General features: G+C 43.5%; 1 pseudogene; it reads left to right on the top strand.

The window, feature by feature from the left end:
• The first annotated feature begins 52,782 nt into the window (after positions 1–52,782).
• LOC130016738 (60S ribosomal protein L23a-like) lies at positions 52,783–59,073 on the top strand (annotated as a pseudogene).
• Positions 59,074–72,089: the final 13,016 nt, after the last annotated feature.

Genomic DNA, 72,089 nt, shown 5'->3' with positions numbered 1-72,089 from the left:
CTTCCTGTTATTCAGAGTGGTGGGAGAGTGAAACCGTCCCTGTTTATTCTCAGCTCTGTGTCTGCCTTCGCTCCATCAAGTATGAATAATTGACGATGAGATGATATTGCCTTCTCTTGTGTATTATTTGGCACATAAAGGCCAAATAACTATTGAAAAAAATACATGAATAGATGCAATAAATTAAATTAGTGCTTCTCAATAGTCCACAAGTTGATGATGTCAGTGATGACTGTACTGTTACTAAGCAAATAATAGTCATTAGGATGTGGGCAAGGATTTAAGAGAGAGTGTCTTTGAGCCATTGCTCTGGATGTCATTTGATTTTATTTTGAGCTGGGCTCAGAATGAATTAAAACATTTACAAAACGATTAAATTAAAGCATGTTCCATAGCAGATATGAACGTATCACTGCATACCTACTATGCACCTTTCCTTTCAAACTGTTATTGAGAATAAACTTGTATGATTGCAGATTTATGTCCTCAAACTAACAATCTTGTCTGCAGGATACACTTTTTCAAAAATTTTCTAGAGAGATTGAATTAGGAGGCAGAGAGGTGGGGCTAGAATATATCACTTAATCACTTAACTTCCCGTTAGTCGTCGATTTGCTCGAGCGGGCGCCAGTAATGTCTCCATTTGTCCCTGTCGCATGCTAGTGTAGCCCAATGGCATCTCTTCGCTCCAGGAACATGAAGGGCCTCAAACCGATCGTTCATGATCTTGACGAAGAAGTCTGACCATCTGGTAGGTGGGCGGCCATGCAGTCTTTTGACATCCCGTGGAATCCAATCAGTAACAGCTCTAGTCCAACGGTCGTCTTTAAATCTCATTACGTGACCAGACCATCTGATTTTTGACACCTTGGCATATGAGACAGCGTCCCTGATTCTTGATCGTCGACGGATGTCAGAACTCCAGATTCTTTCTCTCATTTGAGTGAAACGTGATATTCCAAGCATAGCTCTTTCTATTCTTCTTTGGGAGACCTGAACAGCATTCTCATCTTGTTTGCGTAGGGCTCAGGTCTCTGAGGCAGATGTTAATGCAGGAAGAACAGTGGAATCAAAGAGATGTGCCCAGAGCCGGAGGTTCTTCGTCCTCTTAGCTATTTCTTCGACGTTCTTGAAGGCGTTCCAAGCCGCTCTCTTCCTCCTACGTAGCTCGGGTGCCAGGTCATTTGTCATGTTGACCTCTCTACCTAGGTACACATAGCTGTTGCATTCGGAGATGGTCGTTCCATTGAGAGCAAATGGGGCGTCAGGAACAAGGCTGTTTCTCATAAACATTGTCTTCATAAGATTCAGCTGTAGTCCTACCTTTCCACACTCACGGTCAAAGTCGGCCAGCATTTGTGCCGCTTGGCTGATGTTTGGTGTTATTAAAACAATGTCATCAGCAAAGCGGAGGTGGTGTAGTTGCCGACCATCTATCTTCACTCCCATTCCTTCCCATTCCAGTCGTCGCATGATGTTCTCGAGGGTGGCACTGAAGAGTTTCGGTGAAATGGTATCACCCTGCCGCACCCCTCTCTTGACATCAACAATCACTTCTTTGTAGAATGGTGAGATCCTGGTAGTGAATCCGCAATACAGCTCATGGAGGATCCTGATGTATTGGGCTTGAATGCCCTGATTGGCTAGGGCTTCAATGACTGCTTCTGTCTCAACAGAATCAAAGGCCTTCTTTAAATCAATGAACGTTAAACACAGCGGCATCTTGAACTCCCGAGAAACCTCAATGAGCTTGGTTATCGTGTGGATGTGGTCGATGGTGCTGAATCCTTTGCGGAACCCGGCTTGCTTGCATGGTTGTCCTTCATCTAGTGTTCTGCCAATCCTACTTAGGATGACTCGAGTGAACAACTTGTAGATGACAGACAATAGGCTGATCGGGCGATAGTTGCCAATATCATGGATGTCTCCCTTCTTGAACAGTAGTACGGTCCTGCTGGTTTTCCATTCTGATGGAACCTTGCATTCAGACAGGTAGCGAGTGAAGAGCCGAGTCAGTGTATTGATGAGTACTGACGGCAGGTTCTTCAGGTGTTCAGGTCTGACCTTGTCTGGGCCGGGTGCTGTTTGTTTCTTTACCAACGAAATGGCGTGTCGGATTTCAGAAGGGAGAACATTGGGAATGACATACCGATCCTGTGGAATTTGGTGTGTCGGCAAGTGGACATGGCTATCGAAGAGATTTGAGTAGAAGTCATGGATAATCTTCTCCATTGCCATTCTGGAGGATGTGATGGATCCATCCGGACGTCGGAGGGCAGTCATCTTGGTCTTGTAGTTGGCGAAGGACATGCGGGCGTTACGAATACTTTTCCCGGCTTCTGCTGCATCTACCAGTACTTCTGCTCTTCTCTCTTTGAGGTCTTCCTTGATCGCATCTCTGCACTGCTTTGCGAGCTCGGACGTTAGCTTGCGGTTGCCTGAGGCATGCGCCAAACCACGCTGGCCAATTAGCTCAAGAGTTTTCGAAGATAGGCGATTTTTTATGGCTATCTCTCTCTTGGCGTTCCTCGCACATTCATGGAGGTGCTGAACCAGTCGATCGTATTCCTCGTCAATGTTGTCAACAATGGCATCTTCCCATGTTGCCGCAATAGTACCAAAGAGTTCCCAGTTGGTGGTCATTCTGGAAGTTCTCTTTTTGAACTTTGCAGCCCTTTCTCCCCGCTCTGTGAAGTAGAATTTTGCACGAAGGAGATGGTGGTCCGATCCCGTTCGAAATTTTGGGACAACAGCGACATCAGTCAGGCAAAACCGTCGATTGAATATGATGTGGTCTATTTCGTTGTGGAATCGTCCACCGGGAGACTCCCATGTCCATCGTTTAGATTCTGCCTTCTGGAACTGTGAGTTACCATGAATGGTCTTGGTCGACATGATGAACTCAGACAGTCTCTCACCCTGTTCGTTCCATTCTAGGCCATGGGTCCCGATGTGAAGTTCTTCAGCTGATCTTCTCGGTCCTATCTTGGCATTAAAATCACCCACAATGATCTTGTAGAAGGTGTGGTCTTCTTTATAGAACTTCTCTAGCTCCATGTAGAACTTCTCGATTTCTCTTTCATCATAATGATATGTTGTTGCGTAGACAACGAAGATAGAAACCGCAGGCAGTGAGCCACATCTATTCAAATGTAAACGTCTGATTCGGGTTGTTAGGCATTCGAATGAATCAATGCTCTTGGCCAAGTTTGTGTTGACAAGGACACCAACGCCTCCAACACCTCTTTTATCGCATGTTCCGAGGAACAATTCTTCTCCAGTGTCGAAAACGGCATGGTGAGATTCGTGCCTTCTTGTCTCGGTCAGACCAATGATGTCGTACTTGATCATTCGCGCTTGTACCATCAAGTCCTCGATGGATGCATCTGATGCTAGCGTACGTGCATTGAAAGTACAGATGATCATTTTTGTCTTTCTTTGTTGTGGCAGCCTAGGTCGGCCTTGAGATTTTGTCGGCCTCTCCTCTCTCATCCTTCTCAGTGCTGCCATGTCGGTGAAGCCTTCAGGGTCAGGTGAATGAGACCAGTTGTAGTTACTGGTTTTGGCATATCGAATACACAATGGATAGCTTGCCAGGCTCTTCTGTGCGGGCGGAATACTCTCGGTAGCTCTCGACACTACTTCCACTACCCAGCCGTCGCCACACTTCAGGACGCTTTCCGGACCCACGCGGTCGCTTTGTGCACTAAATACCCATCTTCCGGAATTGTCGTACCATATTTGATAGGGTTCAAATATGGTAACACCTACTAGGGTGATTAGAGGTTACCCCAAAAGCCTCTATCCCTCTCGGAAAGACTGGCAAGCTAGAATATATAATATATAATATATGATATATATTATATATAAATAATATATATAAATAATATATAATAATATTTATGTAAATATATATATATAAATCCCCTAAGGTGAGGCATTCACTACCTTATTGCAAACCTAAATAAAGGGTTAGAGTTTGGAGAGGACAAAATGATATTGTCTTTATTTTAGGATGGTAAGTTTTGGTCCTTGTGTAGGTAACTTTTCTGCTCCCTTTATTGATCTTTGCTCTGGTTTCAGGAGCAATACTTGTTTAGGTCTACAGCTATAAGTATAACTCATTGTTCAAATAAGTCTTTTGCATGCGAAATGCCCAATCTTCCATTTAAGATTTGAGATTTGAGATTTTCATTCCAGTCTTCCATTTAAGATTTAAGAAATGCCAATCTTCCTTTAGGAAGATTGCCCTTGGATCATGGTCAGCTAAGAGAGAGAGGGTTTTACCTTCTAAATTTGAGAGATACTAAGAACAGATGACTGGACAAAGAAACGGTGGTACATCAATACAATGGAATACCATGCAGCTGTTAGAAAGCATGAAGTCATGAAATTTGCTTAAAAATGGATTCACATGGAGAGCATCATATTGAGTGAAATGAGTCAGAAGAAGAAGGACAGGTATAGAATGACTGCATTTATCTGTGGGATATAACATATATATTAGAAGACAAATATCCAAGGTGAGGGTAAAGAGGGGCCAGAAGGACAGATCAATGGTTGGAAACTTGCCACAAGAGTATGTGGGGGGGTGAAGGACACAGGGCACAGGTAAAGGGGTAGACCTGATAACCTTTCATTGTCTGTACTGCAAACCATAAGGCCCAAAAGGAAAGTGAGGAAGAGAGAGAGGGAGAGGGAGGGAGAGAGTGTGTGTGAGAGAGACAGATAGTGAGAGACAGAGAGAGAGAGAGAGAGAGAGAGAGAGTAAAAGTGCCTGCCATAGTGCAGGTGCTGGGACAAGGTGGGGGATGGGAGGGAAACTGGGACCATTAGTGGTGGGAAAATTACACTAGTGAAGGAACGGGTGTTAGAACATTATATGACTGAAATCTAATCCTGAACGACTTTTTGAATGTGTATATCACTGTAATAAAATTTAAATATAAATAAAGGGGGGAGACTGGAGAGATAGCACAGTGGGTAGGACATTTGCCTTGCACACGGCCAACCCGGGTTCGATTCCCAGCACTCCATAGGGTTCCCTGAGCACCGCCAGGAGTAACTCCTGAGTGCAGAACCAGGAGTAACTCCTGTGCATCGCCGGGTGTGACCCAAAAGGCAAATAAATAAATAATTGGAAAAAAATTAATTTGAGGGATACTCTACCTACTAATGTGTTATTTTGCAGTCAAGTATCTTATGCTCATTCACAGGATTTTCTCATTGGGTCTACCTTCTGCAGATCTGCTCCTTTCTAGTTTCTCCACCTATTCCTTCCAGTCTCTTCCTTCCCAGGTCGTTCTTCCTTCTCTCGCCTCTTTCCTATTATTACTCTCTTCTCGTCTTTCTCCTCCTTCATCCTTCACCCTTGCTTCTTTGTTTTCCTATTCTTCTCTCCCATCACTATCTCCTTCCTCTATCTCCTTACTCCTCCCTTCTCTTCCTCTTTCTTCTCTTCCCTTTCTCTTATCCTCCCCTTTCATACATATTCATGGTTCACTTTCATTTTTAAAAAGCTGTTATTAATTTTGGGGCTTACAATACTATTACTAATGGTTTCTCATGGACATAATTCCAACATCATATTCATCACCAATGTACGTCTTCCTCCCCCAGTGACTCCAACTCCCCTTTCCCACACCTGCCTGTCTTCCCTCCCACCCCATGCCCAATGTGTGAAACTATGTTCCCCATGTTGCCTTTGGATTTTTGTTGCTGCCTATCTGTGTTTCTTTAAGTCTCACATATGAGAAAGAACATTCTGCATCTATCCCTTTCATTCTGACTGTCTTCACTCAGCCCAATCTTCTCTAATTCTATCCATGTTGCTGCAAATTACAGACACTGGTGCTGGGAAATGTACACTGGTGGAGGGATGGGTGTGGGAATACTGTATGAATGAATCCAATCATGAATAGTTTTGTAAGGGCCTATCTCACAGTGATTCAATAAAAAAGTTTAAAAAAATTGACAGATACCTACTATTTTATTAAAAGGTTCTTTTGACATATTTTGAATAGGAGCTTCCTCAGCTATTTAGCATAACTATGAGCATCATCTCCTTTCTCCTGACTTTCTTGATAAACAGGACCACCTTAACATTTCAACATATCAATAAAGCTCAATTTCTAATCAGAAACTTCCCTGAAGCCCAACCCAAAGTCTGGGCTGGCCAGTTCACTGAAATGGAGATCAATTCTGATTCATGGGTGACAGTTTGTAAGCAAAAGACTGCTCGTGAGGTGACAGTGTTCCATTGGTGACGTTTACCCTTCCCAAGCTACATAAATGAAACATGTTTGGAAGAAGTCTTTTCTCTCTGTTTTCTCTTTTGAGTATGTCCCAGGTCTGATTCAGAATATATGCTATACTTTTCATTTATTTACTTTTTATTTATATGTTTTGGGTTTTGTGTTATAGCCGGATTACTCCCAAAACTGTACTAAGAGATCAACTTTGACCGGGCTCAGGGGACCCTATGTAGTGTCAGGGATCAAATCCAGGTTGGCTGTGTATAAGGTGAGCTCCATACTCTCTGCGCTATCTCTCTGAACCTATACTGTCTCTTTAAATAAACTTGGTGAGATCTGGAATTCTGTCATGCAAGATGTGAAAATCCTGAAGCTCTGGGTAGAGCTAGCATCTCTGGTCCTGACCTGTCCTACTTTTCCTACCATAGTTTTGTGTATCCGTGTGTTTTGTGCAGCTTACTACAGTCATGAATAATCAAATTTTTTTTCTTTTTGGGTCACATATGGCAATGCACCGGGTTATTTTTGGCTTTGCACTCAGGTATTACTCCTGGCAGTGCTCAGGGGACCATATGGGATGATGGGAATCGAACCTGGGTCGACCGCATGCAAAGCAAATGCCCTCTCTACTATACTATCGCTCCAGCCCAGATCTTGGTATAGCTAAATATCTAAATATAGCTTAGCAGGCTAGAGTGCACATTTTATATGCAGGAGTTGTATCACTGTCATCCTGTTGTTCATTGATTTCCTCGAGCAGGCTCCAATAACGTCTCCTTCATCCTAGCTCTGAGATTTTAGAAAGTGCCACATTCGAGGCTCTTTCGGGGTCAGGAGAATGAGACCCATCATTGTTACTGGTGTTTGGCATATTGAATATGCCATGGGGAGTTTGCCAGACTCTGTCGTGTGGGCAGGATACGTTTGGTAGCCTGCCAGGTTCTCCAGAGTAAGAACTAGATAATAAGATGTCGCGAGGCCGCAAACATGGCCCCATGCTTCCGGGAGTTGAGTTTTATAGTCTCTGGGTCTTGGCTGTTGATGGGATTACATGGTGCCAGGGCAGTTGGTGCATGTAACGCCTACACACTGGAAGATGGGGGATCTGGGTGGAGGAGGCCCAGTCCCAGTCCGAGCAGGCTTGGAGATCTATGCCCGGCTCACGCACACCTGGGTTCCTCTGCTGGTTCCTTCATGTGTGAGGCTCGTCCAAACGTGTGGAGAGTGGATATGCAGGAGACCTGAGTTTAATCCGTGGCATTGCAATAGTCCTTTAAGAATCACCAGGAGTGACCTTAACCTCCAAACACCAAGCAGAAGCTGTGAGGAGCCCCTGGACATCTCTGAAGTGGCCTCAAAGACAGACAGACTACGTAGCTCCGATCCACAAGAAACCTCAAGTTTTCCCTTCATGACCACAACCACCTCTCTCCCATCTCATCCAACCACTGAAATAAACCTCAATACTGTAGCACTGTAGCACTGTCCTCCTGTTGTTCATCGATTTGCTCGAGGAGGCACCAGTAACGTCTCCATTGTGAGACTTGTTGTTACTGTGTTTGGCATATCAAATACGTCACGAGTAGCTTGTCGTACTTTTCCATGCGGGCAAGATACTCTCGGTAGCTTGCCAGGCTCTTCGAGAGGGGCAGAGGAATCGAACCTGGCTTGGCTGGGCCGACCACACGCAAGGCAAATGCCTTACCACTATGCTATCACTCCAGCCCCAATACTAAAATTACGTTATTTCAGACATGTTTGGTAAATATGATTGCGCAGCCATGAAGCCACAAGTATTAGAGAAAAGGAGGAGAGCATCATCTGACATCTGAGCTTGCAGACAGGAACCAGATCTGTAGTAGCCAAAGGGCAAGGCAGAAACAGTGGAATGATGACTGTTGGCAATGCCAGGCAACAAAGAGGGGGGCACACACTCAGGACTGTGTGGTGAAACGGGCAAGCTTCTCTGGTATCATTTAGAGCACCTACAGAAGTGGCACGAACTAAACAATGGAAAAGTTTTATTTTTAGCAAAAGTGCTTCTAGAAAACTGAAGATATTGTTAAAAATGAGTTCAGTTGTCTCTCCATTCTTTGATCAGAAAGAAAGAAGCCGTTGGATCACACTAATGAGTTTGGTAAAAAGCGTAACTGCAGAAGCAAGAAAATGGAACTAACAAACCCTAATCGATGATCCATTACAATGGCATTTTATAATTTTTGTTGGAAGAAGAAAAACTTGCATAGATATCAATTGATAAAAATTGCAGCTAATATGAACTACAAGCAATGCTAGTAACAGGGTGAAAGGAAAAAGAGTATAGTAATATATTCCTGATTCAAGAAATCAATCAGTCCCAATTCAGGTGACAAGGAAGAGTCGTCAGCTCAGGCCCACTAAATATATCATATCTGACCATGAGAAAGAACATTCTCTTAGCTCAGATTATTAGAAGCAAATAGAAATCGATGCCAGGTATTCTGGAAGAATATTTAAATGCACATATTCAAGCTGAAAAAAAAAACTTGAGTATTTAGGTGGATTCTGGTACAAGATCCACTAATTTTAAACTTTTCATTTATTCCTTGACTTCCATTAGCTCAACCATTAATGAATCCTACAAGAAGTATTCACTGTTCAAAGGAATTTAAGACCTTTTCCATGGGCCAGGGATCTTATCTTTTAAGTGACTCTGGAGCGATAGCACAGTGGTAGGGTGTTCGCCTTACAAGCGGCCAACATGGCCGACCCGAGTTCGATTCCTCTGCCCCTCTCGGAGAGCCCGGCAAGCTACCGAGAGTCTCTCGCCCGCACGGCAGGGCCTGGCAAGCTCCCCGTGATGCATTCAATATGCAAAACACAGTAACAACAAAGTCTCCAATGGAGACGTTACTGGGCCCGCTCGAGCAAATCAACGATCAACGGGAGGGCCTCTACCTTTACCTTTACCTTATTCTTAGAGTCTGTAATCATTTATTTTTCAGTTCCCACGTGTCTGCTCTATGCAAAACTCTGAAACACTGTCAGGACACTGAAGAAAAGAGTTATAATTTCCCACTTAGTAGAACTTAGAGTAAGTAGCGTAGTGAATATAGCTTCCATTTATTCAATCAAGGAGTATTGGGGAACTCCCTCCCATGAACCAAATTGTGCTGTAGACACTAGAAATAGGGCCAAATTTAGGTAGACAGGTAGGTAGGGGGCCTCTGGCGAATGGTTTTGAAGAATAATAAAACTAAGATTTGATCTAAAGAAGTTACTGTCACCAGTAAAGGCGGGACCCCCTTTGAGCTGCAGGAATTGAGATCTGATAAAATTCTGATGATTCCAGCATCCTCCCAGAGAAGACTGGACCCCCACAGGAGAGAAGAGACTTCAGAATGAACAGAAGGCTGCAATCAAAATAGAATAGACCACCCAAAGTTCAAATATCTTCTCCTATGACAATACCCTCACAGCTCTCACACATGCAGAGAGCACCAGCCCAAGGCAATTTGGGGAACAACCATCTATAACCCCTTCAGAAAAAAAATACCTCTTTCTTCTCTGGAGAAGCTCAAATTCTCTATTGAACTCATTATCCTTTTCTGTTCCAGTTGCAAGGGGATGGAGGGGGAGAGTTAGGCCATACTAGGCAGTGCTCAGGGGCTGGGACTAACTCAGAAATGACCACTGGCAGTGCTCTATAGAGCATATATGGTACTGGGGACCCAATCAGGGTCAGCACAGCCAGGCAAGCATCTGATCACCTGTTATCTCTTTGACACTGTCTCCCCTTTAAAGAAAGTTTCTTTCCTTCCCTATATGTCTCTGCCTGAAGTTCCTTCCATAGGATTAGACTCTAAGACTTGGAATTTTGGGCAGAGTTCAGAAATGATTTCCCCTTCCCTTACCTCATCTCTGAGTGAGGCCACAGATTCCTAATAAAACAGACCATGTTCCTGTCCCATGCAGATCAAATGGACCCCAGGTACATTGACACCTGTCTTGTGGATTGGTGGGACCTGAGCTCCTGTGCCATGCACAGGCTCAGACAGACACTGATCAACCTAATCCCCTAAGCGTTCACTCCCCCACCCAAGAGCAAAGACGTAGGTCAAGCAGGAGGATAGTCCCACTCTCTTTATTGAGGGTGCGACATCCTTTGCACCCCCATGTCCCCCACTGCCAATACAGCTGCAAGAAGAGGAGTGTATCGGGGTGCTCCAGAGTGGGGTGGGTGAAAGCTTTCCCACCCAAGGGACCCAGCCCGGCAGCTGAAAATCTCCAGAACCCAACCGCCGCCATGCTCAAGGCCACTCGCTACATGCTCTTGCCGAGCCTCACCTACAAGTGAACGTATTCCTGGACCGTGAGGCCAGGACACATGATAAGACACTCCCTACCCATTCTCCATAAGTACCACACCACAACCAATGGGATTCAAATAGTAGGCAACAAATAATAGAGGAAAATATATGTGTATATATATGCATATATACATATTTTGAGATATATATATATATAAAAACTCACATCACTCAACCTTTAGCAACATGTTAGTGATATCCTAAAGAATGTCTTAATGGCCCCTGCCCAAATAGAACAATCTTCACACTGTTTCCTCTGTGGACTCTTTTTTGTAGCATTTTCAGTGGTTTTTCATAACAGACAATACAAAATAGGTTATTCTGGTTGTGCTTTGGGACAGGGATTGGGGCTTGGGATAGAAGCATCCTAAATGTGGTGTTGGGGAGGTGTCATGGTGGTGGGTTTGGTGTTTGAATAGGAAATGTAATCAAATATTGTGAACTACCTTATAAAATAATTTTAAAAAAAGAAGAGGAGAAAAATTACCAGCTGATTTTGAGGGAGATAGACAGATGATTGGGGCCTGGAATAAAGAAATGGAACATAAAGGTATGCAGAGCATGGAGGGATAGCCAGGAGTCTGGAAGATGGGTCAAGCACCCCAGATGTGAGAGCATGTCCAAAGAGATCTGACTGCAGTCACTTACCCAGAAACCTCCTGGGTAGGGAGAATTCAGGTGGATGAATTCAACAAATAAATATAATTATTTCATTACCATTATCCTAAGTTTTCCTGGTTTTATAATAGCATTTCTCCCTAAAACATTTTTATTATTGTTACCTTTTCTTCCTAAATTTCTGGAGTTGTAAAAAATAACTGTAAGTTTTCCCTCCATATAGAGACTTCTCCCCAGGTGGTTAGTAACGTTGATAGATCTTCTACCCTCTAATTCAGTTGCTTGTTGACAGTACTGCTCTCTACAGAGCTAGCTTTTAATGGCTCTAGGTTTAAGTTCCTAAGAATAAGTGGGATAAACAGAACAACATCAATGGACATTGTCTTCCCCCCAAATTAAACACTGTGCTGAATGGAACACAGTGCTAAATGCATGAAGAAAGTACTTTCAAACAAATCTAGGAAAAGATGTGGGTTTTGACTACAAGTTCCTCAAACTATCCTCATAATAGCAAAATCCTCAAGCATGCATAGATACTAAAGCCTGAAAGAGTTCTTCATTGATTTTTCTTAGCTGTGTATTTTATGTGTTCTGAAAGCTACAGGTACTCTCTTAACCTGGGCTACTTTATAGCTGCCAGCTTTTATGAATGATCATTTTCTGCTGATTCAATCTGGGAAAAACCTTTCTGCTGAGACCATCCCTCGTGGCCACCTTTATCATCTTTGTACTGTTTCAGGACTCCAGGGATCTCCTATTTTTCTAAGCATGGGGGATCTGAACACAAAAAGAATGATTGTTGGATATTTTTTAGTAGGTCAGTTATCTACGAGACAATTTAGACAATATGGATGGTCTGAGAATTCAGACATGCTTCAAATCACCAGAAGCAGATCAAGCAGACGCACTATCAGGTAGAGCAAAACTCTGCTTTGTGTTTTCATTTGTGCTTATCCTAATTCCTGCTGCCACCTTCCTTCTCCTCAGTGCAGAATCCTCTACTCTACCTGAATAGATAGTGGTGATCAATGGGCTGTTATGATCTTAGTGCACTTTATCAGTTATATTCCATCAATTATCTGAGATTAATTCTGATTTATTAAACAGGGGTTCTTGGAGAAATCTCTAAGGATATGAAAACCAGGAAGGGGCACCAGGAAAGATCAGGAAAGATGGCATTTAGGTGCATTCTGACCTCCACCTAATCCCACAGGGGATTCTGAATTTTAAAATAGCCACATATGTTTGTTTAGGTAAGTGGCTTGAGAAATCAAGTCAGATGTTCATACCGTATAACAGGCTGGACTTTGACACTGCTGGAGGGTAGGAAAGGATGAGATTCTAGGCATTTTCAGAGGACTTCACATCTTCCAGACCCAGGGAAGTTCTCAGAGATACTTGCAGCTAGGATCTGCCAGTTCTCTGCAGGGAGGACTTTGGAGAGGGGAACACCAGTCTGCCAAAGGGGATCCAAGCAGGAAATGAATGACATCTGTACAACCATAACACAACACCTTGGTTGCTTATGGTAGTGATGGTGACGACAGCAGTAGTGGTGGCTGTGATGGTAATGCCAATAGTCTGGGGGACAGTGATGGCAATGGCAGTCAATAGTGATCGTGATGACAGTAGTGGCAATTATAGCGATGGTGATGATAGCGATGGCGTTAGTAATGGTGGACCAGTGGTGGTAATAATGGTGACAGTGATGAAAATGTGGTGATGGTGTTTGTGTTTGTGGTGGTGACAGTGATGAGAATGGTGATGAGAGGGATGGTGGCAGTGGTAGAGATTGAGATGGCGATGAGGAGAATAGTATGGCAGGGATGATGTTGACAGTGGTAGTGGTGATAGGGATAGAGTGATAACAGTGATGTGATGGTGGTGATAACGATGGCAAGGAGAGTGATGGTGATGGTCGTAGTGATATTTATGGTGATGGCACTGATGGTGGCAAGAGTGATTAGTGGTGAGGGTGATACTGATGGTGGTGTAGTGAAAGTGATGGTGGTGGTTTTCCCGTCATTCCTCACCTGGGCTGTGAGGACACTCTCGTTGTTTCCAAAGTCATTTTCCCCTTGGAGTAAACAGTTAGCAATTTGTCACTGATTCTTTATAATTCACTTCCCAAATGGTTTAGCTTGAGCTGGAAAGATCAAGAATCTCCAAACAAAGGACATAATTACTTGGGTTGAAAATGTCATCGATGATTTATTGTCTATGGAGTTGGTCACGATACCCTGAAATGGCACGTTGTGTTTGTCAGTTAGGAGGACCTTTAGAACCACAGCGCGGAATTTCCCATTAAGGAGCAAACATTGTTTTCAAGTTTCATGCTTCAATTGCATCCCTCCCTGGCAGCCTCTGGGGAAAAGGCCTCTGTACTAAGCAGTACTTAGAAAGCAAACCAACGGCAAGAGCTCCAAGCAGGCGTGCAATTAAGTGTGATGCTCAGACGCAAACTATCCATTCAGCTGTGAAAGGCTAATTTAAGGATGCCTCACCTGGCACAGAAATTAGAAAGCCACTCAATCCTCCAATCTTCTCGGGATAAGTGGGGCAACCACTGTATGCAAACTGCATAGCCTGGGAGCGTAGCGCTAATGCCTCTGCAGAAACAGTAATTATAACTGCAACCATCCCTTGGAATGTCTCTGGATCATTGAGGCACCATCCTCCTAAGCTGATGTGTCTCAGTTAATAATAAAAGAAAACCTGTCAAGTCCAGAGTTTAATTCCCATTTTCATGACCAAGTAACTGAAGCACAAGGAGTTCCTATTAAGTGCAGGTTTCTGCAGATTTCCGTGGACAGATGTGCCTCGTGCAGCTGTGGCAAGAAGGTAAGTGTTTAACTGCAATCTGTGCGGTGAAGAAAATCTACAAGAATTGTGAATAGTGTAACAGAGGTGGGGGACTTCCCTGAGATAAAGCTTGTTCAGGGGGCTGGAGTGGTAGCACAGGGCATAGGGCATTTGCCTTGCATGTGGCTGACCCGGGTTTGATTCTCAGAATCCCATATAGTCCACTGAGAACCACCAGGAGGAATTCCTGAGTACAAAGCCAAGAATAACCCCTGTCCATCGCCTGAGTACAAAGCCAGAAATAACCCCTGTCCATCGCCCGGGTGTGACCCAAAAAAGCAAAAAAAAAAAAAAAAAAAAAAAGCTTGTTCTGAATGGATGCAGTAGTGATCAGAAATATGATCACTACTAGACGGGTCTGGTTCATTCTACGGAGACTGAGGACCGGTCTGGAGCATGGCGACTGAAATCAGCAAGGGAGAACAGGACAGGATGAGAATGGGGATTTTTCTTATCAGTACAAGCAGAACTCACAGAAGCAATGAGAAACTTTTGTTTTGTTTTCGGTGGCAGGGATGCAGAGACCTGTGTGGATGAAACTGATTCCATGACAGGCTGCAACTCACATTAAGTTTTGACTAGGCCTAAGTTTCGGTTTCCCAGAAACGGAACTTGCAATTTCTGGTAAACTCCCAGTTGAATCAACTGCCCAAAGAACTGCTAGATCATCTGACTGGTCCTGAGGGGTTACTATCTCCCTTTTTTTTGGGGGGGTGACAACCACAAGCTGACGAACTCTTATCAAATGTTACTAGAACCTATTGGCTAATCGCTGACCACCATTGCTTGATCACTGTTATCCTAGTGCTTGCTCAACTTGAAACCTATATAAACTACTTGTGACTTGGAGTCAGAGTCCTTGTCAAGACTCCGCTGCGTTCAATGAGACTTGGACCCCAGCTCAAGCAAGCAATAGAGTTTCTTTACTTTTACATTATTGTGGACTATGTGTCTCTACAACTGGGGATCTGAATTCGGGCACAGCAAACCCTCCAGGGAAGTGCTTGGGAGACCTAAGGAATACTCCCAGCAATACTTGGCTAACAAGGCAAAGGGTTTGAATCAAGGGCCTAAAATTGAAGGATTGCTTGGACTCTGCAGTGGTGGAAACCACTAATACCTCATCTGACAGTGCTCAGGAACCTCCAGAGTCACACCCACTGGTGCTCAAAGGGATCGTGTTCTGCCTGGCTTTAAAGTTGGGACTGGCATAGGCAAATCAAGTACCCCTAACTCCTAAATTGTCTCCTCGACCCAATGTTTTCTTTTGTTTATTCTTTTTCTTTGGGGGGAGGGGTACATATGCATCAGTGCTCAGGAGCTACTCATGACTCCATTCTAGGGGTCTTGGAGGATGAGCATGGGTAGCCCCTTGCTGGCGTTAGGAGGGACATTTCCTGATCATCAGAAGCAAAAAAAAAAAAAAAAAAACAGGCTGTGCTGAACCTAGGCCTCTTCTCCAGCCTTCTGAGCGAACTCCCAGGCCCTTGAGGTGTTTGTTTATTAAGTGAGATTAAGGGCAGGTGTGCACTATTTGGCCTGAGTAGTTTTGGATTTTCAAGGAGCTCTATACTTTTAAAATAAAGAGATGAGATGGTATGGTGCCTCCAGCAGGTCAATCTGTACCTGTGAGAAAAGTGCATCAGCAGCCTGATGGCACCATCAGACTTTCAGATACCCCTAAATTGCTGCTGTGCCTTTGGCCAGATCCCAAAAACTTAGGGCAAAGTTTACCAAGAAAGTAAATGGCCAAAAGTTAGGTATGTGGGAGACACACCCACAAACCACACCAGCTCAGCTATATAATTGGAGGCACGGCCTCTCTGGTTCCGGATCAAACTGCTTAATGGCCATGATCTCAGAGACTGAGAAACAAATCTCGGAACCCAAAGGCTTTTCGCAGAAATGCGTCCTATTCCTGCAGTAGGTTACTGGGGCTGGGCCACTCCAGGTGGGAATAGGTTTCGTGCCTTGGCCTGTTCCCCCTGGTGGCCCGGTGACTGCCATCCTCCAGAGATCACTGGACAGTCAGGTTTGGGCCTGCAGTGATGAGACATTCCTCCCCATACAAACGAGACCCCGAGTAACCACCTACAAATGGCCTCTCTGGCTCCTGATCAAGCTGATTAACGGCCAAGATCCCAGAGACTCAGAAACAAATCTCGAAACCCAGCAGCTTGTGGTAGAAATGCTTCTGGACCGCATACAAGGTAGCCGCCGCCTCAGAGCAGGTGGTGACGGGACAACTGCAGTCTCATGGGAAGAGGGGTGGTACCGGCTCGTCCTTCACGTCCTACCGAGGTCACGAGTTGCCCCCCATGAGCAGCTCTCTGGCACGGCTATGGCTCCAGAGGCAAAAGGACTTAATCCTGAGCCCGGCAACTTGGGGCAGAAAAGCAAATGGACCATGCGTTAAACTACGGGACCATGCCTCCCCGGGAGGGAAAGGGTGTTGCTCCCTTCTGCTTCCCCCCCTCTCTCCCGGGCAGCAAGGTGGCTGCCGCCTCAGAGCTTATTTGAAAGCCAGCTATGAGCCGGCGGTGATGGGGCAACTGCATGGGAAGGGGGATGGTACCAGCTCATCCTTCAAGCCCTATCAAGGTCACAAGTTGCCCCCCACAAGCAGCTCTTCGGCACAGTCATAACGCCAGACCCACAGAAACTAATCTTGTAATTATCTGGCTCTTTGCAGAAATCCAAAATCGCATGGTGGCTATTGAGGCTGCATGACATTACATGATCTCATAACCAGCTATAGAAAACAAAGTATTTCACAATGCCTTTTCAGCAATTCTGATTTTTTGGGGGGGAAATTCTAAACAATAATGGTGCATCTTTTGTCAAAATAATGAATGTAATCAATGTAGAGAAGAGTTAAGTAGAAACCATCTGCCTTACAGGCATTCAGAGGAGTGGGAGGGGGTATATTGTGGTTCTTGGTGGTGAAAAATGAGTACTGGTGAAGGGAAAGGTGTTTGATCATTGTATGACTGAGACTTAAACCTGAAAGCTTTGTAACTTTTCCCACAATGATTCAATAAATAAATATAAGAAGAAAAAATAAATAAATTATGAAAAAAGCAAGGTGGAGTTCATGCCCAATTCAATCAGCTAATCAGTGGCTGAATAAATAGCAGTACTCCTACATGTTGGCTGCGTGCAAGGCAAACGCCCTACTGCTGTGCTATCACTCCAGCCCCAAACTTATAATTGGTCATAGGGCTGGAGCGATAGCACAGCGGTAGGGTGTTTGCCTTACAAGCGGCCAACATGGCCGACCCGAGCTCGATTCCTCTGCCCCCTCTCAGAGAGCCCAGCAAGCTACCAAGAGTATTTCACCCACACAGCAGAGCCTGGCAAGCTACCCGTGATGTATTTGATATGCCAAACACAGTAACAACAAGTCTCATGATGGAGACGTTACTGGGCCCGCTCGAGCAAATCGATGAGCAACAGAAGGACCGTGGCCGTGAGGACCGTGACTCCTACATAAAAAATAAATAAAATAAAATGAATAGATGGTTACAGGAAGGTCAGCATACAACTACAAATGATGATCAAGCAGTCCTGAATTAATGTTGGTGCTAACTTTGACTAGAGTGCTGATGATGGGGTGTGTGTGTGGGGTGGGGGGGCATGACTGAAAATATTGTAGAACTATTTTGTTAAAAAAGGAAAAGCATGACAGGAATTGGCAAAGAATTTGAAGGGTTGGAGACGCTGAGAAAAAGGACATGCTAAAGTTTATTCCTGAATTCTGCTTTATATCAAAACAGTCCTGTCACTTTTTAAGACATACTGTACAAGAATTATGGCTGGCTCTTAGCCTTCTGTAGGACTTACCACCTTATTTATCCAAGTGTGGGTGTTCAAGCCCTTGGTCCACAACTTCTCCAGAAAGGGATTTCAGCTGAAGGGAATCTCCTTGTGCCCAGCCACCCCACTTTCCCAGCAGTGTTTTCCCCTATGATTGGTCTACCTGTGGGTTTAGAAGATAAACAAACGCTGAACACACCCAGCCCTTGTCAGAATGATTCTGAAACAATCCTTCCAATGTGAGGGTTCCCAGGAGGTCATTTTTGGTCTGTGCTGAGACTGCATTTGACAGTTTCCTTCACTTCACCTGAGCCTACTTCCTAATCTCTTCTCCCATATCACTGATTTTGAGAAACTCTCTGAAGAAGTTCCTACTCCATCTCAGAGTCAGTTCCCCTAAAGAGATCCAGCTGACCATGAATAGATTCACCATTCATTGATCAAGTTGGGAATGCCATATTGGAAATATTTTCAGGAAACATCCAAAAGTCTAACATTTACTATAAAACAAATGCTTATAGAATTTCTTATAAATTAATCCAAAACAGATTGAGTAAAGTATTACATGTATATATTTTTCCCCAAGCCCCTGGCATAATGCATTTTTGGAAGCATTCCATATAAGCCAAAAGCATGCTAGATTTACAACTCACATGGAAAAAAAAGCAACTCAACTTCAAATCAAAGCTCATTTTGCAGGTCATCGAGTTACCAGATGCCATTATGCAGAACAGCAAACTCATTCTTGTGTCTAATTCGTTGAGGACTCCCCGTGGCCGACTCCAGCGCTAAGTCAAAAAACAGTGGCACTCTTAGCTTCTGAAGCAACAGGCATGACAGGTTAAACAAAAAAGTCTAAAGAAAAATCCAGAAGGCAGATAGACACCAATTATCCCCATCCCTGCCAAACCCCACCCAGTAAGAAGGTGGAACATGGCTGAACTAGCCCACAAGGCAAGATTGTTTTGTTCCCCACAATAGCAGATTTTTCATGTTTAAGGTTCAGCCTCTATCAGCAAAGTCATTTCATATTCTAGTCATGTTTATTTAAAAAACTAAAATCATAAAAATGCACCATATTCTGGAACTTATCTGGCGATAAAAGCCAAATGGGCAATAGATGTAATTGGCTGAGTAGTATTTTCAGTGAATTGCAACGTGGCCGCATTAAGAGTTTTTGCACCAAACCAAGGAAGAAAGTGAGGAGGGAAGCTGGAATGTCACTGGTGAATGAGGAGACACGAACAAGTTCACTCAAGGGCAGCAGGTGCTGGTAGTTGGACAGAGTCTCTAGTGTCAAACTGTCACTTAGCACTCAGTAGGCCTCATTGGCGCTTGGGTTTTCGCTTCATTGGGGTTTGGGTTTTTCTGTCTGCAGCCTTGTTCAGATTTCTGTGTGTTTCACATGACACATTGGTTCTGATGTTTGCCAGCTCTCAAAGAGAATTTCAGAGACTCACTCCTAGGTCTCCAGCCCTCCTAGGGAACCCAAGGATTGTTATTGCTTGAATATATTGATGATGGTCTTCAGTGACATCTGGGGTTCTTGGAAAATGATTTGTCCAGGACTGATCTTCATTAGTGTCTGATGTGTGTTTGGTGTGTTGCTGATGGTGCTGTCTGAGCAAAGTCAGAATACGGGAAAGGAAATTTTAAAAGTAAGCAGAGAGAAAGCAAACAGTTTTTTTTCTTTGTGGAATAAAACAAATTACTCTCTTATTCTGGAGCTCTATTGTCTAAAGGAATTTAACAAATTTAATAGATATTTAGCCCACCTCCTCTCTGAATCAAGAACATAATTTTTACCATCTCATTAAATATTGGAGTATTCAAGGCTACTTCCTGTGCCTATTCTTTCACTTTCTATACCTGTAGGTAAATGCCATTTACATTCATGAATTCTGTAGAGGGGATAAAGGTATAGCAACTCTGTTAATCAAAACCAGAAATGTGAACACTACTGCAAACATGTTACATAATTACAATAAAATAATCTCAGAGTCATCCTTAATTTCTCTATATTATAGCATTATTCTTGAAATATATTCACTGTAGGACATTTGTCAGCCACTTGCCCTGCTGCATCCTTCTTCTGGCCATCCTCCCCTCTAATTTGCATGATTTAATTCACGTTCCTAGTGATCATCCTGTCTTCCCTTTGCCCCGCTTCTTATTTTGTGCTCAATATAATAAAGGTAAAGGTAAAAGGTAAAGGCCCTCCCGTTGATCATCGAGTTACTCGAGCAGGCCCAGTAATGTCTCCATTGGAGACTTTGTTGTTACTGTGTTTGGCATATCGAATACGTCACGGGGAGCTTGCCAGGCTCTGCCATGAGGGCAAGATACTCTCAGTAGCTTGCCAGGCTCTCCAAGAGGGGCGGAGGAATCGAACTCGGGTCGGCCATGTTGGCAGCTTGTAAGGCGAATGCCCTACCGCTGTGGAAACCTATGATTTCCAGGCCCCTCCCGCACAGCAGAGCCTGGCAAGCTACCCGTGGCATATTTGATATGCCAAAAACAGTAAGAATAATGGGTCTCATTCCCCTGACCCTGAAAGAGCCTCCAATATGGTAGCATTGGGAAAAACGAGTAAGGAGAGGCTGCTAAAATCTCAAGGCTGGGACAAATGAAGACATTATTGGCACCTGCTAGAGTAAATCAATGAACAATGGGATGATAATAATAAAATGATACAGCGGAGATAGGCCTACCACTTCTCTGCTCCAATCACAAATCACAAATCATCCTGTTATTCGTCAATTGCCTCGAGCAGGCCCCAGTAACGTCTCCTTCATCCTAGCCCTGAGATTATATTCAAGGCTCTTTAGGAGAATGAGACCCATCATTGTTACTGGTATTTGGAATATTGGGTACGCCACAGGGAGTTTGCCAGACTCTGCCGTGTGGGCAGGTTACATTCGGTAGCCTGCCAGTTTGTCCAAAGTAGTAATGAGATAATAAGATGTCATAATAGGATGTCGCGTGGCCGCAAATGTGGCCGCGCGGTTCCGGGAGCTGGTTTTTATAGTCTCTGAGTCTTGGCTGTTGATGGGATTACACGGCACCAGGGGGCCAGGTGGTGGGTGTGACCCCTGCCTACTGGAATTTGGAGGATCTGGGTGGAGGATGCTCCGCCCAAATCCAAGTAGGCTTGGAGATCTCGGTCCTGGAACCTGCGTGGCTTTGTCCCTCTGCCAGTACCTTCATATGTGCGGAGAGTGGTCTCAGCATAGTGGTGGCTGGTCCTGGAGGTCTTTGGCTGCTGGAGCCCTGATCTGGGCGGGGAGTAAAGCTCAACCCGCTCCCCTCCAAGGGGTCCTCGCGAGTGAGGACAGTCAGGCACGGGGGCAGAAGACTGCACTCTTTTCTTCCGGGATCTGGTTTTTATAGTCTCTGAGTCTTGGCCATTGATGGGATTACACGGCGCCAGGGGGCCAGTTGGTGTGTGTGATCCCCACCTACTGGAATTTGGAGGATCTGGGTGGAGGATGCTCAGCCCAAATCCGAGTAGGCTTGGAGATCTCGGCCCCGGAACCAGCGTGACTTTGTCCCTCTGCCAGTACCTTCATGTGTGCGGAGAGTGGTCTCGGCATGGTGGTGGCTGGTCCTGGAGGTCTTCCACTGCCGGAGCCCTGGTCGGGGCAGGGAGGAAAGCTCAACCCGCTCCCCTCCAAGGGGTCCCGGCGAGCGAGGACAGTCAGGCACGGGGGCAGAAGACTGCACTCTTCTCTTCCGGGATCTGGTTTTTTCTCTGCTCCAAAACAAAAAAATAGGTACAAGGGTCAAGATACATTGTTGGTATTATTAAGTGGTTTCCTTAGCACTTCCTCAAGGATACACCATCCATACCATTTCTGTGTTTTCTTTTTGGGTCACACCCGGTGATGCATAGGGGTTACCTCCTGCTCTACACTCAGGAATTATTCCTGGCAGTTCTCAGGGTACCCTATGGGATGCTGAGAATAGAACCCGGGTCAGCCCCGTGCAAGGCAAACACCCTATCCACTGTGTTATCACTCCAGCCTTCCCTTAGCATTTCTGATGTCTTGTTCTTGCCTGCCTCTCTCATGCAACCTCAGCTCTATTCTGTGTCAACTCAATTATTTTTGTTCCAAATTTTATTTTATTACAGGACCATGATTTGCAAAGTTATTCATAACTGGGTTGTTATTCATATGGTGTTCCATCACCAATCCCACCACCAATGTCAGCTTCTCTCCCCTGGAAATCCCAGGTTCCCTTTTCTAAAGACCACCACCCCACCTGCCCCAATCTTCCATCTCAATAGAACCTTTTAAAGTTTGGTTATTAAAGTTTGGTTCTCACGGTTTGAATATATAACTCCATCATTCCTTAATACTACCAAAGTGCCTTGACCCTTACAACGGTTTTTTCTCATCTGCCTTCCCTCACCACACCCCCATTCCTCACACTCTTTCCTTCTCCCTGTACTTTGGGACCTGTGCAGTTGTAGGGAATGAGAAAATAATGCAATTTGCTGCAAGATGACTGAAACTGGAAGATATTATATTAAATGAAGTAAGCCGGAAAAAAGAAGGATAAACCAGGTTGATATAACTTATATGAGGTGTGATATCACTTATATGTGGTATTTAGATGAACTGGATGAGGAAATCCAATCGTTTAAAAAGAGGATGCCTAGATTACCCTTGTCCAGACTCTTAAGGCAAGACTGGACTCAAAACTAGAATCTTGATTTCTACTCTTCATCAGTCCATCTTTCCTTGCCCCAGATTCCTCACCGCCACTGCATCTCCATCCTTTCCAGTATCTACTCTGGTGTCATCTGATGAGCAAACCACCACCTCCTGTCAACAACCTCCTGCTACCAGGCTACTTTGGGTCCCCTCTAGATTCTGTTTTGAGGCACTTCCTTTTCATCCTCTCTCCCTGTGGTCTCTCTCTGTGAGCATCCAGTCCTCTTGCTGGTCTTGCTGCTAAATAACCGCACAGGTTCTGTGGAGGTGCTTATTCCCTGGGAGTCTGGAGTCCAGGACCTCATGGCAAATGCATCAGTACAGACAATGGGCTCATTCTCACTTTCCCGTTTGGCTACAATTTTATCAGTGAGTTTTTTTTCTATGCCCTGTGAGGCCTAAACATTTCATTTTAAAAAAAGTTAGGAGTAAAAAAAAATTTTAAAAATTTAGGAATCCTGGGGCTGGAGCAATAGCACAGTGGGTAGGGCATTTGCCTTGCACGCAGCCGACCCGGGTTCGATTCCCAGCATCCCATATGGTCCCCTGAGCCCCACCAGGAGTAATTCCTGAGTGCAGAGCCAGGAGTAACCCCTGTGCATCGCCAGGTGTGACCCAAAAAGCAAAAATAAAAATTTAGGAATCCTTTGGGATTTAGCAGTCTAGTGGGCATCTGGAGACAGATTGCACCTGCCTGTCCCCAGAAGGGATTGCCACACCCATGGTTCCATCAGAACCTATCTAGATACTGCTCTGCAGGGCCTGGCTGGTGGGATAAGGTGATGGATCTGGGATGAGAGACAGGAGGGGAGAGAGGGCTGGGGAGTGGCGGTGGAGACTAGATGAGGCAAAAGGGAAGCTAGAAGAGATTCAAGGGATAAGGAACCAGACCCACGTGACTGGATCTAAAGAGCGGAGAGGCGATGCATATGCCCAGAGATACAGTGGCAGGAAGCCGGGAGTGGCCCAGCAAGGCACCAAAGCATTGGGGGGCCTCTGCTTACACAGTGAGGTTCCACACCTTGGAATTCTCCTTCCTGCAAGGACACATTTTTTTCTTTTTTTTTTTCCTTTTGTGTCACACCTGGCGATGCACAGGGGTTACTCCTGGCTTTGCACTCAGGAATTACTCCTGGCATGGTGCTCAGGGGACCATATGGGATGCTGGGAATCAAACCCACAGATGCCCTACCCTCTGTACTATCACTCCAGCTCCACAAGAGCACACTCTTGGGATGCCCCTATTTCATCCTTTGCCACTAGAGCTCAGTCTGCAGGTGAGTCTGTCGAATTTCAGAGCTCTGGAAGGTTGAGCTCATCCTTGGTGTTTTAAACGGCAAAGCTGATGATTGTGTGTGACGGCAGCATGGGAAAGGAATACACGCTTCTAAGACAAAAGTCTACTTTGTTCTCACATAAACAGCATCACAGTAAGCAAACTGCATGTAAAGAAAAAAGGAGAGCAATCCTAACCTTCCAGACAAAATAGGCTTCCAGCCTCCGCACAGACTTTTTTATTCAGAACTAAAGAGCAGTAATGGGAATCACTGAAGTGAGCTGTGTTTTCCTAATATAATTATGAGTCTGTACTGCTGATCCAATGAGTATATATTTTACTTGTCAGGCCCTAAGAGGGGGGTCTCGTTTTACTCAACAATGAGCTTGGGAAATTTCCTTGTGCTTATTAGGGAGCTTGTCTCAGTGTTTCACTCCAGGCAGTTAATCCAAGAGAATAATCTAATAAGGCAAACGAGGCCCACAATTTCAATGACAAAAACCAGAGTTTTTATTTGGGGAAAAAAAAAAACCCCAAAACTCTAACACTGGCCAGTTGAATCTCACTGGACTGTTGAATCATGATTACCCTGGCTGCTAAGAGTCTCTGCTATTAATGTTATAGATTTGGGCCAATCACTGGCTCATTTCCCTTTTGCCTTTCTCCTTCGATCTCCAGGAATTGCTCCAATGATGTGATGGTAGATGAAAAACTGCTATTGTGAAAAAGCTAAGTTAATGTTAAATAATGAATATAATTATTCATCCCGCTTGCCTTGCACGCAGCCAACATGGCCGACCCGAGTTCGATTCCTCCGCCCCTCTCAGAGAGCCCGGCAAGCTACCGAGAGTATCTCGCCCGCACGGCAGGGCCTGGCAAGTTCCCCGTGACGTATTCGATATGCCAGACACAGTAACAACAAAGTCTCCAATGGAGACGTTACTGGGCCCGCTCGAGCAAAATCTTGGTTGGATTTGTGGTCTTGAGCTATTTCAGAAACAATGACATATGGGAAAATTCCTTTTAAAAATTTCTTTCAGGGGCTGAAGTGATAGCGCAGTGGGTAGGGCGTTTGCCTTGCATGCGGCTGACCCGGGTTCGATTCCTAGCATCCCATATGGTCCCCTTGAGTACCGCCAGCAGTCATTCCTGACTGTAGAGCCAGGAGTAACCCCTGTGCATTGCTGGATGTGACCCAAAAAGAAAAAAAAATTCCTTTCAGCGAACCTTCCTTGAGACCATCCTCAAGCTCTCCCAGTTTCTCTTGTTTAGTGTTTGCATCCCTTTCTTCTCCATCTCTCCATACCCCTTTTCCAAATCCCACTCTCAGTCTCTCTCATGAGCATTGTTCCGCCTCTGATGCAGTGATCCAAGCCATCCAAGCCATCATGTATTCAGCCTGGAGCCCAAAGCTCTAAGTGAGACGCGAGTACTTAGCACAATGCTAGTCACAGACATATTAATTTTAATAACAAATAAATAAGAAATAATCTAAACAGGGTGATTATTGAACAACTACTCTAAGGAGTGGGTTACTGCACAGTTGTAAAGGTGAGAAAACTCCCTGGTTATCTTCTGGTAACCAAAAGATCAGTGAAAGAAGTTTCTTCATTGGCTGTTTTATCTAATGAACAGGTTTTTAGATTAATAAGCAGGGCTGGGAGATGGTACAGTCATTAGAGCAACACCTAGCACATGCCTAACCCAGATACCATTTCTCTGCACAGTGGAAGTGTCCCAGGTAATCCCTGGCCTGTAGGACCAGGATTGTTTTGCATTCTCAGACCCTAGCACTGAACCACCAGCTTGGTGGGCTGAGAATCACTTTGGGGGGCCTCTGGGCCTCCTGAGCACTGCTTGGGAGCACCTCCCCCTCCCCCAAATGATTCAAATAGAAAAGCATCCTTTTATGGCACCTGGTGGTTCTTGTCTAAATCTGCTCCTTCATTAAGTGACATCCGGACGTTTTTGTGCCTCCAGTTGTGGACAGTTCTTGGATTCCCTGCCCTCAAATTGAACTTGAATCTAATAAAGCCTCCAGAAGTAAATACCAGTTTTCGGGAAATCCAGGGGATATGGGGACTTGTCCAAAGGCCTCAGAATAATAGGATTAGCTTTGTCTAGTTGCGTGAGTCCCCAGAGGGTAATGACCGTTAGTATCCATTGCTGAAGTGCTGCAGAGAGACTTCACAGAGGTGTAGTGATGTTTGGTGTCTGGGAGGACAGGTAATTCCACTTCCCACGTATTCTCTTTCACAAGGGAAAGACTCTGGCAAGCAAGGAAAGTGTCTCAGGTGGGGCAACAAGAACACAGACCAGCTGGGGATCTTAGGAGTTGGACAGTGATGGGGAAAGTTCTCTTACAGCCTAAATAGGCCGAAAGTCTAACCTGAAATTACCTAGAGGCACAAGGACAAAAGTCTGCAAGGAAAAAAAAGCCTGACCCCCTCAGGTATCCAAGAAAACTAAGTCACAGAAACCATTTCATTATAAAGCCGCACTAGTACTGACCATGGTCAGACCCTTGTCTTGAGGCCCAGCCCCTTGCTTTCAGCCTAGAGCCCACAGGAGATTACTCTCTGCACCTCAACAGCTGCCTCATGTCCCAGCTTAGAGGAAGCACCTCTGTCTCCTGCCTGTGGGGCCCACAATCCCAGCCAGCTGGTCTTGGAGGCTGATGTGTGATGGCCTTCCGTCCTCCACCTGTGGAAAGCTAGTGGCCAGAAACAGATCAGATTCCCCTGCCAGGGAAGAGGCATTGGGACACACTCATCTCCCAGTGCACCCACTGCTTGGAGAGTCCAGTGATCCCGAGAGCAAAGCACCGAGGGCACTGAGTCAAGAGACCTTCCTGGGGGGAGCTGAGTCCCTGCTGTTCACAGCAGCCGTGAGATAAACTGGTCCTGTGGGGAAGGAAGAGACTCTAGGCTTCCTTCTGCCTGAGTCAGAGGGATACTCAGCCTTCACCCCTCTTCACAACAGTAGGACTGATCAGAACTTGCTCCTGAACCCCCATCTCCTCCTGCTCCCCCATCACAAGGTTCTATCTCTCCGACCTGGAACCGTGAAGAATAGGTGCGGTGCTTGATGGTGGTCCACCCCCTTCCTGGGGTCACTGGGCTGACCCAGAAGCAATGAAGCAGTAGGAAGCTGGATAGCCTCTCTCCCCTTTTCTACCCCTCAAACCCACTGTTGAAGGCCGCGGGGACTGCTGATCCTGTCACCCACACACGGCGGGCACTGTGCTGGCGCCTTCTTAACCTCAGCTCCCAGTGGTATGGCACTGGCAGTGGTTGCCCTTAGGGGTCATTGTTTTGCATCTTCTCTATTATGAGGGTGAGTTTGTTCCTTAGCTCAGCTCTGACTCAATCAGCCCAATTTCTATTCTCTGAACTCTTCATCTTTACTGCTGCTTCAGTGTCCTGCTTCCTGCTTCCTCTTGACCACCTCATATCCAAATATTTGGGGTCTTTATGGTGAAAGCACATTGGCTGATATTCTTTTGCTGCAGGAGAAATTTGGAAAACAAAATGAGACAGGGAGATAGCACTAATTAATGGAAGTAAAAATCCAGGTCGAAAAGTCAGATGATTACCCAGGGGCCAAAGGAACAGCTGAGTAGATCCTGGCCTGCCGTGAGAGAGGGCCTGGCGACCTAGAAACAACAAAACCGAAACCCCAGAACATATGTGGAGCCTGGGAGAGATTTGAAAGGGCGAGGGTACCTGGGTTGCATGCATGAGGCCCCGAGTTCAGTTCTAGGCACTGCATGGTCCCTCTTACTGGGTTTAGCCCTGAAAGCCTCCAAGTACAGCCAGAGGTGACCCCAGTGACCCGCAGAACTCTTGGGCCTGAGCATAGAACCATCAAATAGGTATGGCCAGGAATCTCTGGGGGTGGTTCCCCCAGGTCCCATAAATACTGCTTGAAGGACCCCCTGAAATCTAGCTGCTCTCTTCCTTCCCTTAGCCCATTAACAATATCTATATTCATATGTATCATATCAGCATATCCTGAGGACTGACATATTTGAACATATAGAATAATTAAAAAATGAGGGGGCTGGGGCGATAGCACAGTGTGGGTCAGGCGTTTGCCTTGTACGTGGTCTACTCGGGTTTGATTCCCAGCATCCCATATGGTCCCCCGAGCACTGCTAGGAGTAATTCCTGAGTGCAGAGCCAAGAGGAACCCCTCTGTGCATTTCCGGGTGTGACCCAAAAAGCAAATAAACAAACAAACAAAAACCATGACACGAAGAAGCAAGTAAAGAAGAAAAAATCAAAAACTCTTTGGTCAACTAAAACATGCCTCATAGTCTCTGTCCCCCTAGGTGACAAGCCTTTCATTTAACACTGGCCTTTGTTTTCTTTTTCTTTTCCTTCTTCTCCCTGTTTTCCGGTGTGAATCACATCCTGTGTGGTGCTATGGGCCTGACACTCCTGGGATGCACAGTCCAGCTCTGCAGGCCTGCTGCCTGCATGATTGTCACTCCAGGACTGAATACTTGGCATCCTTCACCTCTAGAGTCATATTCCTGGCCCCTCTTCATTTTATTTTTAAGTAACCCTGACTGACTTTCCTGGGGGCAAAACTCTTAATCTTTTGAATGGTATCTTAAGTATCCAGGTTAGAACTCAGTTTTACTTGAGGCTCTGCAGGATGCTGAAGCAGGAATAATTACTTAGGTAATTTCTAAATACCACCCATGGTTTTTAAAAAAGTATCACTGATACACGAGGGTCATAAAGGTAAAGGTAAAGGTAAAGGCCCTCCCGTTGATCGTCGATTTGCTCGAGCGGGCCCAGTAACGTCTCCATTGGAGACTTTGTTGTTACTGTGTCTGGCATATCGAATACTCTCGGTAGCTTGCCAGGCTCTCCGAGAGGGGCGGAGGAATCGAACTCGGGTCGGCCATGTTGGCCGCGTGTAAGGCGAACGCCCTACCCACTGTGCTATCGCTCCAGCCCTCGAGGGTCATACATTTTCATAAAACTATAATCTCTGATTAAAAAATATTTTTCTTCCACACTACAGCTCAGTCATCGTGATGATTGAGATTTGTTTTGTTTTGCTAATCAGCAATATTTTGGTGTTGGGGCTGGAGAATTTGTGTTGGAGCTAGAGAGATAGTGTATTGGGTAAGGTGTTTACCTTGCACGCGACAAACCTAGGTTCAATCCCCTGCATTCCATATGGTCCCCTGAGCACTGCCAGGAGTAATTCCTGAATGAAGAGCCAGAAGTAACCCCTGAGCATTGTAGCAGAGTTTTTTAAAAAAAATAATTATATAAATTAAATTACAGATAGTAAAAAAAAATCTCTCTAGAGTAACAACAAATTTTTTAACTGACCATGGTACTAAGATGCAAATGGGGCCAAAGAGATAGTACAGTGGGTAGAACACTTACCTTGCATGTAACTGATAAGCCTCCATAGGGTCCTTTGAGCCCTGCCAGGAGTGATTCTTGAGCACAGAGCCAGAAGTAAGCCCTGAGAACTACTGGGTGTGTCTCAAACCCCCTCCCAAAGCTGCAGTGGAATTGAACTGTCTACATAGCTGACTACGCTGAGATCTTTCGATATGAAAGAAATGACCGTCTACAATGCCTCAAATAAAAATCAAACATTTGCAGATTTTAGGGCATCATATTGTAGCTTACTTTAATCTAGGTTCAAAAGGTTATTAGGCGCAGTAGAGAAAGCTGATCTTCGTGATTGGTTCTGTGAATAAAACAAACAAAGCAGCAAGAGTCAAGGCTTAGCGTCTAAGCTGTAAGTGCTAGGTGGACATTTTTTTTATAAAAGCAAGATAAGTCTGCATTTACTCTGGTTTGTTCTGCTGTTCTGTTAATGTCATCTGAGTATAAGATGTTTTTTAGAATTATAACAAGACTTCAGTTCAGATGTGTGGAGCATTTTCATCATACCCAGATGCTGTAAGCTTATAAAATAAAGAAAAAAAACATACATTAGTCTTTAAAAATGAAAACCGACGTTCAAATGTCTGTACAATTTTAACTTGACTATATTTTAAAGAAAATGTTATTAGTGGAAGTCACTTTCCGGCTAGAAGAGAGACTGTGGAAGCAATTATAGCACAGCAAAAGTGGCTCGAGATGTGGGAAGCTAGAGAAAGAAGATGATAGAAATAGAAAATTAGGATTGAATAGACTCACTTTTCCAAATCCTCCTAGGAGAAGGGAAATTCAAATGATGGTTATTTCCTGATTATTTAGAGATGAGCTTACAATTTAGAGATTACATGGGCCAGAAGACGTGTGAGGAGCTGTTGGTAAATGACTTTGGGGGAAATCCCTTCCACCAACCTTTTTAATAATAAAATCAGATTAATGTTGAAATTTAAAGGAGCTTTGAAAAGAAAAGACGGGCCCAAAAAATACAAAATATTGTCTTGCAAGAAAGCAGGAATGGGGTGGAATATAAAGGCACATGCTAAGTAAAAGAGAGCTGTGATGTCAGACTAATGATTTGACAATATCCTAAATGTAATATAAATATATATATATATATATATATATATATATATAAAGGCACTCCCGTTGATCGTCGATTTGCTCAAGCGGGCCCAGTAACGTCTCCATTGGAGATTTTGTTGTTACTGTGTCTGGCATATCAAATACTCTCGGTAGCTTGCCGGGCTCTCCGAGAGGGGCGGAGGAATCGAACTCGGGTCGGCCATGTTGGCCGCTTGTAAGGCGAACGCCCTACCGCTGTGCTATCGCTCTAGCCCATATGTATATATATATATATATATATATATATATATATATATATATATATTAAGTCACTGGTCTGTTTCATTATCCTTACAAGGAATACACACATTCTTTAAAAGGCTTTGTCTGGAATAGCTAAGCATTATGTAATTTTTCTGGCTAGATGTGTATGTGTGTGTTTTGATTATTTTGAGACAACCCCCAAGTAGTGCTCAAAGATCCTAGAGTCCAGCAATATTTTGGTGTATAGTTGCTGTAAGGAATTAGTGCATTGTATTTAAAAACCCTGGTCCAATGTATGCTAGGTATGTTCACAATGGCCACTCAATACCTCTATTGCAAACCACAACACCCTAAAGGAAAGAGAGAACAAAAGGGAATGCCCTGCCACAAAGGTGGGGTGGGGTGGGGGATGGGAGGGCCACTGGAATCATTGGTGGTAGAGAATAGGCACTGGTGGATGGATGGGTACTTGATCATTGTATAACTGAAATCCAAGCACGAAAGTTTGTAAGTCTACAACTACACCTCATGTGGTGTTTCACTAATAAAAAATAATAATAATAAATAAATTGTTATGTAGCAGGATTTTAAAAAATTAATTATATTAATTATATCACAGATAGCAAAAAAAGCAAAAACCTCTAGAGTAACAGCATTTTTTAAAACTGATCATGGTACTAAGATGCAAATGGGGCCATAGAGATAGTACAGTGGGTAGAACACTTGCCTTGCATGTAACCGAGAAGGCTCCGTAGGATCCCTTGAGCCCTATCAGGAGTGATTCTTGAGCATAGAGCCAGATGTAAGCCCTGAGAACCTCTGGGTGTGTCTCAAACTCCTCCCAAAGATGCAGGGAAGCTCAGATCTCAGCTGACCTGACCTGTGGCTCAGTGCAAGGGTCCCAGGATGAGATGCCTGAGTCCTGTGGACCTGAGGAAACTCAGACTACCTTGCAGGGCTTGGGGCCACCATATGGTGCTGGGAATCAAACCCTGGTCCAATGTATGCTAGGTATGTACCCTAATCGCTGTTAGATTTCCCAGTACCAGTGTGTGGTTTGATTTGAAGGGAGGATCTCCCAAGAAAAGCTCAGGGAGCAAGGGAAGAGGGGGGGGGGACTCTTGAATTCCTTCTGCCTGGCAGTTCTGGAAGACCAGGGAGTGCCTGAGTTTGAACATGTGAGGCAAGTACCCCTGAGCCATATTGTCAGACCCTAGAGAGTTGTGTTGTCCGACAAAAGGTAGGTGGGTTTCTTCAGCCATGTATATTCAGCATGTCTAGATTTCAGACTCTTGTGCTCACTCTAGAGATAGCCATGAAGATAAAAATCAAAGGCCTCTGTAATAAGTAAAGGGAAAAAAAGAGAAGGACAGAGATAAAGTAGGTTACAGAAAGAAGGAAGGAAGGAAGGAAGGAAGGAAGGAAGGAAGGAAGGAAGGAAGGAAGGAAGGACAGAAACACAAATATAAAAGGAAGGAAGAAAGGAAGGAAGGAAGGAGGGAAGGAAGGAAGGAAGGAAGGAAGGAATATAGGAAGGAAGGAAGGAATATAGGAAGGAAGGAAGGAAGGAAGGAAGGAAGGAAGGAGAAAGAGAGAGAAAGAGAAAGAGAGAGGAAGAAAGAGGAAAGAAGGGAGGGAGTGAGGGAGGGAGTGAGGGAGGGAGGGAGGGAGGGAGGGAGGGAGGGAGGGAGGGAGGGAGGGAGGGAGGGAGAGAGTAGTACAATTTACTGGGGGAGAAAAATCTACCAAGAGTAGTAGAATGGGAATATAGGGAGAAGGAGAGCTGCACAATTTAACAGAGTGATCATAGTTGAGTCCAACAAGATGACCTGGACTGGAGAGCCTGAGGGAGATGGGAGGGACCTGACATAGAACCAATCTGGAACATTCCACAACAAAAAGGAGTCAGTGACATGGTAGTAGAGTGAGGTCAAGTTAAGAGGAGGATGAGTGGCAGGAAATGGGCCCATGTAGAATGTTGTGGACCAGCTCCAGTACTTGGCTTCTGTTTGAGTGGTAGTCTATGGACAAGTCATGGCCATACCTGGAACCAGGGCAGTTAGGACAGACCATCACTGGTGTGGCCAGTGGGGCTGCCATTATATATATAGACAGTAGGGGACATAACAGGTACCAGCTTCACCATTCCCTTAAACGTCCCTGAGCCTCAACCTTCTCTAATGAATGAACTCTAACTTCTTAGGGTGGTGTGAGCATTAATTTTTACATATAAACGCACAAGGCGTTGGTGTTGTCATGATACAGAGAATGATTGCAATCTGTACTTGCCTGCAAATTCATGGCAAGAATCAATCTGCATATGAGAAGGTCAACCCAACAGGAAAGGGAAAACTGAGGACGTCAGAGCCAACCTCAGCATCTGGGTTTAGGGAGCAGTCATTTTCCAGATTCAGGAGGCTGAGTCTTGATGTGGGACTCTGCTTTGACTTGACTTTTTTGTTTTAACTATTTTTGTTTTGTTTTGTGGGGTCATACCCAGTGTTGTTCAGCGGTTACTCCTGACTCAACACTCAGGAGTTACTCCTGCAGTGCTCTGGGGACCGTATGGGATGCTGAAATGGAACCTAGGTCAGTTGTGCGCAAGACAAGGAAGGAAGTGTGCAAGACAAATGCCCTTCTCACTTGGACTCTTGTCTTGACTTTTTCAGGCATCTTTTACTTTTCTGATGGGACAGCCTGAGTGAACAGTCGGACAGAAAACTGGAGGCATGAAGAAGCCACAACCTCATTTGTACAAACAACTGGAAGGCTAAGCCCCATCACATGTTCCTTAGTTCGAATTGGTGTTGTGTATTTCTGCTGAAAGCAAAGTTTTTAAATGGAAATACTCTATTGGATATAAAAAGTCACATTTAACACAGAAAATAGCTTCTCCACCCAGAGCAACTCTCCACTGCCACCCAACTCTGGAGAACAATGAAGCCGGCTGCTCAGACTCACACCTGCTACCAGTATCTCCACGACTATAGAGCTGTCGCCTGTTATTAGCATAATGGCAGCATTTATCATTATCCGCAGCCGGCAATTACCAACCTACTTTGTCCATCCATGCTGCCAGCTTGATGCTTGAACTTGCTTCCCATTATGAAAGACATTCCCTTTCCTAGAGTCCTCAAAGTCAGCGTTAATGGAGTTTCTACCCGTTTCCTTCTGCAGGCCCAAATTGGGACTTTTGTGGTGAGTTGAGAAGACCTCTTGTCCCTGTTGGGCTCTATCCTTTCCCTGCCTGTCGCCAGTAGAGGTAGAGACAGATGGAGTAAGTTGCAAAATTCTAGCAAAATGGTGGCAATGCGTTGAATGTCACGTCCTGTGTAGGTAGGTGATGGGGATGTCTTCTTATTGGTGATTTGTCTTGAGTTTGTCTGTCCGTCTCATCCTTCCTCCTTCCTCCTTCCTCCCTCCCCACTGGTATTTTCAGAAGGGGTAAGAAATGAGAGGCGCTGATACAAAAAAAAAAAAAAACACTAAAATTTGCTTCATTTCAAGGCCGCTTTTAACCTGGTTTGGCGGTTGAGGAAAGATGGTACAAAAGAAAGTCTTTGTCTGTGGAGGACTGTGTATTCCTGCTGCATTTACTTCTCTGGTTGTTCCATTCAGTAGGGCTTTCTTTCTAGTAGCCAGGAGGTAAGGGGATTGCATAAAGCTCTCTAATTCCTTTTTTAAGAAAAAAAAAAAGCACACACACACACACACACACACACACACAAACAACTGATTTCTTTCAGAGTCTTTGCAACCTATTACCTCTCACAAGAACCAACTCCCTCAACATGCACATGAGAATTGAAACCTTGTTCAAAGTGCTGACACAACCCTAATCTGCTTGGGAAAAAAGCTGAAAACTCCTATTGCCTGGGATTAAGTGGACAGTGAATATTTTCATCTGGAAAAAAATCCTGTTACTGACATTTTCAGACAGGACTTCAGAAGATTTTAAATATCTTCAGAAAAGAGGAAGACTTTTTTTTTTACCAGAGTCGCTTTAAATTATTTACTAAATCATAAAGCTGGGCTTCTTCTAAAATAGAGAGAATCAAAAAATCTGTAATACCTGGGGTGGGAGAAATAATACAGCAGGTTGGCATTTGCCTTGCAAGCAGCTGACCAGGCTCAATCCTCAGCATCTCCTATGGTCCTCTGAGCACCATCAGAGGTGGCCCCTGAGCACAGAGCCACGAGTAAGCCCTGAGCAGTTCCAGGTGTGGCCCAAATCCAAGTTAAAAAAAATTAAATAAAATATAAATACAGATCTGTAATACCGGATAATAAAATGGGTAAAATGCTTGCTCAGCACATAGCTGACCTGGGTTTGATCCTATTGGTACCCTGTACGGTCCCCAAATCCTGCCAGGATCCCTAAGCTCAGAGCCAGGAGGGAGTAATCACTGCCAGGCATGGCCCCCAAACCAAAAGAACAAAGAAACAAAGCAGATGCAAAATACCTTTAATTGTCTTTTCATCGATTTGGGATGGATGGATGGAAAGACAATTAAAGGTATTTTGCATCACAGCGGTAGGGCGTTTGCCTTGCAAGCAGCCAACATGGCCGACCCGAGTTCGATTCCTCCGCCCCTCTCGGAGAGCCCCGCAAGCTACCCAGAGTATCTCACCCGCACGGCAGAGCCTGGCAAGCTCCCCGTGACGTATTCGATATGCCAGACACAGTAACAACAAAGTCTCCAGTGGAGACGTTACTGGGCCCACTCGAGCAAATCGATGTCTTTCCATTACCCTAGGCATACCACAAGGCCTGCACTTCATTCATCTGGCAGAGAGCAGCCAGTTTAGTTTTCTTTTTGCCTTGAATGTCAGGCTGACCCCTGAGATTTGAATACAATTAATGTTAAAAACAAATCCTGAAAGAGAGAGCCCTGGAGCCGTGGTTTGATTCCTGGCTCCACACAATCCCCTGAGCACCTCTGCTGGAGTCATCCTTGCGCACCCCTGGGTAAGGTCCCCAAACAAAGAAACAAAACCATGACATTTGGAGTTAGCTGTTTCTTAGAAATATGATGCAATTAAGTAAATGATATTGCATTGTGTAGAAGGGTGGATAGGTAGATAATGCTTCTTATTTTAGAATCAAGGAATCCTTCTGGTTGCGTTTTATAAAATTCTTTTGATTTATTTTTATTTAAGAGTCATAATTCAGGCGACATTCACAAAAATCTTAACTAGACCCAAAGGACCACGACGTTCCCTACCGGTGCCCTTATGTTATTTCTAGTTTGCCTCTTCATTCTGCTGGTTTGATAATCTGAGTTTTGACCATCAAAATAAAGTAAGGTAAGGTAAAGGCCCTCCCGTTGTTCGTCGATTTGCTCGAGCAGGCCCAGTAACGTCTCCATTGGAGACTTTTGTTGTTACTGTGTCTGGCATATCGAATATGTCACGGGGAGCTTGCCAGGCTCTGCCGTGCGGGCGAGATACTCTCGGTAGCTTGCCGGGATCTAATAAGCTGTGTAAATTGCTTCAAAGAAGAAAGTATTTCAGCAAAAAAATGATAAAAAAAAAAGAAAGTATAAGAACACCATCACCCAGAGACAACAAATTTGAACTTTTAAACATATATTCTTCCCACAGAGGAAGAAAATCTGCTAGGTGCTGCCTTCTGGGTACTTCATGGCCTAGATGCCCCATCCCCAGACAGAGTTTATCTTTTCCCATTTCTGTTTGGGGTTGGGGGTTCAGGGGAGATGACGCTGAGGCACACTGGTGTGCTCAGGGCTTACTCCTGGCTCTGAGCTCGGTGATTCCTCCTGCTGGGGTTTGGGGACCCATATTTGGTGTAGATGGAATTGAGATTGTCTGTGTATCAGGCAGTTGCCTCATCTGCTGTGTTATCTCTCTGGTCCTCTTTTGCTACTTTTTAAGAAATAGGGGTTCATGGAAGTGGGATTTATTTTGAAACCCAGATGTCCATGGAGGGTCAGTAGCTATTTTCCCCAGGTTTGTGTCCGTCTGATTAACAAATGAGTTGCGTATTTTTGGACATGAATGTCGGTCATTTTTCTCAGCTGATGTTGATTCTGCCCTCTGGGTTGCTTCGGAATGTCTGAAGGCTTTTGTGGTGTGTGTGTGGGTGGGGGGGGGGGCGGATAGGGGAGAGAAGGGATCAGAGAAGGACAGGCAGTATTGGTTACACCCTGCTTGGTGTTCAGGGATTGCTCTTGGTGGTCCCAGGGATCAAAATATGCGCTCCAGTCCTTTGAGCCATTTTCCTGACCTGGAGACATTAAAATAGATTTATCATTGTTATACCTGGGTTCTGGGTTTCCTGTTTGCAGAGAAACCAGTTCCACAAGAGAGAATGCAAAAGCAAAGCAACCTTTATCGCTAGCTCCAGCTAGGGCCCAAGCCTCCTCCAATGCAGTGGAGTCTCAACAAGGACCCCGATCCAAGTTCCAGGGAACACTATATAGCATATGGTTACTTAAGCAAAATTGGCACAGTGGTTGGTTACAGTTGGCAGTTTTCCCAAGAATTGCGATGAAGCAGTCATAAGTCTGTGAGCTAATTGGTCATGCCCACCTGCTGTGCCCAGAGATATCCTACTTATCATAGGACTGGCTAGAGGGATGTAGGGGATTTCCAGCTACGACCAAGGATAGTCTTAGGGAACTCAAAACCTATGCTTTGGGGATACAGAAACTTAGTCTTACTGCTTGTTTTGCTGAAGAGTGGTCTGTCACGGCACATATGAGGATCTTTCTCAGCTTCACAATCCTAGTGAAGCCAGAGTGGTCCCCGGGTGACTGGTGTGGGGAGGAGAGAGACAGAAACCTCCAGAAGGTGATCTGCTACTTTCTCCGATCTACCTCTGCCATCCCGGGAACAGCTGGGGAAATCAAGGCCTGGTAAAGTCTATGATGATGCCTAATAAAGTCACAGACCTGGCATTCCCCACTAGGTAGTCATCAAACTGCACCTGATGTCCACTTGTTCTTCACCCTGGGGGAGTTCATCCCCACCCCCCAATTTCTCAGGGATTCGTGGACTCAGGATAGAGCCAGGAATTGCTTTTTGCAGGAAAGGAAAGTCAGTTCTAGGCCTTACCTAGGCCTGTAGAGTACTGCGCCTTTCTCTCAGAAAAGAATTTCAGGAGGAGACAAGAGCAGTGGGATGAAAATAGGTTTTATTTGGAAGTTTTGAGGATGAAGAGGGCAGGAGAGAAAGAGAGAGTAACGTCCTCAGCAGAGAACGGGGGCTTCTCCAAAGGCAGAGAAAGCCCCCAGGAAACATCCCAGCATTAACGTGTGAATGCATGAAAGTATATATCACAAGAGGGCAGATGTGAACGACACATGTGCTCGGGCACCACATGCACTCAGCAGCAACACAGAGGCTCAGTCAGCATATGGACCTTTCCTTTGTTCATGTTGGTTTTTCTAAGATTTCTCCCAACCTTCCCAATGTTGCTAGGGTGGTTGCCAAGGGGGTAGAGTAGGGAGCAGTTGGTGGTCCTCTTTGATATTCCTTTCCTGGCCTTTGTTCCTGCTGGAGCTTCCCTGGGTCTGCAGTTGAACTGGATGAAGGTTTTATCAGCCCTTAATTCCTATGCTCAAAAAGTAGATTTTTTTTTTTTGCAGCTTTGGGACTATTGGTTTTATTCACTTATCACTTAATCACTTAATCCCCGTTATTCATCGATTTACTCGAGCGGGTGCCAGTAATGTCTCCATTCATCCCGGTTGCGTGCTAGTGTAGCCCAATGGTATCTCGTTCTAGGAACATGCAGAGTCTCAAACCGATCATTCAGGGTCTTGACGAAGAAGTCAGACCATCTTGTAGGTGGGCATCCACGTGACCTTTTGATATCCCGTGGAATCCAATCAGTAATGGCTCTAGTCCAGCGGTTGTCTGTAAACCTCATTACATGTCCAGTCCATTTGATTTTTGATGTCTTGGCAAATGAGACAGCGTCCCTGATTCTTGAGCGTTGACGAAGATCAGAACTCCGGATTCCATCTCTCATTTGAGTGAATCGTGATATTCCAAGCATAGCTCTTTCGATTCCTCTTTGAGAGACCTGAATAGCGTTCTCATCCTGTTTTCGTAGGGTCCAGGTCTCTGAGGCATATGTTAATGCAGGAAGAACAGTGAAATCAAAGAGATGTGCTCATAGCTGGAGGTTCTTTGTCCTTTTAGTTATTTCTTCAACGTTCTTGAAGGCATTCCAAGCTGCTCTCTTCCTCCTGCGCAACTCAGGTGCCAGGTCATTCATCATGTTGATTTCTCGACCTAGGTATATATAACTGTTGCATTCAGAGATGGTGGTTCCGTTGAGAGCGAATGGAGCGTCAGGAACAAGGCTGTTTCTCATAAACATTGTCTTCGTAAGATTCAGCTGTAGTCCGACCTTTTCACGTTCACGGTTAAAGTCGTTCAGCATTTGTGCCGCTTGGCTGATGTTTGGTGTTATTAAAACAATGTCATCAGCAAAGCAGAGGTGGTGTAGTTGCCGACCATCTATCTTCACTCCCATGCTTTCCCATTCCAGTCGTCGCATGATGTTCTCGAGGGTGGCACTGAAGAGTTTTGGTGAAATGGTATCACCCTGCCGAACCCCCTCATGATATGGATGATTACTTCTTTGTAGAATGGTGAGATCTTGGTAGTGAATCCGCAATAGAGCTCACGAATGATCCTGATGTATTGAGTTTGTACGCCCTGATTGGTTTTATTACTTCCCTGGAATTTGTTGCTATAGGGAACCTTCCCTATCTACTCGCTTTCCTCAATAGTTAAGGTTGTGTTTACAGTGATAGTGACATTTATGCTTTGATATACCCAGTCCCCTCATCTCAGGACTACCAAAGTGCACAAGATCTCCCCATTCATGACCCTGGGGCACATCATGTCCATATACAAACCAGACCCCACCTCCCCCCTCTCCCTCTAAATAATACATTGTTCTCAATTTGTGCTCTGATATCCAGAATTTGTTTTCAATTTATATTAATGCCTTTGCTTCATTTACTTATACATCACAGTTGAGTGAGAATATAGGGCACCTGTCTTTCACAATCACAATCACAACCATCCTGTTATTCGTCCATTGCCTCGAGCAGGCCCCAGTAATGTCTCTTAGTCCTAGCCCTGAGTGTTTTTTTTTTTTAAAGTGCCATATTCAAGGCTCTTTCACAGTTAGGAGAATGAGACCCTTCATTGTTACTGGTATTTGGCATATTGGGTACGCTACAGGAAGTTTGCCAGACTCTGCCGTGTGGGCAGGTTACATTCGGTAGCCTGCCAGGTTGTCTAAAGTAGGAATGAGATGATAAGATGTCGCGCGGCCGCAAATGCGGCCGCGCGCTTCCCAGAGCTGGGTTTTATAGTCTCTGAACCTTGGCCATTGATGGGATTACACGGCACCAGGGGGCCAGTTGGTGGGTATGACCCCCACCTACTAGATTTGGAGGATCTGGGTGGAGGATGCCCAGCCCCAATCCAAGTAGACTTGGAGATCTCGGCCCCAGAACCCACGTGACTTTGTCCCTCTGTCGGTACCTTCATGTGTGCGGAGAGTGGTCTCAGCCTGGTGGTGGCTGGTTCTGTGGTGACAGAGTCTCCTGCCCCCGCGCCTGGTTGTCCTCTCTGGGGCCCCTTGGACGGGAGCAGGTTGAGTTTTCCTCCCCACCCCGACCAGGGATCCAGCAGCCGAAGACCTCCAGAACCAGCCACCACCATGCTGAGACCACTCTCCACACACCTGTCTTTCTCCCTATGATAATTTCACTCAGTAAGATGCCCTCCCATACTGTCCATGAAGTAACAAACTAGGCAAATTCAACCTTAATTACAGCTGCATAGTATTCCCTAAACTTCTTCATTCTTTCATCTGTCGTTGGACATTTGGGTTGTCTCCATATTCTGGTTGTTTTATAAAGTGTTTCAATGAATGAATTGGGTGTGAACAGATATTTTCCAGATTAGTGTTCTTTTGTTTTGGGGGGTAGAAAACAAGAAATATAATCATTGCATCATAAGTAAACTATTCAGAGAAGGGTTCTTTTGTTTTTGTATATTCTGGAGTTTTGGCTGTTTTTTTTTTTTTTAGAAATAGGGGATGCTACTGGCTCAGTGGGTAGTGATCAGGAATGCTTCTCATTCTATACTTCACAAAGCTGATCCCAAATTGCCTAACATGAAAGTTGCTCATATTAGATGGTAATCCTAAATAATTATACCAGGTAATATTATCAAATGGATATCTTATCATTTCCAACCTGTGCATCACTTTGGTTTTAAGCAATGGTAGCAAGTCAGAAATAAAAAGGCAACTTGACGTTTCTTTCATTATGGGAGAAATTAAAGTTAGAGAGTTAGAAATGTTTTCCTTCTCTTTAATATTGTCTTTAGTACTCAGTAAACATATTTATATCAGTAGCATAAAAGTTACGTTCACTAGCAGATTGTTTAATGTTTAATAATGATCAGTTGGTGTTGACCATTTGTAAAATGATCTTGCAGATGAATAAATAAAATATTCTTTCAGTAAATATCAGAACCCTGTGAATTTGACTTCGTACAGGTTACTAAATCTTTCAGATACTGTTTGAGCTTCTACATGGATGAAGAAATACAAGAAAATGGATGCTTAATTTAGAGATAATACTCTCTATTTTAATTCCTGGAAGAATCTGGAACGAGCTAACCAGTGTGTTATCAAACTGAAGTTTCCTTTGCATTGAGGCATTGTCCATCTCTCTTTGAAGCAAGCTGGAATTGGTCTGAGTAGCAGCCCTCATTACCCATACCTGCAAAGGTGGGAATATGCTATTGGCTTAGCTTGCTGGAAATCACAGATGCCAGGGTCCAATGCAGGGGAAATGATGCAATACATTGACTCCTTCCCAAAGCCACACAACTTTCATACCTGTCTTTCCTAAGTCCTCTATACTCTTTCACCCTGCTTACAAACTTGAAATATATTCATTCATATTCTGAGCAAGTGAAGACTTTTCTTCAGTTACATTTCATGTCTACATTATAGCTAAGATCACCCCCAGGTTCTGGTGTGTGTGTATGTTACCTTCAGTGTGGCTTATACTGAGTATTTCAATGAGATTCAAGATTAGGTGATGGGGTGTTCAAATAGCCTTCCTCCACCAGAATCCCATCTCTTGGCTTAGTTCATTCCTTTGCTATCTTAATTTTGTCTTCATTTTTATCCTCACTGTAGAATTATTTTCTTGAGTATTAACAGGCATCTTACCCAATCCTACTGAAGACATCTGAAATTTTTGTTTTGGGTATTTCAATGTAGATTTTATAGAAACCTCTGTTCAGTACCTCTATTTAAGTTATTAGAGTTCTTGTCCTCTTTTCTCAACTTTGTTCTCAAATGGTGATATTCATTTAAGAATATTTTAGAAATCATTTCTCTTGAGCAGGAGAGTTACTTTGTATCTTACAACCAGGGAGTATTTCAATTGCTGTTTGATCAACTTATCATTTCCTATTCCCTTACCTCATTTTATTTCTCCTCAAGTACTTCACATATATACACAAATCATAAATTTGATTTATATATATTTTATTTCATGAGATCAGGAGCTCACTTTTGTTCATTGTTGTGTTCCCTGCACTTATAACAGTCCCTTGTACATAGTAGATATTCAAGAAATATCATTGAAAAACTGAGTTACCTGATCAATACTTTTTTCCTTATTAGATAAGACATTATATTGCTGCTCAACACATATGCTATTTAATTTGTGTTCTACAAATGTGAAAAGACTAAATTCTGTATGTTTATCTAAATTGTTGAAAGAATGTTGATCATGATAATCATGAAGAATAACATGAAAAGTGTAAAAGTTTCTGTCATTCAGGTCACGGACTGTATTTATGGGTTATCACTCATAGTTATAGAGTCCCACCTTGAATTTTAATCCAAGCTATATGTCACCATAATTTTAATTCAATAAAGTCATGTATGTCAGATAAAGCATGATTAAATATAGTAATATCAAGGAAGAATGGGTTAATAAAAAGAAATCATAACAATTGTGAGCTTAACAAAATAAGGACTTGGATAGAGTGAAGTGTCTGTTTTGAAAAGAGGATGAGAGTGAGATTCTGTCTATTCTCTATTTTGGAGCTATTTGATCCATTAAGTAATGCAGATCTAGAATCTCATCTCTTGTTATTCTAATGCTGCACATCTAAAAATATCCAATGATCCTTGTGCTTTTGACCAGTCTACAGAGAAAGAATGTGTCATTCAACTAATATTACCATCCTGTTTTCATTTTACTTCATTTAATTTCAATAGTTGTCCTTGGGGCAGAGCCCAGGGATACCTTAACACTTGAGAAATAAAAATAGTCTCTGATCACATCAGTGCTAGGATAATGACATGAGCTTGTGTCTAACCTTGGAAGACTGAGAGATAGGTTCGAGGCTAGGTTGAATTAGTCAGTCTGAACAGCCAACCAACCTCCCCTAATCAGAGGTACCAACCTTTTGCTGGATGTGCAGAGTTTTGAATATTTATAGTAAATATGTTCCCAGAGTAAATGTTTGGAATAGCTATGTTGAGAGATCTAACTGTACCCCCCTTTCCCCCTGCAAAACAACCACATGCAAAAAATACGTGAACGAACATTTTCAGAGTGCAAGTGTTAGTCCCAGGTTATCCCCAATATTAAAGTAAAGGCCCTCCCGTTGATCGTCGATTTGCTCGAGCGGGCCCAGTAACGTCTCCATTGGAGACTTTGTTGTTACTGTGTCTGGCATATCAAATACTCTCGGTAGCTTGCCAGGCTCTCCAAGAGGGGCGGAGGAATCGAACTCTGATGCTTTTCTAGGAGAGATCCAGAATGCCTCTCTGTAATTTTTCTCTTGCTTCTATTTTCTCTGGATTGTTTCTGAAAATACCACTTCCCAATTAGTGAATGTGATTTGGACTTACCCTGTTCCCTGACCGTTATCCAGGCTGCTGTGAAATCCGACTGCCCAACCCTTCACATGCAGTTTCTCACCACAAGCACCATTTTGTTTCTTTTCTTTTACTTTTTCCCCTTGTATTAAGTGACATAAAAGAGTTGTGATCTGCTCTGGGGAAATGAACACGTTACTTGCTTGATGCGATGTATCAGCTTAAGCTTTAATGGATTCTTCAAGAGAGAATTCACAGTCAGAATTCTTTTATCCCACAATGGCGACGGGGATGGAAGGGATGGGATTTTCAACAGCGAAGAATAAGAAATAAGGGAACTTTCTCAAAGGGTAAAATGGTGTGCAGGTTCTAAAAATATTCCATTTGCATTTAAAATATGCCCTTCGAGACTACAAAGAATGCATTTTTGGGGTAGATTTTAGATAATTATACTGAGATATTGGTGCTTTTTAATAGTCATTGGCCATCTATTATTTAGAAAAAAATAGAGTAGATTTAGGTGTAAAAACATGCCTAAATATATTCAACATTGTGGGAAAAATTAGTCATTTTTTCTTTAGCCTATAAATTTAATAGCAGCACACCAGGCTATTTTTATATCTTGTTTATTTAAAAATTAGTATTTCTAGAGCTGAAATTAGGAATTTTCTTCTATTGAATTTGGTGAATTTTTATTATACAACTAAACTAGTTCATTCAAATCATACTTTCTTTCATTTGTACATTTGTTAATGCAAGATAAACCAGTATGTAAGGAAGACAATAAATAAGAGGAAGGAAGGAAGGAAGGAAGGAAGGAAGGAAGGAAGGAAGGAAGGAAATGTGAAGGTAACTGATTTTACATTGTATTCTTAGAACTGTTCCCGCCCGGGATCGAACCGGGGACCTTTCCCGTGTGAGGCGAACGTGGCTGGAGAGATAGCACAGCAGTAGGACGTTTGCCTTACAAGCGGCCAACATGGCCGACCCGAGTTCGATTCCTCTGCCCCTCTCGGAGAGCCCGGCAAGCTACCGAGAGTATCTCACCCGCACGGCAGAGCCTGGCAAGTTACTCGTGATGTATTCGATATGCCAAACACAGTAACAAGTCTCACGATGGAGACGTTACTGGGCCCGCTTGAGCAAATTCTTAGAACATATAGAAACTGTGGGAGAAGAAAACAAAAAAGTTTAAGATACATATTTTTTAATAAAAGATATGAGTTTTCTGGGGCTAGAGTGATAGCACAGTGGGTAGAGTGTTTGCCTTGCATGCGGCCGACCTGGGTTCAATTCCCAGCATCCCATATGGTCCCCCGAGCACCGCCAGGAGTAATTCCTGAGTGCAGAGCCAGGAGTAACTCCAGTGCATCACTGGGTGTGACCCAAAAAGAAAAAAAAAAGAGTTTCACCTTTGAAAAGCTTAGAATTCAGTCATTTCCAGTAAAACCTGTAGTAGTTAAATAAAAATAGTGAGGGCTAAGGGACAGAACTTCTTTTTAGGGCATTAAACTTCCTTTTAGGGCTCTGACAATATTAGAAAGTTAGATGTCTGTAATGATTAAACAAGTCAGTAATGTCACTAAAGGCCACTGACCCAGACATATTAGATAGGTTTTGTGGCATGTGAATGATGGATCAATGGGGCTATTTGAAACAGAGACAGGGACAGATAGAGAGAGACAGAACGACTTTCATCCCAGTTTAGAAATTAAGAACAAAGCACCCATATCTCTACCTGGAGAAAGCAGCCGATTCAGATCTGACTCACGTCTGGCCTGTGTCTGTGCCACAGCTGAGATTCCAGGCTGTAGGATCCAACCAGCTAACCTCATTTTCTTGCAGAATGAAGCCTATAAAGGCATGAAGTCAAGAGCTGCTGGATATAGTTCACAGATTCGACGTGCTGATTAAACAGACCTCAGAGAAGGGACCTCTAAGTGAATGATGCTTGGAGGGCTCGCTCAGGATGGGAGATGTGTGCTGAAAGTAGACTATGGACCAAACATGATGTCCACTTAGTACCTGTATTGCAAACCTCAAAGGAGAGGGAGAGTAAAAGGGAATGGGCCTGCCACAGAGGTGAGTGTGTGTGTGTGAGAGAGAGAGAGAGAGAGAGAAAGAGAAAGAGAGAGAGACATGGGGGGAATGGGAAGGGTGGGAGGGATACTGGGAACATTAGCAGTGGAAAATGGGTACTGGTGGAGGGACAGATACTCAATCTTTGTATGACTGAAACCTAATCATGAAAGTTTGTTAGTCTGTAACAAAATAAAAATAAATAAACAAATAAACAGACCTCAGAGACAAAACAGTGGGGTGAAATCAGAGACCTCAACAGTGGATGCAAGCACATAGTGACCAAGTTCTTCTTGGTGCCTTGGCAATTTGTGTCTCCTCCCAGGAATTTACATGTGTCTGTGTTTTTCCAGAAACGGCTGTTGAGATTCTGTCTGCCCTCTTGGTTCATGAGTAAGGGTTCAGATGTGGACCATTTACAGGGAAGAGTGGGCGGGGTGTTAACCTATTAAAGGGGCACTAAATAGCTCTTGGAAACTCATCTCTCCCCCATAGCTCTCCCACCGCCCACCCCAACAAACCCCCCACTGGAGCAGAGTAGAGAGGGTAGGGTGTTTGCCTTGCACACAGCTGACCAGATTGATCCTCTGCACCCCATAAGGTCACCCCCACCTCCATCCCACTCTCTAGCATCTCCAGGACTAACTCCTGAATGTGGAGTCAGGATTAACCCTTGAGCAGAGCAGGGTGTGGTCCCTACCCCCCAAATAGATAAATAAACTCCATCTCCCCAACCAATTCTGGTCACTTGGAGCCCTGAAAAAGGGGAACACTCATTTGCCACAAAAAATAGAAGGGTCCGCTGTTGGGACAGAATTTTTAGTTTTCCTATTGTTCGTGCCATTAGTTTGAACAAAATAGTCAAGTTTAAATTTACCTTGAATGGAAGCATCCTGATACATTTGGGAAGCTTCCCTAATTACCAGACCCTTTGTACAGGACATTCCTAATGCAAGCCATTAAGGAATATCTCTGTTCCCAATGTCCTGCTGTCACTCGCAACTAAATTCACGAATGCCAGTGAGGACGTTATCTAAAAATCATCGCGGAAGATCAAAAAAGCAAATCCAACCTGGAGCTGCAGCCAAGGAAAATTCAGTAATAGCCGACTCCCTAAAACTGCTGCCTTTAGGAAAGCAAAAGCATCTCAAAATTTCAAGTAGTCACTTAAAAAGTCTCATAGCTATTTGTTTCTCTTTCCTCAGACCAGACAGCCTTTAAATGAACTAGTTCGTGAGACTTTTTTCAACTTTTCAGAATTCAGAGGCCTAAAATGGAAAATAATTGACGTACTTGCTCGAGCGGGCCCAGTAACGTCTCCATTGTGAGACTTCTTGTTACTGTGTTTGGCATATTGGATACTCTCGGTAGCTTGCCAGGCTTTTTGAGAGGGGCAGAGGAATCGAACCTGGCTCGTCCAGGTTGGCTGCGCGCAAGGCAGACGCCCTACCGCTGTGCTATCGCTCCAGCCCTTACTTAGGCGTACTTAGGCGATGTTAAATGTACATTTGAATTTCTTTTATGTATTGGACTAGCATCTCCAAAGATTGTGATAAATCACATATTTAAAATGTACTGCATGTAATGCATACCGCCATAGGTTAAACAAGTAAGAATATTCATATACGTCATCATGTGATGGAATTAGTTTGTAGAAACTTAAATATGTTGGTCCCGACTTTCATAGACTTTGCACATTCTCCTTCATTTCTTATCTTCCACCATTGTTTTTCCCTCCTCCCTTCCATACTCATTTATTTAACACAATTTATTTTTTATGTAGAAGAAACTACTCTGGGCATTGTAGATAATGTAGTGAGTCACATACCAATGACCTGTCCCATAAACTTATTATCCACTTGGAAGGACTTAGGCCTAATCAGAGAAGCAAATGCATGTGCCTGCCCATACAGAATTATAATGCAAAATACAGTGTGGTGGAAATATTTGATTTTTGGTAATCTAGATTGGGGAACCACAAAGACCACAGAGAAAATGGCTTTGGTGCTGGGATCTAGAGGACCCAGGAAGTGACACAGATAGGTGGATAGTTTGCACGCCTGGGAAGAGATGGAAGAACATTTCAGGCAGAGACTATAAGTGGAAAGATGTTAAGGGAAGAGGATGAGTTTTCTGGAAGGATCTGAGAGGATAGGAGAGGAAGAAGGAATCAGCATGAGGCCAGGGAAGAGGTTATGTGAGCACTGGAAAGTCCTGGAAGATTTTAACAGGGAAGAAAAAAATATATATCAAACTGGGTTTTAAAAACTCTCCCACTTCTTGGTGAAAAATGCATTGAATGGGGGCTGGAGTGATTGCACAGAGGGTAGGGCATTTGCTTTGCATCGGCTGACCCGGGTTCGATTCCCAGCATCCCATATGGTCCCCCGAGAATCGCCAGGACTAAGTCTTGAGTGCATGAGCCAGGAGTAACCCCTGAGCATCGCTGGGTGTGACCCAAAAAGAAAAAAATGCATTGAATGAAAAAAGGGGCTTGTGCAAAGAAAAAAGAATTGATGAGACTGGTCAAGGACTGGAGGTGACTGGGGCCGAGGGTTTCTTGTCTCCACTTTGGTCGATTTCCTTAACTATTGAGAGAATATGTATATAAAATGGAATAAAAAGAATACTTTTCCAATAAAGTGCCAGTAAAGGTTGAGATGTGAGTTACTGTGACATATCACTGTCCTTTATCTCTAAGAAACATTAGGTTTTAACCTCTGGTAGAATTCCTTATTATGAATATTTGTTGTTTTTTGATATCGCTCATCCATTCCTCTTAATTACTGTAGACATAGTTTATCTTTCATAAAACTTATTTTACTTTTATACTGTCAGCATCATCATATTTAAAGTGGATTTCTTATAGTGTGCATCTGACAAGCCGTTTAATTGTAATTTTATATTATATTTCATATAACTTCCATTTAATTTGCATATACCCAATAGGCATTTGGTTTCTAATTGTCTAATGTTTCTGACTTTTTGTATCTAAAAACTTCATCTTATCTTTACTCTGTGATCATTAAATAAGTCTCCCTTGTTAAGAATGATATAGTGATGAATCAGGGCTCCACAGAGTTTTGTAAGCCAGACGTATGTATCAAGAACTCATCCACTATGTTAACACACAGCATTAATGCTAAACTGTACATAAACAAATGAGTGTGTTCGGGCTCCAATAAAACCTTGTTTATAATATCTGACGGGTAGAGTTCTGGAGTATAGTACAAAGGGTAAGGCAGTTGCCAATCAGATCAGGCAGCTGACCTGGGTTCAATCCTTGGCACCATACATGGTTCCCTGAGCCCCACTAGAAATGATTCCTGAGTGCAGAATCAGAAGTAATCCCTGAGCACTACTGGGTATGACACCAAAACCAAATAAAAACTAATACTTTGCTGATTCCTACTCTAAGATTTACAAGATATATGTTTAACTTTACCTACCTTCAAATTGTAGTGTAGTACTTCTGAATTCGGGTCGACATAAGATCATGATAACAATATACTTACAATATGCTAGTAGCATTATGTTTCTACTTCTTGCTCCCATATTTGTGTAATGTTATATTCTATGTGTAAGGGTATAATGCATTATAAGATATTTGCACTGTAGCACTGTCCTCCCATTGTTCATCAATTTGATCAAGCAGGCACCAGTAACGAATCCATTGTGAGACTTGTTGTTACTGTTTTTGGCATATCAAATATGACACAGGGAGCTTTCCAGGCTCTACCATGCAGGCGGGATACTCAGTAGCTTGCTGGGCTCTCTGAGAGGAACAGAGGAATCAAACCTGGGTTGGCCACGTGCAAGGCAAATGCCCTACCCACTGTTCTATTTCTCCAGCCCATAAGATATTTATAATATATGTAAATGCCTTATAATATAGTATGTGTGGATAATATTACTACTTTCTAAAGTTCAAAATTATGTAATTTAAATGTTTTAAATGAAAAAATTTCAACTAGTACATATCAACATAATTAGTGTCTCCAGTACTTTTATTTCTTTGTGTAAAGCTATCATTTTTGCTCTTAGTTCAACTTAAAAATATTTTCTTGCAGTCAGTGTTGGGGAATTTTATGTTGCTGAGTATTTGGATTGTGTTTTCTTTCTTTGAAAGTGTTAACTTTTATTAGAACTAACCGTTCAATTTTTATCCCTTTAACTGTTTTCTTTCAGCTATGCTGTAACAAGTCTAAAATGACCTTCACTCCAAGAACAGTTTTCTTACACTACTAATGCATGCTCTGGTCCCTCTGATCACTATAAAATGCTTTGAGTTTTCTCACCTACGCTGCGGTAACCCCCAAAGGTCTCCTACTGTGTTAGCTCTGGAACACAGTTTGCTTTACTATTTCGGGATTATTATTTTCTCAGCTTTGTGGAGTTTTGTTTCATGTAAGCACTCTCTAATAATCTAGTATCGCAGGGGACTCCTATGTAGATTTCTGAGTTATTTTTAATACATGGCTCTTGCCATACCAGTACTATGCCCTATATTTTCTAGTTTCCTCAGTCTCCCCCAAGTTCTAATTTCAATCTATTCTATTCATCAAAAATGTTTATTCTCTTGAGTATCTGTGAAAGGAAAGTGTCCTACGAAAGAAAGTTCAGGCAACCTTAGAACTCATCTTCTTTATTCACTAGGGTTATTTAGAGAGAGAAATCTATTGGCTGCCAGGTAAGAGTCCCCAAGAAGAATGGATGCATCATTTGTACTGAAAGACACACATTTACTTGTTCTGGCTTAGAAGATCCATGGAAAGTTCAGGAATCTCTTGATCAGACAGAAAGGGCAACTTCTTTCTTTTCTGACATTATTGAGTTAGAATAAACTCTTCTCAAATGTGTTCCAATTCTTTCACCAACTAGAGCTATCTCACACTGCTTTTGATGATCTATGCCCCTAGTTAAATAGTGCTTCTTATTTCACCGTCATAAAATGACAATGCGTTCAAACTGTGCTTCTCGTAGCTAAGTTCATCTCAATAGTGATATGGCTTCAATAAAGCTTACTCTGGGGTCACAGCTGTGCACAAACCTTTCTCCTTCGGCAGTCCTTGCTGTCAAATAAAGATGAAGTCTCCAGATTTGGCGCGATGACCAGAGAAAATCAGGAAAGCATATTCCAAGAGTTCCTTATGACTGCTCTATCAATGAAGCATCAGTGGGGTGGATAAAAGTAACATCAATGGTTTCTTAAGAGTTTTAGAGTACAGAGGTCCCAAATCAAAGATATTTGTCCTGTAGATCAAGAGTCTATGCTGCCTTTTACATTCCTGGTGGTAGCCAGTAATTCTTAGTCTCTTTGTTTGCAGCTCCCTCAACCCCCCCCCCCCCGCCTCTGTCATCATGACTATTTTCTGCGTTATTTCTTCTCTTTATAAGGATGTGGTCTAATGGGATAGAGGAGCCAACCTTACTCCTGTATGGGAGCTTCTTAGCTAATTGCATCTGTGATAACCCCACTTAAAGTGCTAGGGTTGGCATACAGCGTAAGTGTTGGGAAGGAGGACATAGTTCAAGTAATCTCTCACACAAAGTTCTTCAAACTCTGCCACCTATTCTTATCATTATTTTTATCTTTTCCCCAAAATGCAAATGTTAGCTTTTTTCCTTTTTTAAAAAATTGAATCACAGTGAGATACAGTTACAAAGCTTTCATGTTTGAGTTTTAGTCATTCAGTCATACAGTGATCAAACACCTCTACCAGTGCACACTTTTCACCACCAATGTCTGCCGTATCCCTTCCCCATCCTATCCCTCCCCTTGCCTATATGGCAGACAATCTCCGCCATACTCTCTCTCTCTACCTTTGGGCATTATGCTTTGCAATGCAAGTATTAAGTTTTATACCCTGTAATAAACTTACATTTACCTAGAGTATACTATTATTCACATGTTATTATGTCCCATTTCACTTATACTGACTGTTTTGGTATGAATTACTCATACCACTGTTGAAGAATTATTCCTTTTCCAAAGCTGAATTTCATTCTTCATTAGTCAAAAGTTCTTCATTTCTCTTTTTCTCTCCTTTATTTCTCAGGTATGTCCATATTTTTCCAGAGCTTTTCTTCATTTCTCTGAAATAGTTTTCCTGTGAGAATTATTTTTATTAGGGGATGGGAGTTGTGGGGTCACACATAAGTGTACTCAGGATTTACTCCCCAATGCACTGGGACCCCTCCTGGTTATTTGGTGCTGGTGATTGAATGAGGCTGGTCACATAGAATGCAAAAAATCTAACTGTCTTTCTGTTTCTAAAACTGGACATTTTAGATGAAAGCTCACAAGAAAATCTCTAGACTGATACAGCTAGAATTTGTTGTGATTGTGATGAATATGGTTTGGGCTGGAACAATAGCACAGTGGGTAAGGTATTTGCCTAGCACATAGCTGACCTAGGTTCAATTTCTCCATCCCTCTCAGAGAGCCTCGCAAGCTACTGAGAGTATCCTGCCTGCATGGCAAAACCTGGCAAGCTACCCGTGACATATTCAGTATGCCAAAACCAGTAACAATAAGTCTCACATTGGAGACGCTACTGGTGCCCGCTTGAGCAAATTGATGAACGGGAAGAGAGTGCTACAGTGATGAAAATAAGATCTTTCCCAAGCCTCTTTTACAATACAATTAAATCAGAGATGATCTAGCCCAGAATCATCATTAATCTTATAACTTAAACGTGAATTTTCCTTCATTCTGTATTTATCTTAGTTCAGCCTCTTAAGGCCCACTGTTGTGTTTGCAATAGCCAGGTGGGACAATGGTGGGTGTTGGAGGTAGATGAGAAAGTGTGGACATTTCTGTTGTTTGGGGTAGAAAATTTCAGTGTAATTATTTTGTTTGTGTCCTTGTGGGACTTGCCATTTGTTTGTTTGGCAATCATGATATATGGTCATGGGAAATTGAGTCCCTGAGTTCAGTAGAGTGAGGCAGAACTGAAGTTTTTTCCCATGATGGAATTTCTCTTTAAGATGTCGTCTTTGGCAGGACTTCAAACCTCATCTCAGAAATGGCTGGAGGAATAGGAGCTGTGTGAAGTGGGAGCAAATGTAACTAGTGATGTTTCTTCCTTCCCCTTTGTTTTGTTTTTCAAGTAAAGTTTAATTTAATACCAAGAGTACACCTCCAAAGGCCAAGTACAATGAAGGAACACATACCCTGCAAACTTCAACATCAGTCCTCTCTTGATGTAGGCCTGTTAAATGGAAGGGAGGTGAGATAAATTCCACTACTGGAAAAAGAATGCAGTGAGTCTCATTATGGCAATATCCTTATGCAATCTAGTTGCGAAATAAAAATGAATAGTGATTCAATAAGTTTAGCTTGGTTTGATGCCACGCCTTCAGGTCTGTACAGTCCTCAGTAAGATGACCTAGTGTATCAGCAGCCATTCAGTGAACACGCCATTGAGGAAAGCCACATTTGTTTCAGGCTCAGTCAAGTAATAGAGTCCCAAACTGAGTGGTTAAATATCTGTACTACTCGTACCAACCTCTCCCATTGAATTCTCTTATGATTAAGTCGGTTGTTAGCAAATAAATTTTCAGAGGCGAAACCAGCTCACTTGAGTTTTGACCCAGAAGTTCAACAACCACCACAAAATCCGCAGTCTTATCATGAAGACGGATAAGCACTCTGTTCAATGTTAAGAGAGATGCACATTCTATTTTTAATCTTATTGGGATTTTACAGCTTCAGTTTATGGTTTTAAATCTCTAGGTTTTTTAAGCCTTCAAACTGTTTAAAGACACAGAATGCAACAGACTTATTCCATTTCTTCCTGTTTTCTCTATTCAGAAACAATTCTCACATGTCAACCTCTTCTACAAATGGAGTATTTTGGAGGTGGTCACTTCCAGAATAGTCCAACACCATCAGGCCTCTGAAACAAGGAGAGGCGGAAGAGAGAAGTTAGCTGAAACACAACTTAATCTGGTAAGTTTTACAGTAACCATTTCATGTTGGACAGTGGAGAAGATGGCTTTTGTGTCTCACAACATCTGAGTCTTGGTGTGAAAAAGGAATATCTAACTGTCCCACTACAATGTTCTTGGAATAGGAATGTTGTGGAGGACGATTTGTTAAACTTGTTGGTCCAGGCACTCAGTTTAGTTAAGACATTCCAGATTCTCTTCCGTCTGTTGCAATTCACCTTTCATTTTTAGCTCACCTGGGTTGTTGGCTGTGTTACCCCTTGCTGCTCTCATGGGTGATGCTAGACAGTAAGACTTGTTTGAGGTACTGGGCCTGAGTAGTGAGTATACTCAGATATACACTCAAATATACTCATATACTCACATATATGTGCTCCTAGGTGGCTAGTGGCATTACTAGGACATCTTCCTGGCATCAGACTCTTGCTGTTGTTGCTTTAGTGTTTTGTCTGGTTACATCAAACCTGTGTACTTGCCTGCCAAAACTTTCCCATAGGCTTCCTCTGGCTTCCTTCTTAACTCATGTGCTTATCTCAAAAACCCTGAAGACTATCTCACTCAGTCAAGTTTTAGAGGAAGATATTATTCACTACTTTGTGTTTTTGTTTTGTCTTGTTTTGATATAGTTTTTGGCTCAGGGCTTACTCCAGGGATTACTCCTGACAGATTCTCAGGGGACCCATATGTGGTGCCAGAAATTGGGTCGGTGGCATTCAAGGCAAGTGCCCTCCCCTTTTTACTGTCCCTCCAGTCCTTTGACTGTCATGTTGAACCCGAGGTGTCCACTCCAGCTGGGCCTGACCCCAGTTCTCCCCTGGTGAACACAAGTGGAGTCTGCAGAGAGATGCCCACCCAGATTCACTGGACCCCCAGGGGGTTGTTATGTTTCTGGCTCAGATTCCCCCTCAATTCCTCTGCCAGGCACTAAAGTGACTCTACTTCTCATTTTAAGTAAATGCTCTTTCCATCGTGGGTTTCATTGAACTCATCTCAGACCCCTTCCATAATTCTTATTTTATTTGGGGGGTATAAAACCCCCTTTTTGCTTTATTTTAGTTCAGGTCAAATATCACCTCTCCCATCAGCAGTGAAGCACGTTCCACATTACGACAGTCCTCTTTGGACTCAGTCAACTTTTCCCATTAGAACTGAAGTCAAACGAGTTGAGTTCTGTGACTCCTTTGTTGACCTGTTGTCTCACCTCCAGCTGACTCTATAAACCCTCAAGGGTTGTCAATAGATTTTATTGAAAATGAAGTCTGTGCTACCCGTCTAGTTCTCAAGGATAGATGGGGAAGTTTGTGTCTAAGTGTGAGCAAAAAACAAAATGAAAAGATTCGGAGTAAAATATTTAAATAAGATTATCCTTTAATGTGCTGGTCCTCAATGTATGATATATAGAAGATAATAGAAAAGGCATGACCAACCTTTATCTAAACGTGCCTAGACGAGCACTGGAATGAGGGAGTTAGGATGTCAGATTTGAGGTTGTGCTTACTCTTAAGGATGTGCTCCTGGTGCATTGATTGTGTGAATCTACGAGGGATCTCCTTCTCTCTTGCATCCTCATGCCTCATTGGTATCCACTGAGTCTTACCAGGCCAGGTCTCTCCTGAGAAACCTTTAGGAGCTAGAAACTTATCTACAAAGCGAATCAAGTTGCTTCCTTATTTTCTTGCTCTAAGAGTAGAGCTGCCTTCGACAAATACAGATCACACAGCTGAAGCTGGCTTCAGAAAAATATTTAGTATTCTTTTTCTACAATAAATATGTCCCAAATTGCACAGGGCATGGTTATATGAAGAGAATGTTTAGTGTTGAACTAAAATTCAAATGTGATTATGTACCCGAGATTTATTTGCTAAATCTGCCACACCTACTGGGAGATTTTCTGGGGGTAACAATCTCATGACTGGGGGGGTGGGGGCTGTGGCAGATTTCACCTCTGTGATTATCACAAAGAGGGGTATTTTTTCATCAGCCCTGGGAAGCAGAATCTCCATAATGAACTTCTGGGTGGAGTCTCACACTTAACTGCAGTTTCTCATCTTCCAATTTCCAGCTCTCATTTTTACCAGATCAAGTAAACATTGCAAGCCAAAGTTTTCACAAAATATTGAACATTTCATCTGAATTTCTCAAGGCAGCCAAGTCTGCTTTAATGTTTTAAAATTGTGTGGATTTACTAATAACTACTTTCCAGAAGTGTGTTATTCTATAGAGTCAAATCAGGGCTGACCCAGACCTACTATGTTCCTTTCCTAAGTTCTTTCCACTCTAGTTTGAAATACACTGAATATGTAGCTAGTTAATAAAGCCCCCTCCCACACAGGCTGCTTTGCAGCAGCTGAAAAGGTGGTGATGGCCTTTTGGCTATAGAGGATTTAATTTAGAGAAAGAATATACTTTATTTTCTTTGAATCTCACCTTACTGAACCTTTTCTAGAACAAGAAAGGAGCATGTGTAAGTAGAGGGATCCAATTCAGCAACATCAGATACAAAGCTACATGCAGGGTAATTGAATATCCACAAGATGAATTATCTATGATAGGATAAGAGAAGGAATTTGTCAAAAGACAGTGTGGTAACAAAATCTAAGTAGGACAACCAATAATCAGGTATCTTCTCGCCAAGAATTAAAACCACTGCTTTCCCTAGGAAGAACAAAGTAACAGGCATAGTTCTAGGAAGAGAAAATACATCTTAGTTTTATAAGGGCTGTCTGGTCACTTATCTGAATGCCACAGACATTTGTAGTGGCAAGCAGAGGAGGAAGAGGCCAGAGATCTGCCCTAGTGTTAAAATTGCAAAATTTCAAGGTTTGCATGCAGGAGACCCTTTCAAATCTAGGGTTCTGGGAAAAAACAAAAAGAAGAAAAGAAACAAACCTTACTAAGATATTACATCCAACAGATATGCTGAAAATAACTCTGATGGTTTTAGTATTTTAAATTCTCTGGAGGAAGTTTGGGAAACCAACCATAATTTCCTTTTGTGTTTTTTCTTTATTGGCCACACCCAGCAGTGTTCAGGGGTTACTCCTGGCTCTACGCTCAGGAATTACTCCTGGCAGTGTTCAGGGGACCACATGGGATGCTGGGAATTGAACCTGGATATGCCACGTGCAAGGCAAATGTCCTACCCGCTGTGCTATTGCCCCAGCCCCCATACTTATTTATTTTCTGACTGAACAAATACAAGAAAGTTTGTTAAGCAGTGTAAGCTTTTAGTTTAAAACCTTTTATTTATTTCTGCTGTTGTTGTTCAGATTCCTTCTCTTAGAAACTTTCATTCTAGTAAAGAAAACATAAAGAGAGAAAATTAAAGCAAAACAAATGATATGTGGAGTGTAGGATAACACCGTTCTGTCCTTCCTGCATAACCTCAGAAATAGTTGATAGTTTATTGGACTGAGGAAAAGAGAAAAACACCTTAAGAGGTATCTTGCCCTTGAGCAGTCAGGAAGGGCTTTCTTATGTTGATTTGGCTACCTGACTGGGTGGAGTGTCAGCCCAGACTAGAAGGGAGCTGGAGAAGGAGAGAGCAGAGGGGCTGAAAGATGGACTACCGAGAGACTAGCAAGGGGAACATGTGCTTGAGAGAACCTAGGCCCTCCACAACATAAGTTCTTCTATGGGATAAACTTCCTTGTAATAAACTGCCACTAAGATCAACCGGCCTGGCCCTCGTCTCTTCCTTCATCTGCCCTTGGCCAACAGCTGTCCCGATGCAGGCTACACACAGCAACTCTAGGGCACCGAACGCGGGCGGTGAGATAGAGCCGTCCAGAGAGCCCGCGAACACATAACCTTCTGCGTGCATAGTTTTTTACAGTGGAGTAGTGGCTGAGGAAAATAAAATGAGGTGAGGAGGGCACAGTGTATAGGTGGAGAGTGTGTACTATTTATAATACAGTGAGTAGGGTCCTTGTGTAGAATGTGGCCAACCCAGATTCAGTATACTACCCTGGATGGTCCCTCAGCACCGTCAGGAGTGATCTCTGAGCTCAAAGCCAGGATTAAGCCCTGAGCACAGTTGCCTCTGAGATAATATTAGAATAATTTGAGCAGTTCAGACATGAGAACTAGAAGGAATTTAGGGGAGCTTCATGGGAAAGAAGAAAGGCTTGTGTAGCTGAGCAGGAATGGAACAAGAAAGGTACAGGGACAAGGAATGAAAGATGCCTACGTCCCGTACCCAGGTCCCAGGCGGTTATATGATGACAAGGCTGGACTTCCTCAAAGGATCATGGCCATGCAGGAGTTTAAGTAAAGTAAAAGTAAAGGCCCTCCCGTTGATCATCGATTTGCTCAAGCGGGCCCAGTAACGTCTCCATTGGAGACTGTGTTGTTACTGTGTCTGGCATATCGAATACTCTCGGTAGCTTGCTGGGCTCTCCGAGACGGGCGGAGGAATCGAACTCGGGTCGGCCATGTTGGCCGCTTGTAAGGCGAACGCCCTACCCCTGTGCTATCGCTCCGAGCAGGGAAGTTATGTGACCACGTTGTATTAAATTTGTGGAAATTGAGAGATCCCAGCTACACAGTCAGTTGTTGTATAGGTGCCTAGTGATGGTGCTTGGACCATAGTGGTAGGAGCAGTGGAGAGAAGTGGCAAAATCCGGGACACCGTTTTGAGAGTCAGTTGAACGCATTGGTCAATTGGTTGTGAGTTCTGAAAAACAGGCCGGTTTGCAAAATGCCTTCAAATCTTTGCAAAATATAAAACAAAACAAATCTTGATCAGTGGAGGTAACAAATAGGAGGTTGGTAAGCATGCTGTGTAGAGATTTGGGGTGAGCTTTCACCTTATTAAGTTTAGAATGCCTGGCTAAGACAGCGGAATCATGAGAAGTCACGCCAGCGATGCTGTCAAGACTCAAGATAGGAATTTGGGAATCATCAGCAAATAAATAGAGTCTAAGCCATCAGATTAGTTAAATCAGCCAGGAGTTCAGGTAAGTGGAAAAGAAGCATGGAAAGGATCAAGCCAGCCTTGTAGTGGCTAAAAAAGCCAGCATTGCCTTTTCACGAAGATAGCGCCAAAAGCCAAGAAGGAAGCCCCTGGCCTCCCTCAAAGCTGAAGCCAAAGCCAAAGCTCTGAAGGCCAAAAAGCCAGTGCTGAATGGCATCCACAGCCACAAAAAGAAAAAGATTTGCATGCCACCAACTTCCAAAGACCCAAAACGCTGTGGCTGAGAAGGCAGCCCAAATACCCTTGGAAGAGCTCCCGCTGGAGAAACGAGCTTAACCATTATGTCATCAAGTTCCCTCTGACCACTGAGTCAGCCATGAGGAAGAGAGAAAATAATAACACACTTGTCTTCATTGTGGACGTCAAGGCCAACCAGATTCAACAGGCTGTGAAGAAGCTCTGTGACATCGATGTGGCCAAGTTCAGCACCCTGATTAGGCCTGAGGGAGAGAAAAAGGCATCTGTTCAATTGGCTCCTGTCTAGGATGCCTTGGATGTTCCCAACAAAATTGTGATCACCTAAGCTAGCCAATCCTAAATGCAATTTTTTTCACCATAGCAGCACTGTAGAAGCACTGTCCTCCTGTTGTTCATCGATTTGCTTGAGTGGGTCCAGCAACGATATGTTATTTCCAACGTTCTCTCTTCCAAAATCTGACATGACATTTCACTGGTAAAGAAGCGAACAGCACCCGTCCCAGGCAAGGTCAAATCTGAACACCTGAAGATTCTGCCGTCAGCACTCATCAATACACTGGCTCGCCTCTTCACATGCTACCTCTCTGAATGCAAGGTTCCATCCTCATGGAAAACCAGGACTGTTTTACTGTACAAGAAGGGAGAGATCCATGACATTGGCAACTATCACCCAATCTGCCTGTTGTCCATCGTCTACAAGCTGTTCACTGGAGTCATCTGAATAGGATTGGCAGATCACTAGATGAAGGACAACCATGCAAGCAAGCTGAGTTCCAAAAAGAATTCAGCATGATCGACCATATCCACATGATAACCAAGCTCACTGAGATTTCTCGGGAGTTCAAGATGCCGCTCTGCTTAACGTTAATTGATTTAAAGAGGGCCTTTGATTCTGTTGAGACTGAAGTGGTGATCCTAGCCCTAGCCAAACAGGGCGTTCAAACTCAGTACGTCAGGATCCTCCATGAGCTGTATTACGGATTCACCACCAGGATCTCACCATTCTTGAGGGATTCGAGACCATAAATATACTTGTATTTGAAATATATATTTCATTTCATTTTTTCATTTCATCATCCTGTTAATCGTCGATTGCCTCGAGCAGGCCCCAGTAACGTCTCTTTCATCCTAGCCCTGAGATTATATTCACGGTTTTTTAGGAGAATGAGACCCATCATTGTTACTGGTATTTGGCATATTTGGTAGGCCACGGGGAGTTTGCCAGACTCTGCCCTGTGGGCAGGCTACATTTGATAGCCTGCAAGTTTGTCCAAAGTAGGAATGAGATAATAAGATGTCATAAAAAGATGTCCTGATAAGATGTTCCGGGAGCTGGATTTTATAGTCTCTGAGTCTTGGCCACTGATGGGATTACACGGCGCCAGGGGGCCAGGTGGTGGGTGTGACCCCCGCCTACTGGAATTTGGAGGATCTGGGTGGAAGATGCTCGACTCCAATTCGAGTAGGCTTGGAGGTCTCGGCCCCGGAACCCGCGTGGCTTTGTCCCTCTGCCAGTACCTTCATGTGTGCGGAGAGTGGTCTCAGCATGGTGGTGGCTGGTCCTGGAGGTCTTCGGCTGCTGGAGCCCTGGTCGGGGCGGGGAGGAAAGCTCAACCCGCTCCCCTCCAAGGGACTCCGGGAAGGAACACCCAGGCACGGGGGCAGAGACTGCACTGTTCTCGTCCGGGATCTGGATTTTATAGTCTCTGAGTCTTGGCCGCTGATGGTATTACACGGCGCCGTGTAAATATATATATTATGAAGAATTATAGTGTTATGGAACATTCTATCAGGGTCAAAAAATAGAGTGAGCTCTAAGAAGGCTATAAATCTACTTTTATAAGATTGCCATTTAACCAGGATCAACTGATTAATTGGTTCTTGTAGCATCCTTTGTAAAGCATTTTGAGCTTTGTTCGGTGCATAATAATACTGAATTAGTAATCAAGTTTGGTCATCTAGCAACTTTTTTTTGCCTTTTTGGTGTTTGGGCCACATCCACCTGTGCTTACGGTTTAATTATGGCTCTGAGCTCAGAGCTCACTCCTGATGGTGCTGGGGGACTATCTGGTACTAGACATTGAACCTGGGTTGGCCACATGCAATGCAAGTACACTACCCACTGTATTATCTCTCTAGCCCATCAAGCACTTTCTTTACACCCTACCCCCACTTTGGAAGTATATAATCAGGTATTCCTCTCATCCAGTATGTCTGTAAATTTCCTATGCTATTGCTCCTTTGCTTTTCAATTTAGTATTAAGCACATATAAAATGGATCCCATATAGTGTGATTTCTTTCATGTTCCATGTAGTCAGATCTGGAGTGATGAGGGTGTTCTCCATCTATCTGAATAAGGGATTAAATTACAGCTATAGAAAGTAGACTGTACACCGAGCATGATTGCCTCTTGGTGCCTCTTTTGCAAACCACAGCACCCAAAAGTAGAGAGAGAACAAAGGGGAATGCCCTGCCATAAAGGCAGGGTGGGATGGGAGGTATGGGGGGGTGGGAGGGGTACTAGGATCAGTGGTGGTGGAGGATGGGCACTCGATCATTGTATAATTGAAATCCAAGCACAAAAATTTGTAAGCCTACAACTGTAGCTCAAGGTGTTTCACTAATAAAACTAAAATAAATAAATAAATAAATAAATAAATTACAGCTATAGAAATTTGTCCATATTCTACCACAGAATTAACCACTCTTGTAGATTTTTTTCCTTCTGTAGGTTCTTTGTCTATTTTCTTATTTTATATATATTTAATTTTGTATAAATCGCATCATAGAGCACATATTCTGTAGATGGAAGGCTTATTTCATTCCACAGGATGTTTCTGAGATTCATGAGTGAGATTTTAAGATGCATTAAATGGATCTGTTGTTATTTTTGTTGTTGTTTGTGGTAGTGTGTATATAAAACTACAACTCCTATATCCATCTTCCTGCTGGTAGATATTTGCTGTTTCCAGTGTGCTGTTATTATGGAAAAAAGCTGGTATCAGCATTGGCACACACACCTCTTTGTGCACATACATTTTTATTACTCTTGGAACAATAAGTATTTGAGGTTGGTATATATTACTTTTGTAAGAACTCATTCAGAATTTGTTCCAAAGTGATAGTGCTATTTTATGTTTTCATTCCAAACCTGGGAAAATTTTGTTTGTCCCACATTCTTATAAATCCCTGTGATGTCTCTTTAAATTTTAGTAATTTGGTGTGTATATTATTTGTGTGGTTTCAGTGTTTTTGTATTTACCCAATAGCTAATGTTGAGTACTTTTTAACATGTTTATTAACAACTCATATGCATATACTCATTCAATTGAGATGCTATATATTAAAATATTCGCAAACAGAAAATTCTTCTGCAGCTATTTAAATTCTGAGTTACTATAATAAATTTATCTTAGAGTACTTGACAGTCAATACAAAAGGAATTTTGTTTATAAAATTCCCAGTAGTCAAGAAGAAAGTTATTTATGCTACATGATTTTAAATAATTATATTTAATTTCTTAAGTATTTTTCTCCGTTGACTTAGTAAATTAAGTTTCTTGAAAAGTTAACATCCAGTAATTCTACAGAATAATACTGCTATTCAACACATGCAAATGTTACATATTTTAATTGTGAAAATGTAGAAACTTAAAGTCACTTATCAAAATGTCACATTTAAGTATATTAGACTGTTAATTTATTTCATTTTTCAACTACTGCAAATGTCAAAATATTTAAACTTTGTTTAAGAAATAACATGCAGCATATTTTGTGCTAATACAATTCTTTACAAGTCTGATTTTGTTTGCCTCATTCGCCACCTAAAAATGTATATCGAGAGTAATGCCAGTGAAATTTTTATGTGAAAATCAATTTGTAATAAGCACATAGTTGTATGTAGTTCCTGAGTGAAGATGTTATACTGTTCATCCAAGAGGAGAGACTGAAAAAGAATATCAAGGAATATAATCAGTCTTCACTCTGTAGGCAGAGTCCACAAACGCGCTTCTACTTTTAAGAACCCGAATAACACATAAAATGCATATTCAAATGCAGAGAAGCTGGAACCCAGTTTGCTTATCCTTGTGGAACAAATACAGTTTCTGAATTTCGAATTAAAGTGACCACTAGAGACTTTTATTTTCTCAAATACATTTCTAACCTGGCGAATTAGAATATAATATACTTCACACAATTTAAAAGATTGAAGGGCAAAACAAGGGATTCCTTCAAACCTTTGGTTAGCAACCGTTTGCCCAGATGCTTTTTCAGACAATAAAATAGTAATTTGCAGAATAATGTGTTTCGGCATTGGATTCAGATATACAAAACAAAAAGCTTTATCATAATCCTTCTGGACAGTTCTTGTTTTTTGTGTGTTAAACCTTTTGTCAGCCTGCCTCAGGAATGCATTGGAACAAAATTACTCACCACAACCCCGAGCAGCTCCCCACTGTACATATTAATACCGTTGCATGACTGACGTTTGGTCTAATAAATCTACCTTGGAACTGTTAACTTGTCAGGCAGTATTGAGAGAAAGTCATACTTGGCAGCGCCAGTGAAAACTACTCCATGTACATGAACCAAAGTCTTTATAAGACTAGAATCAATATCTTAACATGTACCAAAAGAGGCTTTTGCTAAAGCAAATAAAATTGATGATGGTGCTTGTTGTTTGGTTTCCATTGGTTGCTTTTATTGAAGTGATGAGTATAGGGTAGGGCAGACGTTCTTCATTTATCTGAAAATTTTAGAGTGCTTTTAATAGGTTCGATTTAATGATGCAATTGCAAAAGAGATGAGTTGTGTAATTTAAAGCTGACAAATTATTACAAGCAACTTAGGACACATTAATGTCATTTTAGGTGTATTTAGTGATTTGTCTTGACTGTCAGATCAAGTGGGAGTGTATGAGACATTTCCTTGTTTAGATTTCCCCATTCCTCACTCCACCCCCATTTTTCTGCAAAATACATTATTCTTCTGATTTTATGAACCGATGAGCCTACAGTTCAGAGGGGGAAGTTGGAATTGGAATTAGGCCCTCCCGTTGATCATTGATTTGCTCGAGCGGGCCCAGTAACGTCTCCATTGGAGACTTTGTTGTTACTGTGTTTGGCATATCGAATACGTCACGGGGAGCTTGCCAGGCTCTGTCGTGCAGGTGAGATACTCTCGGTAGCTTGCCAGGCTCTCAGAGGGGCGGAGGAATCGAACCCGGGTCAGCCATGTTGGCTGCGCGATAGCACAGCAGTAGGGCGTTTGCCTTGCACGCGGCCAACATGGCCAACCCGAGTTCGATTCCTCCGCCCCTCTCGGAGAGCCCCGCAAGCTACCGAGAGTATCTCGCCCACACGGCAGGGCCTGGCAAGCTCCCCGTGCCGTATTCGATATGCCAGACACAGCAACAACAAAGTCTCCAATGGAGACGTTACTGGGCCCGCTTGAGCAAATCGACGAACAACGGGAGGGCCTTTACCTTTAGAGGGGGAAGTAACTGATATTATTATAGACTCAGCAATCATTTCCAACACCAGTCTTTACCTCAGGACAAGTTTGTCTTCCTGGCCCTAATTTTTTATAAAGTTTTCAGGAATGTAGCTATACCATCCATTCACTTTAAGTGTATGAATTCTTTTTTGCTACAAGAGCAGACTCGAGTATAAGTGTAATATAATATATATTAGAGCGATAGCACAGCGGGTAGGGCATTTGCCTTACAAGCGGCCAACATGGCCGACCCGAGTTCGATTCCTCCACCCCTCTCGGAGAGCCCGGCAAGCTACCGAGAGTATTCGATATGCCAGACACAGTAACAACAAAGTCTCCAATGGAGACGTTACTGGGCCCGCTCGAGCAAATCGACGATCAACGGGAGGGCCTTTACCTTACCTTTTATTATGTAACATAATATATTATAATATATTATATATTATATTATAATATATATATTTTATATTATATTATACCAAGACTTACCACTTGGTATAAGTTTGTAATATTTCCTCTTTGTATTATACTGCAGGAAAAATTTTCATTAAAGATAGATAAGATGCCATCTTTAGAGAGAGGTGGGCATATATATAATTATGAATGCATTGAATTTACTTGGGGACACCAATACTCTTTCCCCTAGTGGACAGGATTACCACTCAGGGTTGGGTTGTATCAATCCAGAGCCAGGTAGTCTCCATTACTATTGAAGAACAATTTCTATATTGAAGAAAACTTTCCTTTAAAGAAGGTACATTTTCCTACAGGCATTGAGTAATTTTTTTTTCTGCAAAGTGGGTGGCAAGTAGGCTGCATAAGTTTGGCAACTTCTGCTTTACAGACTTTCAGACTTTCTAAGTAAGCATTGAGACTTGGAGATTATCTCCATCTGCATTGATAAAAACTGCATTCTCTAAACATACAAAGGGTTTTGTTTGGGGGCCATACTTAGCTAAGTGCTCTGTGCTTACTCCTGGTTCTACGCTTGGGGATCATTTTTTTGTAGAGCTGCAAGGATTATCTGGGGTGCCTAGGTTGGAATCTGGTCAGCTGCATGCAAGCCACATATCTTACTCACTGCCCTCTCTCTCTGACCATCACTATACAACCTCATTGGGAATATGACTACTCAGCATAAAGGTGAAATTTCTAATTTGCTTTATAGCTGAATTTGACCGAGTGTTCAGCTTTTGACCAACGGATGTATACATTGCAAAGAAAAGGACCTAAAACTTAGAAGAAATTTTAGGTCCTTTTCTTTACCTTCATTCATCGTACAGGTTAAAGCATTGACATTTTGGTGGGTCCAGCAACCTTCTAGGACCTTGTGAACAAAGAACATATGATCAGAAAAGCCAAGTCAAAGTCTGTAAGTTTCTTGTATTCTTAACAAGCAGGAGTGCCCTACCCTGTTTGACTCTTAGAAAATTTTCTTTTTAACAAAGGGCAGTAAGAAATGTGGATCTCAAAATTGCTGACTCCCAGAGGTTTCACCCTACGACTTAAGCCAATTGCATATGTCACAGTCTGATTTAATTGAAGGAAGTCTACAATATCATAAAGGAAAGCAGAAAATTTGGTTAGCTGTTTAGTGGGATGGGTGAGTTACAAACCACTTCAGATAGTGGCTCAGTGGTCTGATTTGCTAGCTCTCAGCAGCTAGATCTCAAGTTTCCCTGCAGAATGTGTTCCCAAAGGGAGAGGTAGAAAGATTCCCTCAGTGGCATTCACTAAGGATTCAACATGATTGTGGAATAGGCCAGAAGGTATCTCAGCTCAGTCCAATTCACTACCTAACTTTCTACCAGATCACAGAGGGATGTTATCAGAACCACTTGTCAGTTTTAATCTAGACAATGTTCCTTGGGCAGTTAGATTTTTGGGGTTTTTTTTTTCATCCTTTTTCTGGTGCTTAACAGGTCTCTTGGTAAACAACAGGCTGCTTTTAATTTGATAATATGAGTCACCCTCTCTCTGTTGTCCCCAACTTCCCAACAGATGGATCATTATAATTCAGTGCATGTAAGCCATCACTGTCACTGTCACTGTTGTGGACTCCCGTTGTTCATCAATTTGCTTGAGCGGGCCCAGGAACATCTCTATTGTGACAATTGTTACTGTGTTTGGCATATCAAATATGTCACGGGTAGCTTGCCAGGCTTTGCCGTGCAGGCAAGATACTCTCAGTAGCTTGCCGGGCTCTCCGTGAGGGGTGGAGGAATCGAACTCGGGTTGGCCATGTCGGCTGCGTGCAAGGCAAACACCCTACCCGCTGTGCTAGCCACAACTGGTGCAAAGGACATGTGTTAAAGTCAGCACTCATTAAGATTTAGAATTTAATACTCTTGTTTTGGGCTGGAGCGATAGCACAGTGGTAGGGTGTTTGCCTTGCACGCAGACAATATGGCCGACCCGAGTTCAATTCCTCTGCCCCTCTCGGAGAGCCTGGCAAGCTACCGAGAGTATCTCGCCCGCACGGCAGAGTCTGGCAAGCTCCCCGTGATGTATTCGATATGCCAAACACAGTAACAACAAAGTCTCCAATGGAGACGTTACTGGGCCCGCTCGAGCAAATCAATGAACAACGGGAGGACCGTGACCGTGACTCTTGTTTTAAATTCCTATGACAATAGAAGAGCTAGTGATTTTAAAAAAGAATCACTAGTATGTGCAGTGGGCACTGGACAGGTTTGCTTTTTGGCCTTCCCTTTTGGGATATCTGCCTCTCCATCTATCTAAATAGATCCAATGGGATTACTTAACATGAAAATTTGAAAGCTTTTATTTTTCAAAAGGAACATTTTCCCTCTCTCTCTGACTCATTTCACTCAGCATGATACTCTCTAAGGTTGATCCATTTATAGGCAAATTTCATGACTCCATTTTTATAACAGCTGCATAATATTCCATTGTATAGACATGGTCGATGGTGCTGAATCCTTTGCGGAACGCGGCTTGCTTGCATGGTTGTCCTTTATCTAGTGTTCTACCAATCCTATTTAGGATGACTCGAGTGAACAACTTGTAGATGACAGACAATAGGCAGATCGGGCGATAGTTGCCAATGTCATGGATGTCTCCCTTCTTGAACAGTAGTACGGTCCTGCTGGTTTTCCATTGGGATGGAACCTTGCGTTCAGACAGGTAGCGAGTGAAGAGCCAAGCCAGTGTATTGATGAGTACTGACGGCAGGTTCTTCAGGTGTTCAGGTCTGACCTTGTCTGGGCCGGGTGCTGTTTGTTTCTTTACCGACAAAATGGCATGTCGGATTTCGGAAGGGAGAACGTTGGGAACGACATATCCATCCTGTGGAATTTGGTATGTCGGCAAGTGGACATGGCTATCGAAGAGATGTGAGTAGAAGTCCTGAATAATCTTCTCCATTGCCGTTCTGGAGGATGTGATGGATCCATCAGGACGTCGGAGGGCAGTCATCTTGGTCTTGTAGTTGGTGAAGGACAGGCGGGCGTTACGAATACTTTTCCTGGCTTCTGCCGCATCTACCAGTACTTCTGCTCTTCTCTCTTTGAGGTCTTCCTTGATCGCATCTCTGCACTGCTTTGCGAGCTCGGACATTAGCTTGCAGTTGCCTGAGGCATGCGCCAAACCACGCTGGCGAATTAGCTCAAGAGTTTTCGAAGACAGGTGATTTTTTGTGGCTATCTCTCTCTTGGCATTCCTCGCACATTCATGGAGGTGCTGAACCAGTCGATCATATTCCTCGTCAGTGTTGTCAACAATGGCATCTTCCCATGTTGCTGCAATAGTGCCAAAGAGTTCTCAGTTGGTGGTCATTCTGGGAGTTCTCTTTTTGAACTTTGCAGCCCTCTCTCTCCGCTCTGTGAAGTAGAATTTTGCACGAAGGAGATGGTGGTCCGATCCCGTTCGAAATTTTGGGACAACAGCAACATCGGTCAGGCAAAACCGTCGATTGAATATGATGTGGTCTATTTCGTTGTGGAATCGTCCACCAGGAGACTCCCATGTCCAACGTTTAGATTCTGCCTTCTGGAACTGTGAGTTACCATGGATGGTCTTGGTCGACATGATGAACTGAGACAGTCTCTTACCCTGTTCGTTCCATTCTAGGCCATGGGTCCCAATGTGAAGTTCTTCAGCTGATCTTCTCAGTCCTATCTTGGCATTAAAATCACCCACGATGATCTTGTAGAAGGTGTGGTCTTCTTTATAGAACTTCTCCAGCTCCATGTAGAACTTCTTGATTTCTCTTTCATCATAATGAGATGTTGGTGCATAGACAACAAAGATAGAAACTGCAGGCAGTGAGCCACATCTATTCAAATGTAAACGTCTGATTCAGTTTGTTAGGCATTCGAATGAATAATGCTCTTGGCCAAGTTTGTGTTGACAAGGTTCCGCAAAGGATTCAGCACCATCGACCATATCCACACAATAACCAAACTCATTGAGGTTTCTCGGGAGTTCAAGATGCCGCTCTGTTTAACATTCATTGATTTAAAGAAGGCCTTTGATTCTGTTGAGACGGAAGTGGTCATTGAAGCCCTAGCCAATCAGGGCATTCAAGCCCAATGCATCAAGATCCTCCGTGAGCTGTATTGCGGATTCACTACCAGGATCTCACCATTCTACAAAGAAGTGATCGTTGATATCAGGAGAGGGGTGCGGCAGGGTGATACCATTTCACCGAAACTCTTCAGTGCCACCCTCGAGAACATCATGAGACGACTGGAATGGGAAGGAATGGGAGTGAAGATAGATGGTCGGCAACTACACCACCTCCGCTTTGCTGATGACATTGTTTTAATAACACCAAACATCAGCCAAGCGGCACAAATGTTGGCCGACTTTGACCGTGAGTGTGAAAAGGTAGGGCTACAGCTGAATCTTACGAAGACAATGTTCATTAGAAACAGCCTCGTTCCTGATGCCCCATTCACTCTCAACGGAACGACCATCTCCGAATGCAACAGCTATGTGTACCTATGTAGGATAACACTCTTTTGTCCTTCCTCAGGTAGCTTAGGTTTGTCAGGTCACACCCATCTAAGAACACTGAACTTGTATTGTAAGCAATGTCCTTTCTGTGTGGACACAGGAAGACAGTTAATATTATACTTTGTAACTTGGGAGTTGATTGACTCCGAATAATATTTACTCCTGGGCATCTGATTTCTTGACTCAGTTGCTCTTAGTTCCTAGTACACCAAAAGCAGGGTCCCGACGAGTGACTGAATGGACCCAGGGCAAGCAGTGAGCTACCCTGGCATCGAAATGGGCCAGGCCAAAGAGCCACGATACTCAACTATAAGTTGAGGCCATGATCATGGACAAATGCTGTCATGATCCAAAAGTAAGTAACGACGAGACTAGGACCCTGCTGGAGCTAGGAACATTAACCTGGCCTGAGGACTGCGAAATGTATAGTGAGATGTTCTCAGGAAGAACCAAACTAAATTTATATCTCTTACTGTGCTCATATGGAACTGTCTGAGACCTTGGACTCCAGGCTCGGCGGAGCCAGGGACAGAGCTTCTCTGCTTGCTCCCACCACCACAGGTGACAAAGGGATTCTAATCAGGAGCCCCACCCTACCCTGCCCTGTCTGCTTCCATCAACCACCCAGGGATCGAATTGTGCACAGGAGACCCACCCTACCCAGATAAATACCCCACTGGCAGACTTCCACTCTCGACACGACTTCCACGACCCAGCCGTCGCCACACTCCAGGACGCTTTCCGGACACATCATAAGACACTAAATACCCATCTTCTGGAATTGTCGTACCATATTTGATAGGGTTCAAATATGGTAACACCTACAAGGGTGATTAGAGGTCACCCCAAAAGCCTCTATCCCTCTCGGAAAGACTGGCAAGCTACCGAGAGTATTCCGCCCGCACGGAAGAGCCTGGCAAGCTATCCGCTGTGTATTCGATATGCCAAAACCAGTAACTACAACTGGTCTTATTCACCTGACCCTGAAGGCTTCACCGACATGGCAGCACTGAGAAGGATGAGAAAGGAGAGGCCGACAAAATCTCAAGGCCGACCTAGGCTGCCACAACGAAGGAAGACAAAAATGATCGTCTGTACTTTCAATGCACGTACGCTAGCATCAGATGCATCCATCGAGGACCTGATGGTACAAGCGCGAATGATCAAGTATGACATCATTGGTCTGACCGAGACAAGAAGGCACGAATCTCACCATGCCGTTTTCGACACTGGAGAAGAATTGTTCCTCGGAACATGCGATAAAAGAGGTGTTGGAGGCGTCGGTGTCCTTGTCAACACAAACTTGGTCAAGAGCATTGATTCATTCGAATGCCTAACAACGCGAATCGGACGTTTACATTTGAATAGATGTGGCGCACTGCCTGCAGTTTCTATCTTCGTTGTCTACGCACCAACATCTCATTATGATGAAAGAGAAATTGAGAAGTTCTACATGGAGTTAGAGAAGTTCTATAAAGAAGACCACACCTTCTACAAGATCATTGTGGGTGATTTTAATGCCAAGATAGGACCAAGAAGATCACCTGAAGAACTTCACATCGGGACCCATGGCCTAGAATGGAACGAACAGGGTGAGAGACTGTCAGAGTTCATCATGTCGACCAAGACCATCCATGGTAACTCACAGTTCCAGAAGGCAGAATCTAAACGATGGACATGGGAGTCTCCCGGTGGACGATTCCACAACGAAATAGACCACATCATATTCAATCGACGGTTTTGCCTGACTGATGTCGCTGTTGTCCCAAAATTTCGAACGGGATCGGACCACCGTCTCCTTCGTGCAAAATTCTACTTCACAGAGCGGGGAGAAAGGGCTGCAAAGTTCAAAAAGAGAACTCCCAGAATGACCAGCAACTGGGAACTCTTTGGTACTATTGCGGCAACATGGGAAGACGCCATTGTTGACAACATTGACGAGGAATACGATCGACTGGTTCAGCACCTCCATGAATGTGCGAGGAACGCCAAGAGAGAGATAGCCACAAAAAGTTGCCTATCTTCGAAAACTCTTGAGCTAATTCGCCAGCGTGGTTTGGCGCATGCCTCAGGCAACCGCAAGCTAACGTCCGAGCTTGCAAAGCAGTGTAGAGATGTGATCAAGGAAGACCTCAAAGAGAGAAGAGCAGAAGTACTGGTAGATGCGGCAGAAGCCGGGAAAAGTATTCGTAAGGCCCGCCTGTCCTTCGCCAACTATAAGACCAAGATGACTGCCCTCCGACGTCCTGATGGATCCATCACATCCTCCAGAACGGCAATGGAGAAGATTATCCATGACTTCTACTCAAATCTCTTCGATAGCCATGTCCACTTGCCAACATACCAAATTCCACAGGATGGGTATGTTGTTCCCAACGTTCTCCCCTCCGAAATCCGACACGCCATTTCGTCGGTAAAGAAACAAACAGCACCCGGCCCAGACAAGGTCAGACCTGAACACCTGAAGAACCTGCTGTCAGTACTCATCAATACACTGGCTCGGCTCTTCACTTGCTACCTGTCTGAATGCAAGGTTCCGTCCCAATGGAAAACCAGCAGGATCGTACTACTGTTCAAGAAGGGAGACATCCATGACATTGGCAACTATCGCCCGATCTGCCTATTGTCTGTCATCTACAAGTTGTTCACTCGAGTCATCCTGAATAGGATTGGCAGAACATTAGATGAAGGACAACCATGCGAGCAAGCAGGGTTCCGCAAAGGATTCAGCACCATCGACCATATCCACACAATAACCAAGCTCATTGAGGTTTCTCGGGAGTTCAAGATACCGCTCTGCTTAACGTTCATTGATTTAAAGAAGGCCTTTGATTCTGTTGAGACGGAAGTGGTCATTGAAGCCCT

Source organism: Sorex fumeus, unplaced genomic scaffold, assembly GCF_029834395.1.
Source record: "Sorex fumeus unplaced genomic scaffold, SorFum_2.1 ptg000166l, whole genome shotgun sequence".
Lineage (NCBI taxonomy): Eukaryota > Metazoa > Chordata > Mammalia > Eulipotyphla > Soricidae > Sorex > Sorex fumeus.
The sequence above is the reverse complement of the archived record's forward strand: the minus strand, read 5'-3'. Positions and strand labels throughout refer to the sequence as shown.